At 32.3% G+C, this 72,089-nt stretch overlaps 3 protein-coding genes and 1 pseudogene across 4 annotated transcripts; 2 read left to right on the plus strand and 2 right to left on the minus strand.

Annotated features, from left to right (window-relative positions):
• Positions 1 to 14,318: 14,318 nt before the first annotated feature.
• Positions 14,319 to 20,147, plus strand: LOC120115260 (annotated as a pseudogene).
• Positions 20,148 to 21,479: 1,332 nt separating this feature from the next.
• Positions 21,480 to 23,561, plus strand: LOC120115295 (flavonoid 3',5'-hydroxylase 1-like). Its single transcript, XM_039136031.1, has 2 exons — positions 21,480 to 22,379; positions 22,892 to 23,561. The coding sequence occupies exons 1-2, from the start codon at positions 21,480 to 21,482 to the stop codon at positions 23,522 to 23,524; spliced, it is 1,533 nt and encodes a 510-aa protein (XP_038991962.1). The 3' UTR covers positions 23,525 to 23,561.
• Positions 23,562 to 29,260: 5,699 nt separating this feature from the next.
• LOC120115243 (calcium-dependent protein kinase 17-like) lies at positions 29,261 to 32,221 on the minus strand. The gene is made up of 7 exons (XM_039135999.1): positions 31,681 to 32,221; positions 31,459 to 31,602; positions 30,797 to 30,949; positions 29,952 to 30,235; positions 29,661 to 29,788; positions 29,436 to 29,535; positions 29,261 to 29,353 (listed from the first exon to the last, which is right to left on the minus strand). The coding sequence occupies exons 1-7, from the start codon at positions 32,201 to 32,203 to the stop codon at positions 29,261 to 29,263; spliced, it is 1,425 nt and encodes a 474-aa protein (XP_038991930.1). The 5' UTR covers positions 32,204 to 32,221.
• Positions 32,222 to 44,912: 12,691 nt separating this feature from the next.
• On the minus strand, positions 44,913 to 49,323 carry LOC120115293 (rhodanese-like/PpiC domain-containing protein 12, chloroplastic). 2 transcript variants are annotated; one of them, XM_039136030.1, is made up of 8 exons: positions 49,184 to 49,323; positions 49,021 to 49,150; positions 48,832 to 48,948; positions 47,814 to 47,905; positions 47,072 to 47,172; positions 46,879 to 46,989; positions 46,148 to 46,256; positions 44,913 to 45,062 (listed from the first exon to the last, which is right to left on the minus strand). In XM_039136030.1, exons 1-8 carry the CDS (start codon positions 49,265 to 49,267, stop codon positions 44,940 to 44,942), a joined length of 867 nt encoding a protein of 288 aa, XP_038991961.1. In that variant the 5' UTR covers positions 49,268 to 49,323; the 3' UTR covers positions 44,913 to 44,939. The 2 variants fall into 2 exon arrangements, with proteins under 2 accessions (XP_038991961.1, XP_038991960.1); XM_039136029.1 differs by having other exon boundaries at positions 49,021 to 49,306.
• Between the last annotated feature and the right edge of the window lie 22,766 nt (positions 49,324 to 72,089).

Raw genomic sequence — 72,089 nt, forward strand, 5'->3', positions numbered from 1 at the left:
TCTTATGGTTAGCTATGCCTCACTAAGAAATTACTTAATGTGTGTTGATTTCACACATAGGTTTTGATACAATCGGAGTAAGGAGATCATTGGACATCACCAAGCAAGTGTCGCCTCATCAGTAACAGTACGACATTCATGTCTACTTTTGATGTATTTAGTTGGCATTTATTAGATTTAGTAAAAACGCTCTGAAAAGCATTTTATTTAACCTGATGTAAAAATGATGAAGTGTGAACATTTCTTTTTGTTATCTATTTAAGTTTAATGCATGTTTTATTATTAATAAATTAAAATGTTTTATAAAAAGAAACAAAATTTTACGGGTTTACAAATGAGGAACTGTTTTAAAAGTGATGTGACATTTCTATCTCGTGTACGAAAAGGTATATTGTAGATGAGTGTTGCATGTATCTTAATTACACACAAGCTTGACTTAACACACTAAAGTAAGGTCATTCCCTTACTAGTTGCTATCTCGCTCGTTCTGTCATATAGAACGTTATGTGATGGTTTATTAGTCTATTACTTCTATTGATTTATTAAGCTACTATATTATGGTCATTTAACACTAAAGGGTGCTTTGGTTATCTCTGTCTCTAAGTCTCTAAGGGTTTCATGATTTTACGATAATATTGTTAATGTTTTTCACTTGTTGAATTATTTGCTAGCTTGATACCTGGCTCGGGTTCTTTCCTTGGTAGTGATACTCTAATCACTCTTATCATGTTTCCCTAAATTCATCCTTGAATTAGAGGGACGACTTGTGCGTCATCACTTTATTGATATTCACATGATGCACAATTTCTTTATCACATTATTCGTATAATACACCACTTCACTTATAAACATATTCTTCACAATGATTCTTCATTTACAATCATTTGTCACGTGCACCTTCAGGGACACTTTTGATGTTATTTATCACTAAGGATATTTTGGTAATTTACACCACATAGGGTATTTGAGTCTTTTCATAAATTAGGATCATTTTCCAGGCTTAGTTGAACATATTATAGCAATCTATAAGCATTCAAATACGACAAGCGATGTTTTGAATGTTTTGGTATTGGACAATATTGATATTGGTATCAATACTGATGTCGATATTGGTATTGATATTAATATCGATACTACAAGAACAATATCGATACTACAATCTAGAAAACCCTAAATAAGGCTTGAAAATCACCCAAAGACCTTCTTAAACACTCTAATTTAACACTAAATCAACAAATAAAGCTTAATTTGTTGAGTTAATCGATCGATGAATCGGCTAAGAGGGAGTGAATTGGCAATAATAATTTCGGTGGAAGCTTTTACGGAAAATTGAAAATATTTGCACAGCGATTTAGAGTGGTTCGACTTTCTCAACCAAAGTATGCGTCCACTACCTTAGCTATCCACTCTAAGGATTTTCCAAAAAATTCACTAATTTATTCTTTCTTTTGAGGACAAAGAGTAACCTTACAACTCCCTTAAGAATTATACCCCAAATTCTTGAGAATACTCTCTCCCAAAGAGAAGAATACAAATTTCACAAACTTACAGAAAAACCTCACAAGGCAACATGTTTGCACAATTCTAGAACAAAGACAGAACACTCAAGAATGAATACAATTGAGTAAAAATGATGTTCTTGAAAGTAAAATGAATATTGAATGGAAATAGGCTTGAAAATGCTCAAACGATAAGTTCAAGGCTTTCTCTTTGATTCTCTCTCAATTATTGTTTCTTGTTTTTTATCAATGGCTCCTGAGCTTGTTTAAAAACACCTTGGATCACTTCTGAACGTTGGGGATCATTGGTGAAGTCAATAGAGTCGTTATGGTGTAATTATCATTTAAAAAATCTATTAGGAGTATAGGAGTATCGGTACACTCGGTGTAAAATTCAAATATTTCGACCGCTGGTTGAATTAGTGTTGATTTGGTATATCCCAGGTGTATCGGTACACTAATTACATTCAATGTTTCTAGGAGCCAAGAGTGTATCGATGCTTCTGTTGTGTATCGGTACATAAAATGCATTCGATGTTGGGGGTGTATCGATATATCCAAGATTGTATCGGTACATCCCTTTGTAAAAATTATTTTTGGCCTGATTATGGTTCGAAATACTTTGTAAAAATTGTTTCAAAAATATTTTAAGACTAAAACACAATTTTACACTTAAGTAAGTTTTAAAATTGAGATTTGAAAACTTTGAGTAATATTTTGATATTCGAATAATTTACTCAAATATTAATTTTGAAATCGAATATAAAATCTTAAAATTCAATAGGACTTTATTTGTTATATCGAAACATCAAAATGTTTTCAACAATCTCCCCCATTTTGATATAACAAAACATTTAAGTAATTTTAAGATTTTCTTTGAAAATCGTTTTTGAAATCAATTTTGAAAATTACTCCCTCTTACTTTATCCTCCCCTTTTTGTTAAATCAAAAAGACTCTATACAACGTTTTTAAACAAGTTTTTAAGAAAATTTAGCCAATTGATTTATAACGAAATATAGCTTAAGCTACTAAGATCACAATCAAGAGAAAGATTAGCCATTAGTTCATAATCAATATTCATATAAAAATGTGTAATAGTAATTGGTCATATTTTAACATGTAAATAATATTAAACAAACCAAATTAAATAATTAAAGTCAAATAACCATATATATATATATATATATATATATATATATATATATATATATATATATATATATATATATATATATATATACATTCAAGTTTAATCATCCAAACATCCATAACACAAAAATCTAAAAACATCCAAAATGTTTTAACAATTAAGTTTAATCATTGGTGGATCGGGAGGTGATAGATGTGCCCATATCTTAGCCATATCTCGTGTAAGCATGTCAACCCTTTCGTCCATAGCATTGAATCGATGATTTCATCGCTTCGTTCTTAGCTGTTAAATGGGACTCAATGGATGCAAACCTCATGTCAAGAGTCTCCATAAATGATCAAAAGTATGGAGGCATATGACTCTCTTGCTGTACCAGCTCGTCCTCGGGTACGTGATCATCTATATCGCGCATGAGTTCTTCAACCTCTGGATCATCTTCCGCAGTCGGTGCTGGAGAAGCTCGTGAAGAGCTAGCACCTGGTGTTTTCTCGGTGGATCGAACCCATTGATCCTTTTCCCCGGACCATCCCGATTTCTTCAAGGTTGTGAAATTTATGGGTTCTTAAGGGGGATGGCTACATCAAGCGAGGCCCTAAGATTGGATTTGATAAACAAATTACTTAGAAGACAACCGTAAACCAAGGTTTCTATATATTTGGACGGGACATTGTTTACAGTTTCTACTAGCTCACCGAAAATGATTTGTGGCAAATTTATTTTCTTTTTATGTTGGATACAATGTATCCACCATAAATCTAAAACTCTAAGGGTAGAGTACCTACCTTTGGATGGTCTAAACCACCAAGAGATGATCAAGTGAAGAAAACGCTCGTGATGAGTTAACAAGGTACTTGCACTAGCCTTAGCTTTATAAGGTGTAACCACAATTTCTTTTTAGTTATCTAAACCCACATTATCTAATCCAAAGGTATTAGCTATTGTGTCAGAGTCAATATTAACGAATTGACCTAAGAGATCAGATCGAATCCCTATGGTGGCAGTTCGAGACTCGTTTTAGACACAAACCACATTGAAATAGAAAATACGGACGAGTTGGTGATAAACGATGGGTTTGAGCTGAAACAGTTTATCAAATTTCCAAGATTTAAGGGTAGAAAGAGTTGAAATTTCATATCGACCATAGCTTGGATTGAGGGGATATGCTCTTCCCGGATTTTATACGACTCGAATGAGTTAACGAACCTATGGTAGAGATCTTCTCGATGACCAGGTTGGTTAAAACACGAATTTAGAATGGTCATTTTGGGAGTGTTTGGGTTTAGATTTTGAGGTGCAATTGGAGGTCGGTTTTGAGGCTGGTTTGACGATCGACTAGACGAAGACCTAGAGCGCTTGGAATGATACATGGTTAAATCGGAATGGGATTAAGGAATACCTGTAATTTTAAAACATATGTATGCAATACAATCAATTACAAAACTTAATATGAGTCATCAATATTCAAGGTTCTCTAATAATATCCTAATGGGTAATTTTGAAAACTATTTTTGAAAACATTGTTGGAAAAATCATAATACGTATAGTTTTCATGAAAACAACATAATTAAATCAAAAAAACTATTTTTTGAAAAATATTGTGTTTTTTTATTAAATTTGTTGTAGAATCTAGTTTATAATTAGAATATAAGCAATGTCGATCTCTATTTCGAATTAGAACTAACTAAAACTAATCCTAAGTTCAAAATCAATAAAATAGTGGTTTTAGAAAAATTACCTTGAAATTTTCGGATTGAGTGGAATGTAGTGATATTTGCACGAATTTGTTGAGTGTAGAAGGATTATAAGTTGAAAATCGAGTAGATTCTGACTTGAAAGCATTAATTTTGAGTAATTTAGAGAATAGGGGTTGAGAGAGGTAATGAATGAGTTTAGTTTAGGGTTTTGGCAAAAATGATAATTTAGGGATTATAAGCCTAAAACCTGATGAGTGTATCGGTACTCTTCTGAGTGTATCGATATACATTCAAGGAATGTATCGGTACACATTCATAGTGTATCGATACATAGCGAGGATGTATCGATACATAGGTATCGATGCACTGTGCACAAAAATGTCAAAATCTGTTTTTAAGCACTTAGAATGCTAAATTAATTAGCTCTAGTGGTATTGGCAACTCATATTTCGAAGATTAACTATGTTCAATCAATCAAATCTATCTTTAAATTTTATTTGAATATAAAATTAATTTTCACTAAAGATCATAAACTCCCCCTAACTATTAGCAAAGAATGCAACCAAAAATTGTTATTTTTATAAGCATGTTCCAATTCTAATTAAAAGTGCTAAAATTATTTTAAACACTAAGTAAAGATAGGTTAGTTAAACCTAATTCTCTCCTAAGTGTCCAAAATCTTTCTTTATCTAAAGGTTTTGTAAAAATATCCACTAATTGGTGCAAAGTATCAATATAATCTAGAACTATATCTCCTTTAGTGACATGATCTCTAATGAAATGATGTCTAATTTCAATGTGTTTAGTTCTAGAGTGTTGGATGGGATTTTTAGTGAGACAAATAGCACTAGTATTGTCACACTTGATAGGTATGGTACCAACTTCAATTCCATAATCAAAAAGTTATTGTTTCATCCATAAAACTTGTGTGCAACAACTACTGGCTGAAATGTATTCCGCTTCAATGGTAGATAATGCAGCACTATTTTGTTTCTTTGAAAACCATTAAACCAGCATATTTCCTAGGAATTGGCAAGTACCGGAGGTTCTTTTCCTATCTATTTTGCATCCTCCATAATTCGCATCAGAGAAGGCATGCAAGCTAAAGCTAGAGTCTCTAGGATACCAAAGTCTTAAACTAGGAGTGTCCTTAAGGTATCTAAAGATTCTGTTAATGGCTTTTAGATGTGATTCTTTAGGACATGATTAAAATCTAGCACATAAGCAAACACTAAAAATAATGTCAAGTCTACTTGCGGTTAGATATAGGAAAGAGCCAATCATAGACCTATATAATTTAACATCTACACATTTACCTCCTTCATATATGTCAAGCTTTGTAGATTAACTCATTGGAGTGACTTGGGGTTTTCCATCTTCCAATCCAAACTTTTTGAGCATATCCTTGACGTATTTTGCTTGATTGATGAAGATGCCATCTTTTCTTTGCTTCATTTGGAGTCCCAAGAAAAATGAGAGCTCCCCTATCATGGTCATCTCAAATTCACTCTGCATTAGCTTAGAAAATTCTTGGCAAAGAGCATCATTAGAAGAACCAAATATTATATCATCAACATAAATTTGAACTACTAATAAATATTTACCTTTTTCTCTTTAAAAACAATGTAGTGTCAATCTTCCCTTTTGAAAAACCTTTTCTATTAAAAAGTTTGGCAATCTTTCTTACCAATCTCTAGGAGCTTGTTTTAAACTGTATATATAATTTAGAAATTTTGAATCTTCAAAACTAGGAGGTTGTTCCACATACACTTTTTCTTTTAGAAAACCATTTAAAAATGCACTTTTAACATCCATTTGATATAATTTAAATTCATTGAAACATGCAAATGCTAATAACATTCTAATTGCTTTCGTCCTAGCTACAGGAGCATATGTTTCATCATAGTTTATGCCCTCTTCTTGAGTATAGTCTTGAGCAACAAGTCTAGCCTTGTTTCTCAATATATTACCACTTTCATCAAGCTTATTCCTAAATACCCATCTAGTACCTACATTAGATTTATTACTAGGCCTTTCAACTAATGTTCATACTCTACTTCTCTCAAATTGATTTAACTCTTCTTGCATAGCCATAATTCAATTTTCATCTTTTAATGCTTCTTGGATATTCTTAGGCTCTATGCATGAGATAAATGCAACATAATTACATATATTTCTAAGAGAAGATCGAGTGGTTACCCCTTTGGATGGATCACCTATAATTTCACCATCCTTGACATAGTTGTATTCTCTTGGGTAAGAGACTTCCCTTTCTTCAATGGTTGGATTCTCGAGAGCATCGTGAGTTTCCTCATCTTTCACTTCTTTATTTGATGATGGTTCTCTAACGCCATGTCCAATGTCATGTGTATTTACAATACCTACGACATCATCAACACAAGAATCCTTCCTCGGAAGGGGATTATCATCGAAAACAACATGTATAGACTCTTCTACCACTAAAGTTCTTTTATTAAATACTCGATAAGCTTTAGAAATTAAGGAATAACCCAGAAAAATTCCTTCTTCACTTTTAGCATAAAATTTGCCAAGATTTTCTTTACCGTTGTTTAAAATAAAACATTACATCCAAAAGGATGAAAATAACTAATGTTATGCTTTTTATTTTTGAAAAGTTCATATGGAGCTTTCTTTATAATTGGCCTAATCATTACTCGGTTTATAATATAACAAGCGGTATTTGTGGCTTCTACCCAAAAATATTTTGGCAAATTGTTTTCACAAAGCATGGTTCTAACCATTTCTTCTAAAGTTTGATTTTTCCTTTCAACAAATCCATTTGTTGAGGGGTTCTAGGTGCTGAAAAATTATGGCTAATACCATTAGAATTACAAAAATCAGTAAATCCAAGATTTTCAAATTCAATACCATGATCACTCCTAACACTAGTTATGAAGTAACCTTTTTCGTTTTGGATCACTTTTGAAAATGTGATGAATTTTTCTAATGCTTGATCTTTAGTACTTAAGAATAGAACCCAAGTATATCTAGGATAGTCATCTACCAATACAAAACAATATTGCTTTCCACCCAAGCTAGTAGTTTTAATTGGCCCAAAAAGATCTATATGGATCAATTGTAATACTCCTAGTTGATACATCATTAATGGATTTAAAGGAGGCTCTTTTATGCTTTCCTTTAGCACATGCATCACAGATTTTATCATTATCAAATTTTAGCTTTGTCAATCCTCTTACTAAATCTCCTTGAATTAATCTTTGTAAAACACTCATAATAGTATGTCCTAGTCTCCTATGCCATAATCAACTATCATGTTCATCCTTCGCAACTAGACACAAGTTAGTCATATTTATCGTATCTAAATGCACCATGTATATGTTTCTTATTCTATGACCAACAAGCATAATTCGATTAGATGCAATGTCAAAAATTTTACAACCATTTGTTTCGAATAAGACATTGTATCCTTTATCGCATAATTGACTAATACTTAATAGATTATGCTTTAACCCATTCACATATAAAAAATTTCTATTTGTATGGAAGAGGTATTACCTATAGTACCTATACCTTCAATGTAACCTTTTGAGTTGTCACCAAAGGTTACCACTCCTCTATTTTTGTCGTTAAACTCAATAAACCGGCACTTGTCTCCGTTCATGTGTCTTGAGCATCCACTATCAAGGAACAATGAATTTGAACTTGTATTTTACGCCTTGTAGCAATGTTCCTTTTCCTACAAACATAGATTAATTTCTAATTTTTAGTACCCAATTTCTTTTGGGTCCATATTCATTAGTTTCTAAAATCCTAGTCCCCTTGGGTATCCATTTGTGTAGGATATCCTTATCTTTAGTAGTAATGAGTTCTTTAGGAACCCATATACTTCTAACGATTTTACCATTAGAGGTTCTTTAGGGACCTCTATGATAATAGTTTTTAAAACTTTTTCTGACAAAGTTGGATTTTAAACTTTCTCCATTTTCAAAACGTTTAGTTCCAATTTTATTGAAAGAAGCTTTAAGATCATTAATTTTCTTTTGATGATCGTCATGAACTCTTGAAAGTAAATTATGCAAATTAGAATATTTATTTTCAAAATCTTTGATTTTGATTTGCAATTTTTTAATTTTACTTTCAAGATCATTGTTGGTCTTGGATATGAGATTATTTTCATTTTTCAATTTTGAAATATCTTTCTTGTATTTTGAAAATAATTTCTCATAATCCGAGGCCAACCCAGTGTATCCCTCTGCTAACTCATCAAAAGAATAATCTTCGAAATCAAATGAGTTAGAGGTTACCTGAGAATCTTCCCCGATGGCCATCAAGCACAGGTTCACTACTTCTTGTTCCTCTTCATTTGATGATTCATCATCACTCCAAGTAGCTAGTCACATGTGCCTTGTGCTTCTTCTTGGATTGAACATTTTTCTTTAATTACGGGCAATCATATTTGACATGCCCAGGTTTTTTACATTCGTAGAAAATGATCGGGTCCTTCTCCTTTGGTTCATTTTTTAAGCCTTTATTTCTTTTGAATTTTCTTCCTCTATTGGGCTTTATTAATTTTCTGAACCATTTGGAAAATAATGACATTTTTTCATCATCGTCGTCATCATCAGAATCACTCTCAACTTTTGTAGATTTGAGAGCAACTCCAACGTTCTTCTTCTTCTCTATTTCTTTCTTTAGCTCGTCCTTTTTCTCGAGGTCTACCTCATCTTGGATCATCATTTCTTGCGTGAGGAGAGAACAGATGAGTTCATCGAGAGTTAAAGACTTTAGGTTTTTAGCTTCGATGATCGTCGTCTTCTTAGATTGCCAAGCTTTAGGAAGAGAATAAATTAACTTCCTCACAAGCTTCTCGTTTGGAATGATCTCTCCAAATGATTTGAGACCATTGACAATCACAGAAAATCTATTCGTCATAGCTTTGATGTCTTCATCAGGTTTCATCATGAAATTTTCATAGTTATGAGTTAGAAGACTAATTTTAGATTCTTTTACCTTGTTTATGCCTTCATGAATGACTTGTAGTTTATCTCATATCTCTTTGGTAGTTGTACAAGATGAAACTCTTATGTATTCATCTGGTCCAAGAGCACAAAATATAATATGGATAGCCTTTGAGTTGAGCTGGAACATTCTTGTCTCTTCTTCACTCCACGATCTTAAATGAGTGGATGGTATGATGTATCCGTCTTCCATAATATTTTGTGCTGCTATGTCACTTGATTGAATAAAGTATCTCATTCTATTCTTCCAATAAGAATAATTAGCTCCATTGAAGAAATGGGGATTATTGGCATGCATTGAATCAAGACCGAAGTCGAAGTTTGAAGTGGAGGCCATTGATGACTTGAATATCGATATAACTCTTCCCGAATCGACTCAAGATGTGGTTAAACCTTCAAATGAGTGTAGCTCTGATATCAATTGTTGAGTTAATCGATCGATGAATCGGCCAAGAGGGGGTGCATTGGCAATAAAAATTTCGGTGGAAGCTTTTGTAGAAAATTGAAAATATTTGCACAACGATTTAGAGTGGTTCGACTTTCTCAACCAAAGTCTACGTCCACTACCTTAGTTATCCACACAAAGGATTTTTCAACAAATTCACTAATTTGTTCTTTCTTTTGAGGACAAAGAGTAACCTTACAACTCCCTCAAGAATTATACCCCAAATTCTTGAGAACACTCTCTCCCAAAGAGAAAAATACAAATTTCGCAAACTTACAGAAAAACCTCACTAGGCAAGATGTTTGCACAATTCTAGAACAAAGAAAGAACACTCAATAATGAATACAATTGAGTACAAATGGTTTTCTTGAAAGCAAAATGAATATTGAATAGAAATAGGCTTGAAAATACTCAAACGATAAGTTCAAAGCTTTCACTTTGATTCTCTCTCAATTCTTGTTTCTTGTTTTTTATCAATGGCTCCTGAGCTTGTTTAAATACACCTTGGATCACTTCTAAACGTTGGGGATCATTGGTGAAGTCAATAGAGTCGTTATGGTGTAATTATCATTTAAAAATCTGTTAGGAGCGTAGGTGTATCGGTACACTCTCTAGGTGTATCGGTACACTCAATGTAAAATTTAAATATTTCGACCGTTGGTTGACTTAGTGTATCGGTACATCCCAGGTGTATTGGTACTCTAATTATATTCGATGTTTCTCAGAGCCAGGAGTATATTGATGCATCTGTTGTGTATCGGTACACAAAATGCATTCGATGTTGGGGGTATATCGATACATCCAAGAGTGTATTGGTACATCCCTTTGTAAAAATTATTTTTGGCCCAATTATGGTTCGAAATACTTTGTAAAAATTGTTTCAAAAATATTTTAAGACTAAAACACAATTTTACACTTAAGTAAGTTTTAAAATTGACATTTGAAAACTTGGAGTAATATTTTGATATTCGAATAATTTACTCGAATATTAATTTTGAAATCGAATATAAAATCTTAAAATTCAATAGGACTTTATTTGTTATATCGAAACATCAAAATGTTTTCAACATAAGTGAGTCCTATAGAGTCATTTAACATCATAAAACACAATCTTTACAACAATAACATCATCTATGGCATAAATGAAGCATAAACCGTAAAATATTTAAGTACTCAAATCTCAACAAATCATCATGATTATAAAAGCTTTAACTCCAAAAATGATTAGAAATACACTACTTGGATATTAGAAACTTGAAATGAAGCTCCTTTGTCAACAACCTTTACTTCTTCATTCTCTTCTAAGCATAAGATTCTAATCATAAAGGATGGTGTTGAAGGGTTAAAAGATGAATTATAAAGCTTAAATGAGCATGAATGAAGCTTCAAGTATTTACCTTGAGCTAAGGCACTTTGACGAGGAAAAAGATAGGAGAAATGAGAAAAAAGAAGATGAAGATGAGATAAAAGCTTTCCAACTTCTAGCTCCTAAACCCATGCCCAAACACTCACAAAAATCCTAAAATATCATCATTGCTTTCATGGATAGGATAATAGCATTTGTTTTATCCATCCTTATCTATCTACTATGTAAAAATCCTTTTTATGACCAATCGGGCCCAATTCACATTTAAATAAACCCCACTCGGCCCAACAACTTTAATTACAAACTTTATGAGATCCACATATCTCTCGAGTAAACCCAAAACTACTAGCCTAGAATTTAGAGTGTTACAATTGTTATTGCAGTTGACATCATTACTGTTATTATTGTTGTCATCGCTATGATTATTATCTATGGAGTTATCATGACTCTAGAAGTTACATCTAACATGATGCATGTTTAAGACTACTTTACTAAGCTACGTGAGCTTACATTATCTGTTTAATAATTTTTAAGGTATAGATTATCGTAGTTGAGTTTGAGATTGTATCTAAATATCGTGAGTTATCTACAACTTTTATCAGTATAGTTATCTTTTATATAAAATATATGAATATATGAAAAACAAACAAAAATATACTACTCTTAAAAGAATTTGACACCCCTTGAAATTGATCCTATACTTCTTAAAATTAATTTATAAAATATTCAATGATAAATAATCTAAAATTCCATTTCAATCCTACTAACACCACCCTTCCCGAAATTTATTATTATTATAAATATATTCACCAATGTAGCATAAAAATATTTATTTTAAAAATAAAATTATAAAAGTATAACTAGCTAAAAACGTAAAATCATCTCACAAAGATAATCATATCATAAAATATTAATTTTTAGTAAAAATATAGTTTAAAAATGGAATAGATTAGTATCAAAATAAGTTTAAAAGGAACAATGAGAGATGTAAGTACTTATATTAGTGTAACTATGTGTTTCTTTTTAGGTATTAGAATAATGAAAGATGTACATACTTTATTGATGTAAGCATGTGTTAAGATGTACATGCTTTATCAAACATGTGTTTATTTTAGGTACTAGAATAGTGGTAGATGTAGATACTTATATTGGAGTAAATCTACTATCTAGAAATAAATATATAATTACACTGCTGTAAATATATTTTTTGTAATGTTGTTGTAAATAAGTACATACAGATTAATGAGTTAAAATTCAAATAAAAAATTAGAGGAAGATATTGTTTGAATATTTTTATAAGAAAATATCATTAATAAATAAATTAGCTTATAAACGAATAAATAAATAAACTTGTTCTGAACATATAAACGAACTAAATACACAACACATTTGTTTGTATTCACTCGTTTATTAAATAAATATAAAAATTTTCTTCATATCGTTTATTTAGCTTAATAGACAAACATAAATAAACATTATACGAACGGTTCATGAACATTCAATTCTTTTACACCCTTATTTTAGTCATATTATATATTAATTTATGGGGGATTAATATTATGCATTAATTCATAACTTTATTTAGATGTTTTAAATTATAATATTTTAATTTGAAATTTTTAGCTTATGTCGATACAAAAGAAGAAGCTGATGTATCGACATTCGACAACAACTCCTAGCTTGGCTACATTCCCCACAAGGAGGTACCCCTGCAACTTAGTTTTAACATTTTTGTACTTCATTTCTGCGTTTGCATTTAGATTAGTTCATGCATTTTGCTTATTATTCATGTTGCATGCATTATGATGATCATGGCAAAGCCTTAAATAATTATGTGATGATCTCCCTTTTCTAATGTACCCAAGATTGATAATTGTGTTAAATTGCAAAGTATGCAAGAGACATGTAGAATTGTGTTAAAGCAATCATTGTCGCATAAAATTGTTTTAAGGTGAAGTATACCAAAGATCACTAAACTATGTTAAAATTACAGTTTTGATTATAAAATTTTCAAAAATTACAAAATAGTCATTAGATTTATTGAATTGTTTCAACTTTTTTAGTGAAAGTTACAGTTAAAATTCAAAACATAATGACCATTTTGTAAATTTTTAGAGTTTAGTGACTAAAACAATTATTTTAGCAAGTTCAACAACCTCTAATGTACTTTGTCCAATTTGTATCCAATCAAAATAAAATTATTCCTATAATTTAGTGACGCCCGGAATAATTTACCCAATAAATTTTGTAATTTACTGGGCAGCAGATAATAACTCATTTTTACCTTATAGCTATCTCACGGTAGAAGCCCGAGAAGTACTACCGTACGACGACTTTAATATAAAATTAATGAAAAATATTATTTATTTTATTATTTTATTAATAAAATTAATAAAAAATTATCTAAAATATTATTATTTTTAATTAAAATATTATTGAGTTTTTTTACCGAATTTAGTAATATATCCAGTAAAGTACTTTTAAAAATATTATTTTTTCTACTGAATATATTACTAAACTCAGTAAAACATTCAATAATAATAAAATCAATAAAAATAATAATATTTTCAATAATTTTTTATTAATTTTATTAAAAAATTAATAACAAAACTAATAATATCTTTCTTTACCTACTTCCATATAAGTATCCAAGTGAAACGTAAAAGGAGGAAGATATTTCTGTATGTTGACATGGCACAAACTGATTGGAGATGGCACCTCATCGGGATTGTCAAACTCCTTACAATTTTAAAAGTAAACTATCTCCAGTAACAGCATTGCGCACAAGCGTTACCACGAAGTTCCAATCATATAACGCCACGTGGAAAAAATTGAACTCAAAATTGCCCCTTTTGCAAAACAAATAATATCCGTTTCTGTTTACAAACTTTCCTATTGGCAGTTACAGCATTCAAAAAATTGACTCCAGATTTTGCTTCCTTGTAAAAGAAAAATATCTATTAAAGATTTCTTTCAATCTGCGAAAATAGAAAAAAAAAATCCCTCTTTCCTTTCCTTTGCCGCGTCTCCGATCTGTAAAGCTCATCGACTGTTAGAGTCACAACGATAGTAGAATTAAGATCAGAGGTTTTAATCCCTAATTCTGCTTGGATGTTTAAATTCTTTAATTTTTCTTTTGCTATATTACTCATTTAAAATGTTTCGATCTATTTCATTTTTTCTTTAGCTAAAAAAAGAGCTTCGACTTTTCGTCGCTGCTGTATTAGAGCTAAACGACCACGATGAAGAACACCGAAAGGCTCGCCAATTTGGCTTTATTTGGTTTGCTTTTTTTTTATTCACTCTTGATCAATTTTTAGTTTATTATATTACATTTTGAACTATTTTTTTCGATTTTGTTATTCACTTGTTGAATTTAGTTGAGTAGAAGCAGAGATAATTTAGTTGTTTACCGTTAAAGGAAAAGATATGTCTCGTGGTTGATTCTTTTAGGGAATGAATGTGACATAAGTGGCTGTCAGATATGAGATCTCTATGGAGACACATGCATATTATATTTCCATGCTTCAAAATTCAAAAAGCTTCATTATTTGCTAAATGCAGGGTTGACAATGGCACCGCTTGTTGTGAAGGTAGAACCCAACTTGAATGTTGTTTTGACTGCATGCCTAGCAGTGTATGTGGGTTGCTATAGGTCTGTCAAGCCAACTCCGCCAGCAGTGAGTAAATTGATTTTGGTGCTTTCTTGTTTTTTCTTTAAGGATGTTGGTCAGAATTTTCTAACAACGTAATGTCTATTATCCAGGAGACGATGTCTAATGAACATGCTATGCGTTTTCCATTCGTTGGAAGTGCAATGCTGTTATCTCTTTTCTTACTGTTCAAGTTCTTATCAAAAGACTTGGTTAATGCAGTATTGACAGCCTACTTCTTTGTTCTTGGAATCATCGCACTTTCGTATGCACTTTCCATGAGTTTTCTAATATTGATATACTGTTACACAACCAGTTCACCTGATGCCATTACCTCATTTATTCTTTCTGCCATCATTCTCAGGGCAACAATACTGCCTGCCATAAAACGCTTCTTGCCAAAGCATTGGAATGAAGACCTTATCATTTGGCATTTCCATTCTTCCGCTGTATGTCCTCCTTCTGCTATTCTTGAAGTATAGTTTGAGTTTTATCTATAAGAGGATTTGATTAGTTTTTGAATGGGATTATCTTTTTTCTTCCCAAATTTAACTGTGTTATAACTGTTGCTTCATCCTTTTGTTTTTATGACATTTTTTTGGCTTTATGGAGGATTCTCAATTTACATGTAGTCTTGTGTGTTTCTTCCTCATTCAGTTTCTTTTGTTGTTTACCATTTTCTTCTTCTGAAAATTACTTTGGATTGGTTCTCGTGTGGGGAAAGAAGTTATATGGAAGTTATATGGAGATTGGATTTGGAGGAACTTTTCCCCCTTTCTGTAGAAGGATACTAGCCTGCTAGGTGTATTAAAGTTCTGTTTTTTAAATTGGTAGTTTTGTAGAAGATTCTGCTCAACTTTCTTTCCAGGATTTGCTCTTAGAGTTTCATAAATCCAAAAATGGAGTAAATTCTTTAATACTCGTGATACCGTTTAGTATGACACATTCCTTTGGCAATTTATGAGCTTTCTGGTTCTTGGGCCATATAAAGTTGCCAGGCCTGCCCTCTTGAACAGTTTGAATGCAGAATCCTGTTGATGATTTGAGTTTTAGGTCTTAATTTTCTTCTGGAGTAATATAATCTTTTCCTGTTTAAAGTTGAGTACATGTGTGTCTAGTTGTGTCCATCTTTGATTCCGTATAATTCTTATTTGATCTAGTTAACATTACTTGCTTGCATTATGCAGAATGATATTTTTCCTTACACCTTTCTTAAACAGCTTTTGAGATTGAGTTCACAAGATCTCAGATCATAGCTGCAATCCCGGGAACATTTTTCTGTGCATGGTATGCTTCGCAGAAGCATTGGCTGGCAAATAACATTCTGGGTCTTGCTTTCTGCATTCAGGTATAGCTAAAATCCTTTTTGGTGCTTGGTATCTACTACTTTTTATTTGATTTGCAATGAGACCTAGACTAATCAATAATACCGGATATATTCTAGTCAGTATTCTAGCTTGTAATATGGAATTTTGTATGTGTTTCAAACTTTTGGTTAGGGTTTAATTAACCTGCTCAGTGATAGTTAAAGTATTATTTTCCTTTATCTTTTAACATGAAAAACTCTTGGTGTGGAGGAGGTATTATTGGCGTTATTGGTGATCAGGATGGAAACTGTTTAGCTTCATTCTCAATAGCAGTAGGGCAAGGCCCTCCAGTGCAGGCAGAGCTATTAGCCATAAAACAAGGCATTTCAATGTTTTTTGATCTGGAAATTAGTAAGAAGAATAGTCTGATTGTAGAGCATGACTGTAAGACTGCCTTGTATTGGGTGAAAGACCCTCTATTAAGCCCTGGCCCTTTCTTGGATCTGGTTAGAGATATTGAAACTGTTGTTAGGGAATGGGCTATAGTTCTCCGCCATGTTCGGAGGAGTGAAAATGTTAAAGCAGATGAACTAGCAAAGCAAGAAATTGGGTAGAAGGGTTGGCCTTATAGAAGTTTGGTTGTTTTTGGGATTTATTTAGATGGAGTGTGGTAATCTTTCGTGGTTGGTGTCTTCCTATGAGGCGTACATGTACTAGAACTTTTGTAATTGATTTTCTCTTGGAATAAAATCTGAGGTACTCTTTTCCTTCTTCCGCTACTTATCGGAATACTCTACAGTAATCCGAGAAGTATGAAGGGGGTTTTTAACGAGACTTCCAATTTTTATGAAAAAAATAATTTTATGAAGGCCTTTATTTGTTTGCTTGGTGGTTTGAAGGTTTCCATTTTTTTTTTGTAGGGAATTGAAATGCTTTCTCTTGGATCTTTTAAGACTGGTGCCATTCTATTGGTAAGAAGTGGATTAGTGGTTTTTGTGTGTGTTATTCCCTGTTATTGAGGCAAGTTAACGTCTAATGCGATGTAGCAATGTTTTGCATGTGTCTAGCTATCATGATATGAATCAAACAACTTTACCATAGTTGTTTATTGTTAGGCTGATCAGTCATGATATGAATCAAACAACTTCTCCATAGTTGCTTATTGTTAATATTTTGATCTGAAGACCCTGTTTCCATTCTTTGCAATCTGCTTTGATGAGACTTGAATAGGTCCTTGTGGGCCGTGGCTTCTATGTTACATTTTTTCTCTGTTTTTTAAGGTTATTATTTTGCCAAATTTCAAAGTTATGTTTTTTCTTCGTCTGATTAAAAAATTACTTTTTTTAGTCAGCTGCTTGACCACTTAATTTTGCCTTCTCATTTTCAACTATGTTTTCTTTCCTCTGATATTTTCTCCATCTTTACACATTGCAGGGTGGGCTTTTTGTGTACGATATTTTCTGGGTCTTTTTCACGCCTGTTATGGTTAGCGTTGCCAAGTCTTTTGATGCTCCTATAAAGGTCAGTTCTTCGTCTTCTTTATCCCCCTTCATTTGGAATACTTAGCCTGGCTATTATTTCGACATATGTACTTTACATTTTCATGTATTATTAAATTTGTTACCCTTGGTAATAATCTTATTGCTTTGATTCTTTCCTGCAGCTGTTGTTCCCTACAGCTGACTCTGCCCGACCATTTTCCATGCTTGGACTCGGTGATATTGTAATTCCTGGTATGTTTGAAATTCATTTTATTTGGTAGGTATAATTAATGCTTCTTGTTTGATCTGAACTGTTGTTTAGGGTTTCTTCTTCTTTTATTTTGTAGTGATTCTAACTAAAAGAGAAGTATACTATGATTTTGTATGTTGCTACAAAAGAAAGTACAATAACTTTTTCCCCTTCCTAATTGTATTTTTATCTTGTATCTTACCTCATAATTGACAACTGTTTTACTTTATGGTTTTTGATATCTAAGGCCTTGCGTGTAGACCTGCGCAAGAGTGGAACGGGCAAGGTGTTTTTAAATTTGACCTAGCCTGAATTAAAATTTGAATGATAAAACTAATATTTTTTTATTTAATTCAATTTAAAATATATAAAAATGGTATATTTTTAATATTTAATTATGTTTTGAATAGTAAAATGGGTAATTTTGACCTGGCCAGGGCAAATGACCTGGGTTAGGGAGGCTGTGATCTGGCTTGGCCCATGAACTCCTCTACTTGCATACTTTTATTTGGTACTAATGCACTTTGTTGCTATACTATGATCTTATTTACTGCTGTATCATAATGCCTTGTGTTGTTTGATTATGGAGATGTTTATTCAAAGATCTCTCTTCTGTTATAACCAATGACATCATCATCGGTTGTTGCCAAGATAGGCAACAAATATCCCTGGGCAGAAATACTCAGCTGCTGGTGTTTCCCTAATGCCATTTGCTCTCTAATGAAATATGAACTTTTTTCTTTAGGGATCTGTTATTAAGTAATTAATATGCACTATCATGGAGATAAAGTCACATTTATTTGGTTCGCAAAATTTGTACTTTTAGTTTCCATTTTATTTTATTTGGTCGTTATTCTTTTGACAAGTTACTTGTCTATGAGAAACAGAATATACTTGTGTGAACTGTGAACAATATTTTTTTTGTTTGATATATTGGTTTATTTCTCCCTTGTAGGTATTTTTGTAGCACTAGCATTAAGATTTGATGTATCTAGGGGGAAAGAAAGCCAATATTTTAAGAGCACATTTTTGGGGTACTCAGTAGGCTTGGTCCTTACAATCGTTGTCATGAACTGGTTTCAAGCTGCACAGGTAAACTATTTATGACCATCTGTCTTATCTAAACCCCAAACCCTATGCACTCATCCTCTTTCATGACAATTTTCTATGCTCATTTTGCTTTCAGCCTGCGCTTCTGTATATTGTACCGTCTGTTATCGGATTCTTGGCTGTTCACTCTATTTGGAATGGAGAAGTTAAACCGGTATGCTCTCGACCCTTGTTTGATTATCTTTGGCATTATGTTAGAGGCTTGGACTTTTTAATTTGATTACTTTTCAAATTGTCATTTTTCTCATCAAAAGGAAAGAAAAAAATGGACATGTTAGATGGATATTAGTAAAAACTGTTATTCATATATTTTGAGGATCATACTCGTAATCGTTTCTAAGCACGTATTGGACATGTGTATAGGTTAAGGGTGCGTTTGGTTCACGGAATATAAGATTATCAGTGGGAATGTAAGATTACCAAGTAATAGGATTACTGGGAATGTTGTATTTTGTGTTTGGTTGGTTTAGCAAGAATGTAAGATTACCGTGTTTGGTTAAAGAAATAAAAGATTATTAGAATGTATATTTGACCAAATTGTCCTTATTATATATATTTTTTTAACAAGTTGAAAAATATTTATATATTTTCTTTAAAAAAATTAAATTCATAAAATTTATATAATTTTTTTACAAAATTAAAAATATAAAAAATGTTTAATAAAATGGTAAAATTTTATTTTAACCCTTGAACTTCATATAAAATTTTAATTATAGATTTTTTTGTAAATTTAAATTAGTTTTAGGATAAATTTGTAATTTAACCGTCGTAAAATTTTTATTATTTAATGACAGAATAAGGATATTTTTGAAGAAAAAAATTAAGGGTATTTTAGTCTAAAACGCAAGTAATCTAACAATACCTAAAGAAAGAGATAATGATATTTCCGGTAATATATCTCAAAAAATCCTACATTCTCTCATCCAAACTCCCCTAAGAGTAATTTCAAGAAAACTGAAGAGTGGGAATGACAAACTATCGGATTATGATTTTGCTTAATACGATCTAATGTTTCGTGTGCAGTTGTTGGAGTTTGACGAATCAAAGACAGCGGTTGAAATGCAAGAAGGTAGCGACGACATATCGAGCAAGAAGGTGGAATGAGTTAGAATCGAAGCAGACACTGAAACTGGGTTTAGCTTGAGATCGGGAAATTGTGTTTCACATTCAAAGGTGAATCTCTCTACTGCAAAACTGTTGTAACAGATTTTGGAATTAAGGAATAATATTTATTTAGCCTCTTAAGGAAAAGAAAATGATTATTTTATTTTTTACACAATTCCATTTCTCATTGATATTCACAATTTATATACAACTATAAATATATTGTTTTTCTTTTCCCTTCTTTTTTATGATTCAGTGTTGGCTTAGTTGTGGGTTGAAAAACGTTTTTCAATACATTTTAGAAAACGATTTTAAATATATATAAACTAATAGAAGTTTAAAGATCTATGTTTCTTAAGGGCTTTTTTAAAACAAAATAAAAAAATTTGTTTAAATCATAATTTTAATGTTATTTCTTTTTTTATGGATTTTGATGTGGTCTTATGCCCATCAAGTTGTCATCTTAAAATGACATTAAAATGAACGTTAGTATAGAGATAAAAGACTTGTTAGAAGTGAAATATTAGATGACATTAAAAGTTGTCATAAAATGACATTAAAATGAACGTTAGTATAGAGATAAAAGACTTGTTAGAAGTGAAATATTAGATGACATTAAATCATATTTTTTAAAAAAAAAATATGAATGAAGTTATCTTAGGGGATGATTGTTGTCCCTAGAGGTCTTAAGTTCGAGTATCAATCTTTGCAAACAAAGTATTTGAGCGCTCATTATCAAATGATTTAGAGTTTTTATAACATACATTACCTTATAATCATCTTAGTTTAATAAAAATAAATAAAGATTGGAGAGTAATTGTGTCATTATATTAAAAATTAAAATTGAAAAAAAATTCATTGAGGGATCTCAGTGATAAAGATGAGAGGTGTTCTCTTTCAAGATTTTAGGTTTGAGTAACCATGTTTGTAGGGTGTGTGTGTGCTCATTCCGAATCGACTAAAAAATTTCTAAACATATATTATCTTATAATCACCATGTATTAATAAAAAAATAAAAAAAGATTAAAGTTAATAAAAAGAAAACCTCATAATACCATAGATATAATAAATTCAACAATTAAAATAGAATTGAAACGACCCAAAAACGGATTAAAGGGTATAATGAACCTAACAACATTAATATGAGAAGAAAAGAATTAATAATAGCATTGAAATACTACTCCAAGCCTATTTAATTCATAAGTTAAAAGAAGGGGCGTGGAAATATCCTAGTAATATATTGATGGAAGAAGTTGTCCTCCGTGGAAAATTGACATCAGCTCAACCGGTAGGCGAAGCTGAATTCACGTACTTTAACTTGTTTCTCGTTCAATTTACTATTATTTTTTGTGCATAAATATCATACCTTGTGACAACCCTATTACGTTTCTCCCCATCTTTTGGTATTTTCAGTGCACCATGCCACCCCTTGATTCGTTATTCCTTCAGGATTTTCTAGCGGCGATTTTTCTCTTCTTTATCACACGTTATTTCGTCCGTTCACTTGTCAGAAAAAGGAAACGAAAACTTCCTCCGGGTCCGAAAGGGTGGCCGGTTGTTGGCGCGCTTCCGCTCTTAGGTTCCATGCCGCATGTCACACTCGCTCAATTAGCCAAAAAATATGGACCTGTAATGTACCTCAAAATGGGCACGTGCAACATGGTGGTCGCATCAACCCCGGACGCTGCTCGAGCTTTCCTTAAGACCCTTGACTTGAACTTCTCAAATCGACCACCTAATGCTGGTGCCACCCACTTAGCTTATAACTCCCAAGACATGGTGTTCGCGGACTATGGTCCCAGGTGGAAATTGCTTCGTAAACTAAGTAATCTCCACATGCTTGGTGGTAAAGCCCTTGAGGATTGGTCACAAATTCGGGCTCTTGAGTTAGGCCATATGGTTCGAGTCATGTATGAGTCTAGCCAAAAGAGGGAGGCGGTCGTGGTTCCTGAGATGTTAACGTATGCAATGGCCAACATGATAGGGCAAGTGATACTAGGTCGTCGAGTTTTTGAGACGAAAGGGTCGGAGTCGAATGAGTTCAAGGACATGGTGGTGGAGCTGATGACATCTGCTGGAATCTTCAATATTGGTGACTTTATACCTTCCATTGCATGGATGGATCTGCAGGGGATTGAAGGTAAGATGATGAAATTACATAAAAGATGGGACGCTTTGCTGACAAAGATGATGGAAGAGCATGCGGAAACAGCTCATAACCGTAAGGGAAAACCTGATTTTCTTGATATACTTATGGATAACACGGGCAACCCTGATGGGGAAGAACTTAGTTTGGTCAATGTCAAAGCTCTTCTTTTGGTAAGTCTCGTCCTGCGGAATTTTTGTTTATATTTATTAGGATTAATTTGACACGATGCCAAAACTAGTTCTTAATGAGTTTGGTCTTAATGTTTGGTCTATATATATATATATTTATTTATTTCTTTAGTTCTTAATGTTCATGTTTGGTCAAAATGATTTATTCCTATTAAATGTATGTCGTTGACATGATATTTTCTCATGCATTAAATTTTCATATTTGTTGATATGACATGTGTTACATCATGAATGATACGATACGTATTACGTCACTCAAAATATATAGTATTTATCATGTCATTCAAGGTGAAAATTAAACATTCATGAAAATTTCATTTCAACAACATGCGTTAATAAATTAATAGTTTCCTTCATTTTGACTAAAAATTGAAACATTATGAAAAAATGTTTAAAAAATAAGAATAGGAACTAAATGACCATTCAAATAATAAATTTTTTGACTAATTTTGGCACTATGCATATTAATTTTATTTCCTTTTTGGCATTGGTAGAATCTATTCACAGCTGGGACAGACACATCATCAAGCATAATCGAATGGGCATTAGCTGAAATGATGAAGAACCCTGAAGTATTGAAGAAAGCTCACGAAGAGATGGACGAAGTGGTGGGTAGAAACCGAATGCTTGAAGAATCTGACATACCAAAACTTACCTATTTACGAGCCATTTGCAAAGAAACATTTCGAAAACATCCATCTACTCCCTTGAACTTGCCTCGAGTTTCAATACAAGCTTGTGAGGTAAATGGCTATTACATCCCCAAGGACACACGACTCAGTGTCAACATTTGGGCCATTGGTCGAGACCCCGATGTATGGGAAAACCCGATGGATTTCAACCCTGAAAGGTTCTTGAGTGGTAAAAACGCCAAAATTGAACCACGAGGGAACGATTTTGAGCTGATTCCATTTGGTGCTGGGCGAAGAATCTGTGCGGGAGCCAGGATGGGGATCGTGCTAGTTGAGTACATTTTAGGCACGTTGGTCCACTCTTTCGACTGGATGGTTCCTCCAGAAACTGGGGAATTAAACATGGACGAGGCCTTTGGCCTTGCTTTGCAGAAGGCTGTGCCTCTTTCTGCCTTGCTTCGCCGACGGCTCGAGCCATCTGCTTATGTTTCCTAAGCCTACTCCTACAAGATCCATGCTCCTTTGTCTTACTTGTTTTGCTTATGTTCGGTGGGATCTGAAAATATTTTTAGGGTGGACACACATATATTAACGATACAAAATTTTTATATGAGGTGAACATAAACAAAATTTCAGAAGAAAAAAAAATATAACTATCGAAAGAAAATTCGAATTCTAGGACCAACACTATCTACCTCACACAAAAGTTTGCCTCTCTTTGTATTCCATTAAATTACAATAATAACACTTTTATTCTCTCTATCTATAACTATCTTAAAGTATTTGTGTATGATGCATAAACCAATAATCAAAGATACATTTATATTGAAAAGTCACAAACAAATTCAAATTACATAACTCTTAAAACACATACAAGTCGAACACTACCGATTTTGCAGATACGTAAATTACATATCAAAGTGGCAGTATGAATCTAGTGTGTTGTGTATCCAACAGAATTTGTTTTCAATTCTCAAAAAGCTTCGATCTTTACTTTCAACCACTCGATCCTTTTTACTATTTTCTAACTCACAATTAATATATTATAAGGTGTGCAAGAACCCTTACAAACAAAAATACACAATCACTTCATCAAAATTTTGTAAAGAAATAATTTCCTACTCTTTCTCTCTATTAATCGAATGTGTTTTGGTAGTTATGGTTTAGAATAAGTTTGTAAGAGAAAAAAAAAGATAGATTATTACACCATTATTTAGTATGATTTTTAATCTAATTTTCCATTATCGAACATTTATTTACTTTTGGATTTATTTTTGTAAGATTTCAACTATACTCCCTAAATTCGACCTAATTTTTTCTAGGTTGTGTTTAGGGGTTACACTTAGAGATATCAGGGCTCGGTTCAACCCTCAAACTGTGGAGCTTGACCATAAATTTTTTAATAAAAAATTATTTTTGCATATGTATAAATATTTTTAGGGTAAAATGGGAATTTTTATAATAAAAAAATATTTTCTTATTTAAAAAAATGAGTTGTTAAATATTTTGGTTCGAAACTCTAAGTATCAACTTAGACCTTAGGATATTGTCACTTATAGATAGTTTGTTATGCCATTTCGTAAGAGTTTTCGATTAGCGATTGGTAAAGAATAATAGTTAGTTTAGACACCAATTATGGGCAGTGAGCAAGATAATAGTTTTGATTCAGTTAATAGGGATAAACTACTTCAGAGTAAGGGTTTAGCCAAATTAACATTAATAGGATAAATAGTTTTGATTCACTCTATTTCTATTCCGGTAAAATTTCGAGGATGAAATTCCCTTTAAGGAGGGGAGAATTGTAACACTCTAATTTTTCCCCAAATCTGAAACCCTAGAATTTGAGAATTTTTCCTTAAATCCCTAAATTTTATTTAGTGACCAAATCGTAAATAAAGAAAGAGTTTATGTCAGCTTTAGAAACCCTAAGTAATTGAAGGATCAACCATGTGATTTACCCTATTTTCTTTGAATCATAATTTGTCTTAATGCCCAAATAAGTGCTCAAACTATGCCTTATTTCCCAAATAAATGCCTAAGATTTTTTTACCCTTCGGATGCCTAACATTACAAACGTTACCCTTTTAGATGTTCAGGTCGTCAACGTCGTTAGTTTTATGCGTTAAGTGCTATGTGTCAACACCTGATAATTTTGAAATTTATTTTTTATAAAAAATATTAAAAATATTATTATGTTTATAAAAAATCCTAACTTTTCTTATATTATAAAACAACCCCAAAATACTAAATCCTAACCTTAATTCACCGTCGGCGCCTTCTTCGGCCACAATCGTCATTGTCAACGTAGTCTTTGACATCATCCTAGTTATATGACATCGTAGTTTTCGCCAATTCACCTTCAAAATTGTGTGGGATCATAATTTTCATTATAGGGCTCGTGAGATATAAAACATTGATTTATGGTCGATTGATCGTCAATCGGTCACGATTTCATAGAGGTTATGGTCGCCAAGGGGAGGGGAGGCCTGGTGGAGTTTCTTCGAAGGTAAAGGGCAACGATCAACATGGGTTTAGGGGTTGAAATGAAAGTTTTCAAAGTTTAGGGGTTATTTCAAAATTTATGTTTTTTTTAAATATATAATTTTATTTTTAAAAATTTTATATAAATTTTTTTAAATTACTAGGTGTTGACACGTTTCACTTAACGGAAAAAACTAACGGCGTTGATGACCTGGACACCTAAAAGGATAACGTTTGTAACGTTAGGCATCCGATGAGAAAAAAGTTTGGGCACTTATGGGAATTAAGACTCACAATTTTAACACTGTTTTAAAGTCCATCGCGGCCCCACCACTCTTTTTTTTCTTTCTTCTTCTTCTGCTGAGCACGCTTCTGCATTCTCAATGTCGCCACTCATTTTTCATCGATGTGCCACCATTCCCGTCGAACCCAGGTCGCCGGTGAAGTTTTCCGACCGCAACCCATCACTCTCCTTGTCATTGCGTTTGGACATCGTCGGTTCTTCCTCTCGTTAGACTGAACCGTGAGCGTTGTTTTATTTTTGGCGTCACCGTGTTTTAATCCGGCCGTTGGCCATAGTAAGGTCGGGGTTGTGCGGGTGTTAGTCGAACGTGCCTGGTTTCGTGTGTGAACAACCTCAAATAGCCGAACGTCACTGCTGCCCTTCCCTCACCGCTGCCTTATCGGATGGCTTTGTGGTCACTATCGCAGGTCTTATGGTCTGTTATCGGTGTACTTTCGTCACTGGCGACCTTTTGTTCGAACAGACAGCCCCATATTCGAACTGAAAATCCTACTACTCGGTTCCTAATTCGAACCGAGAATTATTTTTAATTGTCGTTAAATTGCTTCATTAATCTGAAAACCATTGAATTGAGATATTAAATCGGACATCGTGATTTTTATAGGGGACTTTTACTCGGAATCGAAATTACCGTCTCTTTCGTCATTACTCGCTAATTTAATATCGACTCGTGTTTCAGGACGAATCGTGAGTAATAGTTTAATACGTTAATTCGATTAATTTATTTTGGTTAGTTTGTTAGAATAGTGACTTGGCACAAATATTTGGTGTAAGAGTCGCTTCAGTTCCACCCATTGATAGAGCTGACTCTGAGAATCGTCGACCACCGTTAGGATATTTTGTCGAGATGAATCTCTTATCGGTGTTATATTAAATTCTGTGATTATTTGATTGTCTGGTATGACGGTGATTTATGAGATTGACAGTTATGTGAAATCAGTTAAAATTGTTTCCATTAAATTCTGATAAATATTGTGTTTTATGTTGTTATGTCGGATTCGGAATATATCTTACGCGTTTGAAAAAACTGATTATTATGATTTGTCACACACAAATTGTATTATGTGTAATGTGTTATTTATCGGATTCGAATTATATTATGTGATCGGATTCTGAGATTAGATAATTACATTTTCATTAAGATTAGATCGGAATTCAGACATATGCTATTCAAGTATGTGTTATTTAGATATGTGTTACTCGGATTAGATCGAATCAGATATCAGATGTGTGCTCCATTTGCATATTATGTTGGGACGAATTTTGAAAGGGAAAGTTTAGTGCATTCACTCGACGGGATAAATGTCATTTTTTTAGATTCAGTAGCCTTTGCCTTTGTGACGAACCCCACTTATATGGTGTGTGGGTTGGATTTAGTGTGGTTTTCGAGAACCCACTCTTTTGGGTGAGATTGGAGTACGAGCGGGTACATGAGCATTTACATAACATTCAAATTTATGTTATCAATGCTTGTCGAAATTGTGATTTATTATTGGTTTATTCGGATTTGACTGTTGTTTGTTGTTCGAATCATGATATGATTGCGACTGCATGTACTTTAGAGACACACTAAGCTTAATAGCTTACACCCCTACAATTTTTATTTCAGATATTCAAAATTAGGTGAACCGATACTTGGAGGTTTCAACAACTATTTTCATATGAATAATTATTTAGTATGACTTTTAATCTACTTTTCTGTTATCGAACATTTATTTACTTTTGGATTTATTTTTATTATTATTTGTGATTGAGACTTCAGACATTATAATTAATTTTGAAAACTGTTATGCATATTTTGAATATTTATCATTTATATATGGTTTTCTTGAACGGTTGTTTTAATAAAATTATGAAGTTGGAATTTGAAAATTTATTTCATTAAATTACAATGTAAAATTTTAAGATTTGATTCAAACATGATTTGCTTAAGAGAAAAGATTTCAACTAAACTCTCTAGATTCGATCTAATTTCTTTTAAATCGGGTTTAGGATTTACACATTTAATATTTGATGCATATGGTACCGTACTAAAAATAGCGAGTACTGATACCATATGCTTAGTGAAAATTTTAAATGATTATTTGGTATTAATATTTATAGAGTATTAATACTACACGTGGTATCAATACCAATTGCTAGAGTGTTGATATTTATTAGATGGATCCAAATTTAATAGCCTTAAAAGAGTATAGATACCATTGATCAGTATTATTATTGTACTTATGTAATATCGGTACTAAGGGAAAATGTCGATATTAGATTAAACTTTAAAATTAAAAAATAATTCAAATTGATATCATTAATATAATTTCGATATTGTTTTAAAGTAGTATTGATATCGTATAAACAATATCAATACCATCAATATTAAATGTTTAAGGTTATTCAATTTAGTCCATTATTGATGATGATTATGGAATAATTTCAAACAGTGGTGGATCCAGAAATATTTTTAAACGTGATCACACATACATTAACAACATAAAATATTTAAATGGGATGGATGTAAATAAAATTTCAGGATAGGCACCTTAAGTAAAATAATAATTAATCGAAGAAAACTCAGATTTTATGATGAACACAAAAAGTTTCAACATCATCTATAAAATAAATAATTAATTAAAGAAAATTTAAATTTCAAGGTGAGCTCGTGCCTACGCTCACCACCAAGTTGTTACTCCGAAACTAATCTCAAAGCATGTTAAATTGTATGAGTTGGTCTCAAATGTTCTAAATAAAAATTGTAACTATAAATTAGTCCTTAAAATTATAACTTAATTATTTGATTATATAGTATTATCAATTTCATTTTGATTAATTTGTGTAACATTGTGGATCTAATTTTTGATCAGATCGAATTGAGGATATTACATAATTACTTAATTATATTTGTTTTCTTGGTACGAGCATAATTGGTATTTTATGTAGAAAAAGTACCCAATAATATTTATCTCTTAAGCTTCTTTCCCCCTTTTTTTTAGTGATGGCGTAAGCCAACAACTTGAAAAGTTTGTTTTATCATTTAAAAGATTATATTAAATTTATCATCTTATAATTAAAATTAAAATATATTATTTATCAAACAATAATTCAACTGAAATCAAGCCAACTTTAGCTTATTCTATCTCAGGCTTGATCCAATTCAAATCAAACCTATCAACTCTAACATACAATATACAATAGATCTAACAGGTAGTGCAACCAATAAACCATCTGACTGACCTACCAAATCTAACATACAACCCTTGAGCCATCCACTACCTAATAATTAGACCTTCGAATTATCTACTGTTACATATGCTCTTCGTCATTAAAACAACTTAAGTTGGTGTTATCCTCCAAGTTTGGTTACTAATTGATCTTAGGGGAACAAATTTATAAAATTTTAGAGAACGATCGTCCCGTAAGTTCCCTTGATTCATTTCTGATTACTAATATAACTATCAAACAAATAGATCACGTCGCTTCTTGGGGTTAGATTCGGAGTTTCCTTTTCTCATCATTGCGACGAATTCATCGTAGTTAATCCTTCCATCCTGCAGAAATTATTGTGTCAAAACTCGAACTTGATGTCTGTATATATATATATGCATGCATGCATGCATGTATTTTGCTTACATGGTCAGTATCAACTTCAGAAATGATTTCCCTTATGTCTCGACCGTTATGCATTCCATATTCACGTAGAGTTTGGTCTAATTCTTCAATCGTAATATATCTGAAAGTAGTTATATAAGTTATATATAAGCGTTTAAAGAGATATAATCCTATAATCACTCGAAACTATTAAGAAAAAGTTAGGTATAAGTGACTAAAAGAATGGTTGGAAAACACAATAATTACCCGCTGTTATCTTTATCAAAGTGTTGGAAGGCATGGTAGAGATGATCTTCTCTATCCATTCGGTTCATGTGCATTGTTGCAGTGATGAACTCATCGTAGTCTATGGTTCCATTTCCGTCTGCATCAGCCTGTTTTGTTTATCAGAACAAGAAATTAAATGTATAACGCCAAAACATGCCTATTATGATTTACTAAATCATTTTAGCCCTAATTCATGCTTTTATGCCTCTTATGCTTTCTTTTATCATTATGCCTTTTATAAAAGAGAGAGTAAGTTTGGGAAAGACATACGGCCTCCATTAGTTGTTGAACTTCATATTCCGAGAGTTTGGTTCCCTGTTTTGCCAGGCCTTGTTTCAATTCTTCAAGTGTTATGGTGCCGCTGTTATCGGTATCCATGCCTTTGAACATCTCTTTCAATCCCATGATTTCTTCCTCCGATAAACACCCCGCAATTACCCGCAAAGCAACTTTCTTGAACTGGCTCATCGCTTTGAATTGCTTCAGCTTGTTCAGCACTGCATTGTCCAGAGGTATGTCCGGCGCTTCACCATCCTCTTTGATCCATGGATGACCTGTTGTCGTTCATTTGTTATTAGATACATAGGGGTGAATATTCAATTGAGTAGATTCGGAAAATTCAATTTTTGAGTCATATGTAGGGATGGCAATGGGTCGGGTCGGGTCGGGTTTTTGGGCCACCCGACCCGACACGAGAAGAAAAGGTTTTTCACCTGTGACCCGACCCGACCCGACGAAATTAAGGTTTCACCCGACCCGACCCGACCCGAATATATGACTTAGAAACCCGACCCGACCCGACCCGACCCGAAATAATAATAAAAAAATTTTATTCAATGAAAACAGTGACTTAATTGAAAAAAATTATATATGGAGGGATATTATTGTAATTATCCCTAAATATATAGGATAAAATTATATATATTTTTCGGGTCGGGTCGGGTCAGATTTTTTTCACCCTAAACCCGACCCGACCCGAACAGTACATTTAAAAAAAATCCGATCCGACCCGAACCCGAATTTTTTTTAAAAAAATCTGACTCGATCGGATCAGGTCAGATCGGAACCCGTCGAATTCGGGTTGAGTTGCCATCCCTAGTCATATGTACACATACTTAGAACCTGGCTTGCGGTTAATCTCTTCTTGGGATCCGAATTTAGCATCTTGCTTACAACATCCTTTGCTTGACTTGAAATTTGAGGCCATGGATCACTGCTGAAATCTATATGCCCTCGTAAAATTGCATTGAATATCCCATTCTCGGATTCTGTCAGTGAAAATTTTACTTTTAAACAAAGGGTACATTACACCATATACAACTGAACTTTAGATTATGTATCGTGTATACCACTAAACTTTTTATTATAACTTCAATAATATCATTAATAAGTTAAATTTTAACCGGTGACAAAGTTAGAATCAAATGATGAGGGGAGAAAATTTGTTTTATATATATAAAAAAGAATTTTTTAAGTATTTAAATCTAAAAGTTGAGAAGGGAAAAAACCTTATTTGATTAATATTGAAACTAAAACGACCTAAAATATCATTATACCAAAAACTTTGGAAGGGACATCCCTCCTAACCCCTATGTAGCTTCGCCCTTGACTCCTAATTCCTACGTAGCTTCACCCCTGATTTGAACATCACAATTATGTGGATGATGTGAACAAAATAACCTCGTTTTAGCGACAATTATTTATGTCCTAAACAACGTTATTTTAAACATTAAACTTTATGAATGTATCGATTCAGTAAGAATATATAAACACTAACCCGACCAGAAGGGAGGGAAACCAGAGAGAAGAATATACAACATAACTCCAATACTCCATATGTCAGCTTCCGGTCCATATTTCCGTTTCAAAACTTCGGGTGCAATATAATATGCACTTCCAACAATGTCTTTAAATTCTTCACCTGTCCAGATTTCAAGGCAAAATCATCGTCTGTCACCTTTTAACCCTAGGAAGAAAACGAGAAGAAAGTAAAACCAACCTGGTTTATAAAACGCAGAAAGACCAAAATCCGTGGCCTTGAGTGGTGAATCATCTTCCTTGTTCAACAACAAGAAATTCTCAGGCTTGAGATCCCTATGGATGACCCCCATAGAATGGCAAGTGTGCACGATCTGAACAATTGTTCTAAGCAAAGAAGCCGCGGCTCGCTCGGTATAATGGCCCTCGGCAATGATCCGATCGAACAGCTCACCTCCGGCACATAACTCCATCACCAGGTGAACCGATTGTTTATCTTCGAAAGCTCCTTTGAGCTCCACGATGTTAGGTTGTCCCGTTAAATGATGCATGATTTGTACTTCCCTTTTAACATCCTCGATGTCCTCTTTGTTGGTCAGTTTTCTCTTGGCTATCGTCTTGCAGGCAAATTGTTCCCTCGTTGTTTTGTGGGAACACAATCGGGTTACCCCGAACTGACCCCTACCCAATTCTTTGCCGATGTTATAGGTTGATCTCACGTCTTCCATTGGCCGACCTAAGACGGTTCCGAGGGCGGAAGGCATGGGGGAGGAGGTGGATACTGCGGCGGGGACTCCTGCTGGTGGTGCTGAAACTTCTTGTTGTTGTTGTTGTTGTTGTTGTGTATCTCCCTTTTCTTCGTTGTTAGCTTCGTTGTCGGTCGCGGAGCTACCACCACAGCAACAATTCCCCATTGTTGAAGGGAGACTGGGGCGGGGTGATGACCTTAACTAAAAGCAGGCGGAGAAATCTCGAAAAATGGCAAGAAAGAGATAAAAAATTGTGTTGGATTTTGGTGTAGAGATTGGAGGGGATTGATGGCGAGGGATTATAGGATGAAGGGGGGTGCCTAAATTATGTTGGGTTGGTGTTGGATGATGCAAATGGTTTTTTTTATTGTTGTTTGAGACAGAAAGGTATAGAGGATTTTTCGGACAAAGATTTGTGAAACAGCTTTTGTGTGCGTCTTCCACTGGCTGGAAAAATCGATATTAAATCTACTCAATCTCAGTTGCCTTTTTTGGATAAACATGCATCACTGTCCCAACAAACGACTGTTTGACTGATTGAACCAATTTCAGTTGCCTTGTTTTAGCATCATCTAAGGAACTGATAGAATTATCAATTTCTACTCAAGCTAATTAGAGGTGATTATTCGATAAAATTGAATAAAAAATCGAATTAAACAAATTGATGAGTCTTATTTTATAATTTAAACTTTATTTTAAAAAAATTGAGTCGAGTCAAATTTATAAAATTTGAGTTGAGTTGTTCTAATTTTTGTTTAAATTTAATTATAAATATATATAACATACTAAGATATTAATTGATTCCAATGCAAAACTGTTCTGTAGCGGCGTTTTTAGCGGCTTTTGGAGAGTAAACGCCACAAAATTTAAACATATAACGGCGTTTACAATTCAAACGCCGCAAAATGAAACTTTAGCAGTGATAGAATAGTCATTTAGAGGCGTTTTTAGCATAAACGCCACAATAGGGTTTGTTTATAAAGAGTATTTTAGCGGCGTTTTTAGACAAATGCCACAATAGTATTCATCAATAGTGGTGTTTGTTATAAAACGCCGCAAATACTAAACTTTAGTGGCGTTTCTTGTCCAAAGGCCGCTATATACTCATAGTTTAGTGGCGTTTTAAGCACAAACGCCACTATATACTCGTACTTTAGTGGCTTTTAAGCACAAACGCCGCTAAATTCTAGTACTTTAGTGGCGTTTGTATATTAAACGCCGCTATAAACTGATATATAATGGCGATTTTTGAAAAACGCCGCTAATACCACATATCCGCATTATCCCAATTTACACGCTGAAACCCTAATAAAAATCTCATTACGTCCTCAAATGAGTTTTGTTCCACCTTCTTCTTCCCTTCACAAATCTTTTTTTCCCTTCGGGACAACGTCCGAAATAGCTCTGCCTTCACTCCATCCACGGTCTTCTCTCTTTGACTTACCTTTTCTATATCTCCCTGAGATAGACCTCCGTCGCATTGTAATTTACCTTCTCTCGTTTTCAAGTTGGGTTACTGGAATCAAATGGTAGCTCCGAAGACATTGTTCCTTCTGTTCTTCTGTAAGTTCCCTTTCCCCTTTGCCTTTCTTTTTTTTTCTCAAGATTTTTCTCCATTCTGAAAATAAGAAGTTGGGTTTCTAAAATTAAAAATGGGGTTTGTAAAATTGATTTCAAAAAAGGGGGAAATTAAAATTATTTGTTGGATTCTCATAAATTTTCTTGCATTTTAAGGGATTGTTACACGGAGGCCATTGGTGTTGCAGCTTCATAATATTTCTTGCATTTTAAGGTAAAATTAAAATTATTTTTTGGATTCTCACCTTCCCTCTATTCTGGTAGTAAAATAAAACCTTCATATTTTTACGTATTGTTGCTGTTTCATTTAGAGCACAAACAAACATCAGCAAGAGTCATACATTACAATTCTAGAAATTGTTGATAGATAGACATGCTCTATACAGTTGCTTTTTATGTACATAGATATTCTTGGTGCTGATTTTAAGTTGTTGTTAACTGATTTGTTTTACAGGATGTTGATCATTGTGAAGACTTGAGTTTTTATGCTCTCCTTCATCCGTCAGTTCTTGACGATAACTAACCTGCAACATTTTACTCCTTCATCCTTCCACTGGTACCGCATTTTAGACTTTCATTTTGAATTCTTATACGATATTCTAATGTTCTATTTGTGATTGTTGTCTAACAAGAAGGCCAATATTGATGGTTTTTCTCTTGCCCCCTTTTCTTTTGTCAGGGGATTTCTGATATGAATTTTTGGGTTTTTGATAGCACTCAAAGTGTTTTGATGTAATTATCAAGCAGCATAACAGTAAAATATTTATTATATGTGGGGTTTATCAGGTACAAGTGGTTCAACTTGGGGTATTTCATCAATATTTTGTGGCAGTGATAACTGTTCATCAGTGAAAGAGAGCTCAACAAACAAGCAACATAGTGAACCTGTCCATGACATGGAGCATGCCTTGTCCATGATCCATTTGAGAGAGGTGCATACACATCAGATAACCCCGCAAGGTTCCAGTACTAAATTAAAAAAATATGAGTATTAGTTTTTTACAAGCGTTTTTTTTCTTCTTTTAGCCCTCATCTGTCTTGAGGCCTTCAGAAGACCGTTCAAAAAATCGAAGCTATTGAAATTGCTATCACCAAATTGCTCTTAAGATCATACTACGACATTGTTAGTAAGAATATAGAGGGCTCTGTGCCTAAAGCAATTATGCACTTCTTGGTAAGTTTTAAACCAAATAGGTTTTCTAATTTTCCTTTTGCCTTATTCTGTTTTATCTATGTTCACATCATAGGTCTTGAAATTTTGGAAAACATTGTAGTGCTCTAGTTAGGAAATTGTAGATCCTTCTAGGCAAATTAATTTCCTTTTTTGCCTTACATAAGTCTATCAACTATGTGGATTGAGCTAAACAATATTTGGTGACGCTTCAATTTCCATTCTCCACTATTTTTATGGATAGAATATTACATCATGAACGCTCAACAAGGTTCTCTTTTAGTGGGCTGTTGATGTGTTTTAGTTCTGGTAGAACAGGCGTACATTTCATGATTGCATGATTGTTGTATCTCGTTTTACTTGTACATTTAGAACATGGATCTTCCGGTCTGAAAGTTGAATTGAGATTTAAGAGGTTGTGGTCCAATATTGCTTTGTTAGGCGGTAATAGTATATTTGTGGTCCAAGATTTAACAGCCGTATATATTTCATTTATTGAAATCTGAAACTGTTGCAAGTCTTGTAAGTACAAGCCTTGTATTCCTAGTTCTTACCAATAGCCTGTGGTCCAATATTGCTTTGTTAAGCGGCAACAATATATATGAATATTGATCTGTTTGTTGATTAATGTCTATATCCAGGTAAACCCAATGATCACGGTTTACGCATACATGTCTTGCATATCCAACTTTAATTTCTAGAATCCTTAACCCAATGATTACCTATGTGACTTTTTTCCTTCTCATATTGCTGATGAAATCTAGCAGAATCCTTAACACAACATTATATTCAGTTTGCGGAATTTGCAAATGCATTTCAGATTGCACTTTTCTTTGGCGACCTGCAGGTTTTCTTCTGTTATGTTCCTATCTTCATTCCTCATGGAATATTTGAGAAACTCCCTTCTTTAGATATCAGTGTGTGTTTCATTTGTGAATTTTGTTAGAATCAGCATTGTAGAAGTCTTGTTTGTTTAGGAGTCTTTTATGATAAGAAAAAATAAGTCTTAGGAGTCTTTGTAATCTCTATTTCTAGATAGAATTTTATCTTTAGCAGAAAAGCCCTATTAAAAGTCATCATGTGGGTTTATTTAAACTATTGTAATCTCCTAAAATCAATAATCAGTTTCTCTTACATTGCATCTTTTATTCTTTCCCTCTCATTTGGTTTATTTCCTTAGAATAAAATATACTTTAGTTGCCATTGCCCTCAAAATTGTTGTACTGCACTACTGCTGTTATGTTATCATTTTTGTGTTCCTTGTTTAAATGTTGTTTTCCTTTCAACTTTAAGTTGTTGTTTTGGCATGTGAAGAGTTATGATGCTCTCTTTTTAGTTGATTTTTATCATGAAAAGATGTATCATTTATGTCATATTGCAGTAGCTTTAGGTTAGTGACTTGAAATGGTGTTCTAGTTGTCTTTACCTTACCTGTTTATTCCTTGAAATTGTGTACTTGTTGTATTTCTATGTTTCTTCCTGAGGTGCTCTAGTGCTGCACAACTATGTGTTTTGGGACCGTTACTATGTTGTACTAATATTAATGCTGATTCTAGAAATGGTCTAGTGCTGCACAACATTCTATGTTGTATTTTAAAGATGGTATGAGTGATGCACAACTATGCAGGTCTCACAATCTTCTGTTTTTAACACAGACTTTATACCGGAATCCATGCAAAGCCAAAACCAAAATTCAAATCAGGAGCTATTTGCGAGTCAACTACGGCGTTGAATGTGGAGCAACGTAACACCTCGGTTCTGAATGTTGAGCAGAAAAATGCAGCAAGTGGTGCCGGGTTATCGTTGAATGTTAGCCTACATGGGTGAACAATATTTTTTTTAATTGAAAGTGAAAGAACCTAGACTAAATTATAGAGAAATAATGTCAAACTACATTGCATTTAATTGTAATGTTTATAAATTTTAATTTATTTTGTTGTTAAGTATTTTTTTTGCGTAATATAAGTCTTAATTAAAATTTATGGCGGTTGTTAATTAGATAAAGTTACATGATATTAAATTTAGGTGATCTATTGCATAAATGAAATATGCAAAATCAATTAATCTAAGCTAAAAAAAAGGAAATTAGCCGCGTTTGTTCCAAAAAATGTCGCTATATATCTGATCTTTTGCGACGTTTGATCCAAAAAATGCCGCTATAGATCAGACCTTTTGCGATGTTTGTTCCAAAAAATGTCGCTATAGATCTGACCTATTGTGGCGTTTGTTCTAAAAACGGTGCTATAGATATCATCCTTTTGTGGCGTTTATTCCAAAACGCCGCTATAAATATCGACCTTTTGCGACGTTTGTTCCAAAAACACCGCTATAGATCTTGACCTATTGCAGCGTTTTTGGTTCTCAAACGCCGCTACCTTTAGCGGCGCTGGTATTACCGACGCTTCTTGTGGCGTTTTTCCAATCGCCACAAGTACTTTTAGCCACGCTTAAAAATGCCGCTATAAGACTAAAAAAACGCCGCTAAAGAACAATTTTATTGTAGCTATGATCCACTTACACTATATAAAACTAATAAATTTTACACTAATTTATGGTCATTAATTTAAATAAATAAATGACTTAGATTTAATTAAAATTTATAACTCATAAATAAATATTTCTTTAAGTTATAGTAAAAAAATATTTTTTTTAATTTCAAAGTTAGGGTTTAGGATTTAGAGTTTAAGATTTAAGCTTTAATTGTTAGGCTTTAAGGTTTAGAGTTTGAAGTTTAGGATTTTTGGGTATTGAGATTTAGGAACTAGGATTCATGGTATAGTTTAAGGGTTTTGGGGTTTTGAGTTTGGGATTGAGGTAAAAAAGAGATATTATTTTACTGTGAGTTAAAATATATTTATTTATGTGTTATAAATTTTAAGGTAAACTGTAACACCCAAAACTCATGGATTCAAGTGTCACACGAAATCACCGAAGTGACTAACCATTTTTTAAATCACACTCACTTTTAAAATATTTACACGAGGTATGAAACCATAACCATTTACAAAAGTGGGCCCTAATTTAAAAACTTGATAAATAAAATAATAATTAAAATATTACAAGTTGACTCATTTCAAATCATGACATCTACATGCCCACTAAGTCATCATCATTGTACTCTAGTACTCCGTTAGGACTCCTCCGATGATATCATTGTTACCTCGCACTTCAAGAAACCTGAAACATACGAACGTAAACACATTTTGAATGCTGAGCTCGTAAGACCCGCGCCACATAATACCTCTACTATACTACATTCGTTCATAAAATAAGCATGCTAACAAGTATAGTCATAAAAAAATACTACTATGTCATCAATGCTACTGATTCATCTATTTAAGGTACATCTATTATCATAATTTTCTGAGTCTCATTCTTCCCTTAGTTTACTATTAAGGGTCTCACCATGAGTATACATAATCTGGTCTCTAACCATAATATCATGCTACTATGAATTATCATATGTAGCACATAACCAATCAAACACACATGTTGAGGTAGGCATCATGGTGTGGTCGGAGGGTCACTTAACATCTTGGGATACACCCACCTTTAGCCTACCTAGGGTGAAATTTCAGAATTTCTGCATCGGAAAACAATACCTGGCTAACCCATCCCTCGCAAGTGTTCAAGTCTCGCGCACTTGCCTAGGCATATCCGGATATTCTAACAAACAAGATGATCGTCAAGTATACACAAACATGCTAGGGTGCCCAAAGTTCATACACATAAATCAATGACATGCAAGGACAACCAGTGTAGCTCAACTACTTACTAACTTAGAACAACACAATTGGGTAAGGTTATCCCCACACTTACTACTATCTCGGTCGCTCTTTCATCTAGAACGTTATGAAAAGGTAAGTCTTATGGAATCTTGTATATAAGATTTTTAAGTTTTTGTTGTATTCAATACTTGTTCTCACTTGTGATTTCATTAGAGGAGTTTCGGTGATCTTAAACCCCTACTCGAGCCCTTAAGCTAAAGTTGGGTTTCTTGTCCAATTCAGTACAATGGTATCGATATAAGCCCTTTAGTATTGATATCGACCCTTCAGTATTGATACCTACACTTGGTACTGATACCAAAACAACATTCTTTAATCTAAGAAGGCTTTGGAGTATCGATACCTCTACTTAAAATATTGATACTTCTCTACTAGGGTACTGATACCATTTTAGGTACCGATACCAAAAATAGCTATTGAAATCCCAGAATTAACGATGGTATCGATACCTCGCCCTTTGGTATCGATACCTCACAACAGTATTGATACCTATATATAGAGTATCGATACTACCTAGCCAAAAACTCTGGTATTAATCATTTGTATTATCCTTACTAAGTCTTCATGAACAAGTTCTCGCTATAGTGCTAAACGTCTCATATAATTATTTAACCAACATGTAACTTAAACTATTACTCGTATAGGTTATTTCATTCACTGAGACCCATAAGGGCAATTTAGTAATTTTATCCCCCTAAGGTTAATCTAGTAATTTACCCCACTCACAAGTATACCAGATATTTAAGGCTTATGAAAAGAGTACTTAATTAGTTACCAGAGTCTTAACATATTTCTTTCGTGCGTTCTCAGGCCTTTCATATCACTTTTTATGACTTGATATTTTATTCATTCAATGGCATTTCGGGCTTCAATCCAAGTTTAAAGAGAAATCACAACTATCTCACGCCATTTCTTAAAGTCTTAAATTTTTGAGGTAATTTTGGGTCCTTATGGGGTAATATTCACAATTGGGGGCAAATTGGTAATTTTGGTCCTCTAAGGGTATTTTATAAATTTCCCACACTCGAGCTAGATGCCTGATCTTAATTGATATTAAAATCCTCACTCTTGAGTCTATTTGACATCTTAAAGTTACTCAACCACTTTAGGTATTGATACCAAGCCTTCTGTATATATATCTAATCTTCGATATGGATATTAGTTCATTCGGTATGGATACCAGCCCACCGATATCGATACCAATCATATGGTATCGATACCGAGCCTCCAGTATCGATACTACAACACTTAGTGTCGATACCAGGGGACCAATATCGATACCAAATTCATCTTATATCGATATTGATGCTTAGAAACATACTATTCTGCTCGTGAAACACCTAAAACTCACCCTAATCCCTTGTTTTAAGGTCTAAGTTGATTATTAAAGCTTATGAAAGTTATTAGGGATCATTATACATCATTTTTACACCAAAAAATCCATTTTAACAAATCAAGCACCCAAACCCCGCAAGCTCTTCCACCCCCATACAAGAAAGTGAACTCATGTATATAACATACAAGTAATAAGAAAGAGTTAAAATGTGTTACCTCAGCTCATAGTAACCCAAAAATGTCTTTAGCTTAATCAAGGATAAACTTTTCTTTAACTTAGCTCAATGGGTCTTTGCACCACTTTTTCATCACCCAAAAGCCAACCAATGATTCCAACATGAAAAACAAGAATAGTAGTTAAACAACAACTAAACCACATGAAAAACTAATGAAAATCAAAGGATGGAGCCTTTGGGGCTCAAACCCTCCTAAAACTCCATGAATGCTCAAGAACACCCTTTATGGGGATGGTGAGCTTTTCATGAAGTCCAATAACTCTAGATCATGAATCTTACTTATAGATTTTCGAATGAGGAAAGAGATGAAGAAAGATAAAGGATTTTTGTCATTTTTGCTTAAGAGAGAAGAAGACGACCAAATAAAGACAAGAAAGATGGAATAAGTGAGGGGAAAAAGCTTTTCTAAGCTTTTAGCCTAAAAAGGACGTCCATGTCACCCAAAAATCCCTTCAAATCTGCCATGTATTTTCCAAATGGGTAAATAACACTTTAGGTCCCTTTACTTTCATCGTAAGCTTAAAAATCCCCTTTTTATCTTCTTCTAGGCTAATTTTATTACCCAATTAAACTCACATTTGAACCAATGGATCCTCATGCTATAATAAATATACTAAATAAATTTTAGGCTGACACAAAACTACTAGACCGGTATTTGGGGCGTTACATAAACTATATATGTAGTACCTAGACTATTAATTTTGGTCTATTTTAGTACCTAAACTTTTATTTTTTTTTTTCAAATCATACCTAACGTTTAGTTTTTTTTTCTCATTTAAGTACCTCACTGTTAAAAAAACTTAACACATTTAATACCTAAACTATTAGTTTTAGTCTAGTACCTAAACTTTTAATCTTTTTCAAAAATGAACGTTAAATTTTGAATAAAGGTAATAAAACAAAACAAAAACTAAACTTCATGTATGATTTTGAATTTGTTTTTGAAAGTTTAGGTACTAAACACATAATTTAACCTAAATCTTGATTAAATCTAGTCCATTTATTTATTTAAATCAAATGGTTATAAATTAGTGTAAAACTTATTAGTTTTACATAGTGTAAGCAAATCTTGTGTGTGTGTATATATATATATATATAGATATAGATATAGATATAGATATATATTTCATGTAAAGTTAAAAGATTTACTCAAACTTAAAAACAATCAACTAATTATTAACAAAAAATAGATTATTCGAATCTTATTTCATAATTTGATTTGAATTTAATTTTTTTTTAAAACTCAAATCGAATTTATAAAATTATGAATAAAATAAACTTTCAAATTTTAAATTTTTTAAATCTTTTCGAGTATTACTCATCTTTATTCCCAATACAGCAACCACGATTTACATTTAGTAGGGACAAATGATCAATCACAAGGGAACAAACATAAGTCAACATAACATAAGTCATATCGTATTCATAGTTCATGAGAATTTCCATTATTAATCAAATCATTGGCAATATAGAATGCTTATGTTAGATTACTCTCACTCATTAGGTATTGTGCATATCAATATGGGGTATTTGTATGGGTGTATTGGGTTTGGTTAGGTTTTTTTATTAAAATAAGAATCGAATCATACTTTGCAGATTTTTAAAAATTGAAATCGAAACTGAATAACCATGATTTTCGATTCGATTCTATTTGACTTGATTTTTACGATTTTTGACTATTCATTGGTTTTCAAACTTAATCTTCAAAAAACAAATGTAAAGCTTAAATCGAATGCAAATATATAAATTTAAATTTATTAAAAATATTATTAATTTTAAGATTTTATTTATTGAAATTTATCATATAATAAATTCAAAATGAATTGCTTTGGATACTTAAGTCGGTTTGTTAAAGAAAATATTTTCTTTTCTTATTTTTTTATTTTTATTTTCAGAAAATAGTTTTCATTTTCAGTTTTATGAAAATTAGAAAACATGTTTGATTAATATAAATGAAAACTTGAATCCAAAAATAAAAATAATGAAAAAAATATTTTATTTCTATTTTTTAAAAATAAAAATAAAAAATAGTTATTAAATAATTAAATTAAAGTATAACTATTAAAAATTATTATATTAATTTAACATATGAGTTATGCAAATATAAAATAATAAAGTTGATAAGAAATTTCATAACACAAATTATATTAATTTATAATAAGAATACAATGTTAATGCTTCTAGACATCAATTAAATTTTAAAAAAAATAAGAAAAATATTGTTATAAGCAAGAGCACACAAAAGTGTCATCAAAATAAAAATATATTGTTGAGATAATTGAAGTCCTTAAACTTTTGGGTAAAACTAGTGTAGTTCCTACACGCTTTTTGCACTTAATGTGACTCTTGAGCTGAGAAGAAAAAAATTCAATCTAACGTTTTGACCGACAAAAGTTGATTGTCACGATGTTTACATGACAATTTATGAAACTTACATGACAATCTACAATATTTTGATGTGATGATAGTTCACAATATTATTATAATAGTACACAATGGACGATTATGTAGTAGATGAATTTCATTGTTTTTTTGGCTAACTTTGAGGGCATAATTCATTTAAAAAAAATAAGACTTATTTAATTTTTAAAAAATTAAGAAATTATTTAATTTTAAAATAAAAGCAATTATTAAAGTATTCAATACGTTAAATATAAAAATACTACAAAATTAAAGTGTTAAAAATCAATTTAAGGATAACATTAACTTAAAAAAAATTAAGGGACCATTTTGATTTTTTTTAAGTTTGAGGATTTCAAATACCATTAATTTAAAAAAAAAAATGTTAGAAGGATTCGAACTCATGTAAGTTAAAAATCTATATCCCATATATTTCTATTTTCTAATTTTTCAAAATAATTTTAATGAAAACACTGAAAACCTATTTTTTTATGTTTTCATATTTTCACTTGTTTATGTTTTCATTTTTTAGAACTTGTTTTTTAAGTTCACAATCAAACACGTTTTCTTCAACATTTTCTATTTTCTAGGAAAATGAAAATAAAAAACCTATATTTTCTAGAACCATCCATTTGGTTCTAGAAAAATATTTTCTATTTTTATTTTTATTTTCTGTTTTTGTTTTTAGAAAATAGTTTTCATTTTTACTTTTTTGAAAATTAGAAAATTTGTTTGGTTAATATAAATAAAAACTCGAATTAAAAACTAAAATACTAAAGATATAGTTTATATCTAATTTTTAAAATAAAAAAAGAGAATAGTTATTAAATAATTAAATTAGATTATAATTATTAAAAATCATTACATAAAATTTAACTTATGAGTTATATAAATATAAAACAATAAAACCATAAGAAATTTATAACACAAAATTTATTTTTACTTTATAACAAGAATTGAATGTTAATGCATATTAGACATTAGTTAAATTTTAAAAATACACAAAAATAATGTTATACGTAATAGCACACAAAAGTGTCATTAATATAAAAAAAATATGGTTAGTGCCTTTGAGAAAAATAATTAGTGTAGTCCCTAAATTTTTTTTGCACCAAATGTCATCGTTAAACTTAGAAAAAAATAATCTAATCCTTTGAACAACATAATCAAACGTTGACCATCATAACACTTACATGATAGTTCACAAACTTACATGGCATTCTACAATATTGACATGATATTTCACGATACTATTTTGACAGTACTCGATGGATAATGATGTGGTAGATGAACTTAATTAATAATTTTAGAAAGTGTGAGAACTTATTAATTTTTTAAAAAATAAAAATTTATTTAAATTAAAATAAAATATATAAACAATTATTAAGGTATTCAATATAAAATTAGTACAAAATTAAATTATTAAAAATTACTTTAAAGATTACATTGTGTGTATAAAAAATTAGGTACATATTGATTTTTTTACAAAAGTTTGAGGGTTTCATAAACCATTAAATCAAAAAAATTATTGTTAGAATGATTTAAACATGTGTAAAATAAGTTAAAAATCTAAATATAATGTTTCCTTATTTTTTGGATTTTCAAAACAATTTTAAATGATATTGAAAACAACAATTTTTTCACTTGTTTTTATTTTCATTTTCTATAAATCATTTTTCAATTTTACAATCAAACACGTTTTCTTCATCGTTTTCTATTTTCTACGAAAATAAAAATGACCAAACAGACCATTTTTTCTTTTATTTTTAATTTAATTTAAATGGTTTTCATATGAAAAATCGAAACCGAATCAAATTCTATATTTATTTTTTAAAACCTAACCGAAACTGAACTACATACTGAAAAACTCAAACCGAATCAAACTGTCCACTCGATTTCATTACTAAAGAAAACAATGTCAATTTGTCAAGAAAGAATCGGCAAACATGGAACCAAAAAAGCGCAAGAGAAACCAAAATGGTAGAAAATTAAATGAAAGATGAACTTGCGGTCAAGGAAAACAGCAACCAAGATGGTCTCAACTTGAAAAGTTCACATCTTAGCACAAGGCAGCAGAGAGTAACTCGATGGTGCACGGATTTTATTAGATAAAAAAAAATGCAATGTCATTCAATGATATATATAAGAAATTACAGCACAGCACAGCATAAAAGCTGCTAGCAGATCATTGGTTTATATAAACATGAAGAGTGGAAGAGTGAGGAGCTGAAAGCAAATGTGAATTACGAATAAACACATCCAAGAACTGTGAAGATAACAAGTAAAACGGAGAATGTAAAGATAATAACATTAACCTGAGTCTGTAACCACTTTGCAACCTGTAACGATCGCATGCCATGGTGACACTGCATTATACATTTTAACACCGATTAAAACGGAACATTGGAGGAACAATGAGAGAGAAGCATAAAATGCAAGAGAGACTATTGGATATTAAATGCTACAAGCTACTTCTACTTAGAAAAAGGAAAACTTAAGGAGAGGGAACCTCCCCCTTGTTGTGGTAAATATTTTTATCAGGGAAAGACAAGAAAGGTGAGAATCCCTTACTTTCCCTCTAAATATTCAATTTCTTTATACCCAATTTAGAGTAAACAGAGAATAAAGGAAAGGTCAACTTTTTTTAATTAGAAAATATCTTTTTTACCCTTTCATAATTTACTTGAAACATTTTATGTTTTTTTAGAAAAAAGATACAAATGAAACAATAATATTTGTAATAATCATTCACTTTCTTTTCACTGTTTAACCAAAATGGTTACTAAAACTCCTTTCATTTCCTTTATTATTAGTTATCCAAACACAAGGCAGGAAAATCGTTGAGGTGCAGAAGCTCATGGCTGGCAGACTCTTTCTTAAGCGTCCACAAATTGTTAAAAGGGAGACTTCAATGAGATACTGTAAAAGATAACAGTTATTAATCTCCCCAGGGAATATTTGATTAGCTATTATCAGGATTATTTGATGTCTAATCTAATGAACAAAAAAAATCTCCTAGATTTGCAAAAGGCTATATAATTAACCACATCTTCCCCATCAATAGCATGAGAGAAGTCCCCTCTCATCAAGACATGTCAGGACCGGAATAAGGCTTTCCAGTAGGTCATTACCAAAACAACAATAAACCTCCTATTCTTGTTGCAACTGCTCTCACAATCGCAGACCATGAACTTTTTCGACCACAACAGTTCCCTAGTCAGTTAACAAGAAAATAGAAATGCAACTAGAAGACACATACAAGAAAGAGAATATTCTCGTCACGGTTGAAGGGAAGTTGCTCTTCTTGATCCACAATAGTTAGAATTACGCTTAAAGCTTCTTTTGCTTTTATTAATTCTTTCACACAATTTATTACCAGATGTTATTCATTTGGTTAGCTAACTGCGGGAAAAATGGCTGAATATCTTGGCATCGACAAGAAAATACTCACCATGACATATGTATCCTTCATTGGATCAAGTTTGGTAGTTATTTCAGGCCCCCAACTTCCAAACTGGCGTAGAGGAAGAACTTGGAATCCTGGTAAAGATGCTTGAGACCTTCCATGTCAAAAAGATTTGAGACAAAAATTAAAGAAGCCATCATCCTCTTCAAAGGCAAAAACAAAGAACACTGCCTTAGTATGAAATGTTCAAACTCTATAATGCCTCAAGGTGATATAATTCACTAATTGAATTATGGTTAAAACATTGTATTGTTTGATGTTGTGATGCAAATAAAGGTAAACTTCAGGTAGCAAATGCTGCAAACCTAAAAAATAATTATGGTTTATGAAATGCCATAATAGAATCATGATCATTAAAGAGACTTCAAAAATGATTTCAGCCAAATACTATAATGATTAAACTGTCCGTGCAATTCCACTTTCCTTGCAGCTTGTTTCATGACCTAACGCCTAAAAGCTTCATAGAAATGCTTAATCAATTAAGAGTTGAAATTCTTTTTGACCATATCACCTAAACTAAGACTTTAGAGTAGTTTTCTTACAGCATTTAGTGTTGCTACACTATAATTGCTAAAACTTTCATAACTAGAGGAAAAAGTTGATCTAGCAACTTTGTTGTCAATCTTATCCATCATTTAAAAATATAAATATATAAAATCCAAAAAATCTTGTTTTTCCAATTATGTAAACACACAAAATAAAATATGCAAGCATACACTTCTTCAGGTTCCCTGACATCGATCAACTGAGACTCTTCAATGAAACTAGGGTCCTGCATTTTTGCTCGAAACTCCTCTGGTTGAATGTCTTTAAGCAATGACTCTTCCCTGAAGCAAGCTAAAGGAGAGTTAGAACCTGCTTAGCTTCTTCAAGTACAGGTTTCAATTGTGTAAGAGTTCCAAGGAATACCTCTCAGATAGAACTTGTAACAAGTGCCATCCAAAATTAGTTTTGCATTTCACGACTTTGTTTAAAGGTGCACTAAAAGCAGCCTCCTCAAATTCTGGCACCTTTTACCATGAAAAAGAAAGATCCATGGATCATGTTTGCAATTAAATTGTCAACCCTTCTCTACTTGTCTATATTGTAGTTAACATAAAAGAAAATCTGAATGGCCATATTTCATAAAACTAATAAATAAATTCCAAAAACAAAATCAGTACAGCAAAAAGGGAAAAATGCATAGAAAGCCAGCAAAATATAATGAGAGTGAAATCTAAAAATAATACCAAATGAGGTAAAATCTTCAAATTCAAGCACTATGTCATAGTTCATATAATTCAAAAATCCAAACTACGAATAGAACTTTGAAAGTTGCTACCACAAATTTAAAACCAACTAGTTAACATTGTCTCTTGCACAGGTTCGAACCCTCAAAACAGCCATCTATTGAAAACAGGGAGTAAGGCTATACGCATCAAGACCTTGGTTATAGTGGGAGCATATTGCACTGGATACAAAAAAAATTAGCTTTAACTTTTCTGAATTTTTCCACATATTTGGAGGTTTGTTCCTCCAAATCCATGCTTACAGACACTTAAAGAAAAAGGAAGAGTTGAAACAAAATAGAAGATTCTTAGTATATTTTTTAACTCTTCAAAGAATAAATGCATATAAAAAAAGAAGGGGAAAAGAAGTTGAACCAACCTACCATTTGTCCCTTTCTTACCCATCCAAGCATTCCTCCCTCTTGCTTGGACGGACATATCGAGTATTCAACAGCAAGATCACCTAAATCCTCCCCTTAGCAAACAAATAACAAAAAAAAAAAGTTAAATTACTTGTTACAGTTAAACATCACACAAGCAACATCAAAATTGGTTTTAATCTATGCTCTATTTTGTTGTTGCCTTGAGCATTTAATTTCCTCTTTCTAGAAAGATGCTATAATGCAAAAGCAAATGTTAGAAAGTTGAATAAAAAATTAATCAAAACTGAGCAACTGACCAAATACAAGACCAGTTCCAATTATCTTATATAAGGATAAAATCATCAATTGTTTTGAATTTATATAAAAGAAAGCCACTTCTTCAGATTTTAACTTCTTACATTCTAAGTTACCCTAATACAACCATAGCCCCCTTCTTGAGGTAGTAATGAACAATTCCCCAAAACGTGATTAGGGGTGTTCAATCGGTCAGTTCGATTAATCGACCGAACCGAACTACCTAAAATTCATTAACCGAATTCTTTTTCCCTTTAACTGTTAACCAAACCAAAAGTTTTTCAAAAAATTATAACTGAAAAGTTCAGCTAATTCAGTCGGTTAACCAAAATCTTTTGTAATTTTTTAGTTAGATTAATTTGAATTTATTAGATGTATTTTTCTTCATTTAGGTTAAAATTTGATTGGATATTAAAAATTCAATAGACCTAGTATAATTAAAAAAATAGTTTGATCTTAATTCTTAAAAGGTTTGACTGTTTGAGCTTAATATATATATATCGATTAATTAATCAATTTTGAACTTTGAAAATTTTCTTAATAGTTAACCAAATTAATATCAAATTAACCGACCGATTAGTCTGACTAAATTTTAATTTAGTCGACAATTCAATTAAAACTGAATAATGAAAACCCCTCTAAATGTTACATTTTAAAAATAGCATTCTCTAAACTCAAAATATTCAGCTAATTAAAGTTTGAAAAGAAAAGGAAAAAAAAAAACCTCCTGATATTCTCTGTTGAAGCTCCACCAAGAGATTCTGGTCGTCTACTTTTAAAAGCAAGTGCTGTACCAATATTTCTCTGCTATCTCCATAGCTACTCTCGGAGTTAAATGAAGCTGAAAAGGAAAACAAATTAGAAAAAAGAAGCAAAATAAAAGAAAACAGGAGTTTTGATAGAAATAGCCAACCTGATAGTCTGAGTTGTGGATGACCCACCATGGGAGAGACTTGCCTGAGGGTAAGTGTTGAAGGAAACGGGCGGGAAGGAGTGATGGGTCTGGAGAAGAAAGAGTGAGAAGCAGAAAAAGCGGAGATTCTGTGAAGAGAATTATAAGAAGGAAAAGAGGAGATGGTGAGGATTGGAACCAAAGATTTCCTAAGAGCAACGAAAGCTGTGGGCGACGCTATGGGAGGGAAATGAGCTGCTCTTAACATTTTTCACTCACTGTTTTCGCGATTCTATTCCGAGTTGTTCATGGGTGATTCACCTCGTAGATTGTTCATTTAATACAAGAAACGTCAAGCGGGTTTGGGGATAATTGAAAGAGAAATTTGGATATTCCATCGATGACACTGGCTGGCCCAATTCTTACTGAGAAGTTGACTCACTGAACATCGAGTTCTTCTTATTGGACTCAAGAAACTGGACTTTGATGGATCTGAAACTCACAACCTAAACACTCTTTGAAAGTTACGGGCATTAAGATGTCGAGTTATCACGGTGTAAATGTGCTACTCTCATTTACTCTAAAGCTCATATAAAATTTAAGATAAACTATATCATTGACCACTTAATTACGTAATCTTTTTACTTTTATCATAATTATATTATGACATATGTCACAATATGATTGAAATGTATTTTTTAAATTTAATCATTTTATTTCTCACCCACCAAAGTGAGGTTAGAGAAATTGAACCTAGGCAAAGTTGGTTAATAAACTAATGCCCAAACCATCAAGCCAAGAGCACTACTTGGTTTCAAAATGCAACTTATAATATATAAGATATTGTAATGAATGAGAACAAAAGTTAAAAAAGAAGTAATAATATATATATATATATATATATAATTCAATTTATTTCTTTAACAAATATATAAAATTATTTTATAAAGTTAACAAATATATATATATAATCATTAAATTTATTTTTGTAATTTAAGTAATAATTTTAATTTTCATACTGATGATTATATGTATATAAATTAATTTACTTTTATTAAAATATTTATGAAATTATTTTTAAAAATTTAACTCAAAATTATTTAAAATTTAAATTATTTGATAAATTTAACAACAATATATATATATATATATAATCATTAAATTATTTTTTAACTTAAATAACAATTCTTTTTTTTAATTTTTTTTCTTCATTCATTACAATATCTTATATATTATATGTTGCATTTTAATACCATGAGCAATGCTTGGTGGTTTGGGCGTTGGCTTAGAATCCAACTTGCCCAGGTTCGTTTCCTCTAACTCCCACTTTGGGGGGTTTTTTCTTCTATTTTCAATCTAATCCGATGGTGGCATGTGTCACCATATGATTGAGTAGAAAATAAAATAATTAAATTTAAAAAATACCTTCCAATCGTGTTGTGACACGTGTCACAATATGATTAGAGAATTAAATTTATTAAATTAAATTTAAATTATGACCAATTTGATAGAATATATAAACATTAAGGACTAAATATATAATTATGTCAATTTCTTTAACGGCCACGTCAGCATTTCCGTCCGTTATTAACGCTAGTGGATTGATTGAACACATCTAAATAGTTAAGTGGTCCAATTGACAAAAATGAAAGATTGATGACAAAACTAAAAGGACTACATAGTTGAGTGGTCAATAATATAGTTTAGCCTAAAATTTAATGTATTGGTATTAGAACCAAGTTGATAATATAATGTCTCTCTAAGAGAAATATTTAGGAATGATTTGAAGTATGTGAATTTTATATTGCATTTCTTATTGAAGAATAGTGTTAGAATTTAATTTTTAGTATATCTAGAGGTGAAATCAAGAGTTTTTATTGCCTTTGAGACCATTTGTGATTTCTGTACTAATACATGGTTTGTCTGTGTTAGACAGATCATTACAGGAATGATTAGATTGTTAAGAGAATGTCTCTTATCAAGTATCACATGATTTTGTAACCAAGTTAATCGTGATATAAATCATTAAGGACAAGACTGGTTTAAGTGGAAAAACCTCTTTCAAATGTGATATAACGACCGAATTAGTATATTATGTTCGTGATAAGTGGTCAATTAAAAAAGACAAAATAAAAAAAATACTAAATCAAACGTTGTTGGCCATAATTTTAACAGAAAATCATATTGAACTTGAACTAATTTATACATAAAGCATACATTCATTCTTTCTAGTATTTATATCAGAAATAAAGTCTAAATCAAGAAGCTTTCACTTCACATACTTAGCCCCGTATCCCATACAAAGCAACAACTTGGGTCTATATTTATAAGTGTGGTTAAGGTGACTTGAGAATTAGACACCCTCTTTTCCTCCTTGTATGGGGCAATACCCATGGCCTTTAAGCTAAATTTCCTTTTAAGTTTAGGCTTTGCTTCTGTTCTATCTCCACACCATGTGCCATTGTTTTCACTGCACATCATGGATCCACTCCTAAACAAAAGCTTCTTCATTTTCTGACCCTTTGTTTGTTGTTTTGCAATGGCCACACTTGGCTTGTTTTCATTGCCAACTTTCACTAGCCTCGCTCGTCTTGCGAAAACGAAACCTTTGGGTTCCGCCAGTTTCAACTGCCTTCTCTTTGCCTGCAGCTCCTTGCTCTCTGATACCTTGTCTGAGTTCGGATCGGATCGTTTCGATTGATCCGACAAGCCATCGGTCTCCCTTTCCCTGAACGGTGACATATACGGAGCTCGTCTATGGTTCTTGGCTTGGGATTGCCAGCTTTCTCTTCCTTGACATTCTTCCATGCCGCCATGAAGGGATCAAAGTCATATTCCTCAAGCTCCTACGTTGAAACGAAAGTCTTAGGCCACTACTAGGCGACGACGATAAACTCAAGCTTTGTTTATGATGATATTGAAGTCGTGGCGGAGGCTTCAACGGCATCACTTTCCAATCACAGAACAGCTCATCGGTAAATGCCATGGCGGGAATCGGTTCCTCCGGTTGGGACTCAACCTCGCATTCACCGATATTGAAACGACGACTAGTTTCAAACTCCAACTCATCACAATTGGAGCTTGAATCTTCATATGCAGCCTTGAAAGTCCTTTTAGTAGGACTTGTTGGGACACTAAAGAAACACAAACCTCCCACTTCCAGGCTGACTCTCCTGGGGCTAGTAGTTGCACTCATATACAAACTATCATCTGCCTTCCAAAACCCTTGGCTTGAAGTTGAAAAAGAAACCCCACATTACATATATATATACATACATAAATGGGTCAACGGCTTCCAAATTATACTTCAAAGATTAACAGACAGATATTAGTAAGATATTGAGGAGATATTCTGGGATTATGTCGCCTCCAACAATAGCTAAAGATTACCATTCAAAGTGGAAAACACTTGTTTATTGTCAAGATGTGAGTAAATATATATTGTAAAAGACTATGCCTAAGCTTCTTGTTTTGTGAATGATAGAGGACCAGATATTTGTCTTGAGCATTATCCGGCAGAGATACCTGGATTTGTAACTTGTGAGCAACTTATAAAACTTTATGGAAATGATTGCCAAGGACATCAAACACTTTGGGTCACGGAGTTTGATACTGATTTGAAATCACTAAACAATAGTAATGATTTCAGTCAACTTGAAAACATTTTACAAAACCTGCTCGTGACATGTTCAAACCAAATTATAAATCTAAATGTAATGCTATACACATATAAATCAAGACCCGTATATAAAATTTTTTAGTTTTACATTTTTTTTAAGATTGGAGTTAGTTGAAATATATGTCTCTAAACCTTTGAACGTTTTAATTGAATTCCCAAACTATGAATCATATTCTAAATTCGTCTTTAAACTTTTGAGGATTCCAAATTTATCCCCAAACTATGACTCTCATTTTATATTGGTCCCTAAACATTTAAATATTCTAATTAAATCTATAAACTTTTTAATAATTTAAGGGATGCTATTGAGACCTTTAGGGATGAATTTAAAATGAGTGACATAATTTAGGGATGAATTTGGAATATTTAAAAGTATGAGGATCAATTTAGAATGTGTCGTAATTTGAGGATAAAATTAGAATGTTCAAAAGTTTATGGACTAATTTAGAATGAGAACCATAATTTACCATAAAAAAGAGATAATCTTATTGTTTATTTCCACTCATCTAGTTATCTTAAAAAAGATATAAAATTAAAAGTTTTACACTAATAGTATATGGACCATAACCCTATATATTAATCACAAAATTAAAACACTAAGGTCAATTTCCCTTGGTTTAAGTTCAAGAAAAGACAGGAATTAGTTTATAGGTCTCATTGGCATTTGTTTGTTTGGTTATTTTCTCATTGGTGCATATGGAAGGGCCTATGAAGATGGATCCATTGCTTGTGGAAGATTGGTTCCCACTTCCCAAAAGTTTGTTGTTTCTATAAGTGCCCCTCCTCTCGTAATCAAGTTTATTGTCAAATAGTTGAGAGTCTTTAAAACGGATATTGTAAGTATACTAGATTAATCAAAAAAATTCATTTTTACTTTGATTCAACTTGAACCGTTAAATAAGGATGATTTGTATGGTCTATGGTATGAAAATAGGAAATCATTGAAGCAACATTTGAAATGGAAAAACATATTTTCATTACCAATAGCAATTCTTGCAGCATATATATCCTAACATCCACAATCATTGAATGACTTTAGATGTAATTTATCCAATTAAATGATAGTAAAATTTAATTTTAAAAAATATTAATTATTTTAATAGTATGATGTAACTATAAGATAACATATGTTCAAAATCTTTCTTAGTCGTTGACAATTCTGCATATATAACTCATCGAACATGAGACCTTTAAGAATAAGAACACTCAATTTTATGACTTGTTGAACCATGCTTTGAAATTTTGATATACCAAGAGTAAATAAGTTTAAAGAAATTTTAATATTATTTTTAATTCAGTTTTCAAGTCTATATTCGATTCAACCATTTGAATATAAAAATTCTTTTAAATCCAAGAACTACATCTTTACTCCTTACTCTTTTGAAAAACTCAAGTCATATACTGAAAATAATTTTGAAACGTTTTACAGAGGGTTTCGAATCCTAATCGAGTCAAAAATCAATTTTTAAATCTAGAGTACCGGTACTGCAAAAATAATATTGATAATGTTCATGTGATTCCAATACTGGTACCGATACTAATGTGTAAAAATACACTAAAAGTACTGATACCGATACTTTCTTTATGTTTTTGACAAACACGATTCTAGTAGGCTATTTTCATATCGATACTCTAAGTGGAGTATCGATACTCCCCTCTCACCAATGGCTAGATTTTTTTTAACTAATGCAGGTAGTACCAATACTTCAAGCCTGGGTACCGGTACTCAAGGCGTCTAAGCAACGTTTATTGTGGGAAAATCCATCCCAACGGCTCTACTAACTCCCACAACAACCCAAACAGCTAGAATTGAATGAAGGGGTATAAAAGCAAGCTTTCGAGGCATATGTGAAGACAAGAGATCATAGGAAAAACCAAAATAATCATATTAAGCCAAAATCAAGTCAACATTCTTCAAATATTTTTTTGCTTTCAAAGAACACTTTTGTACTCATTTGTTGAGTGTTCTTCTTTGTTCTTAAATTGTACAAACACATTCATAGTGAGGTTTTCTAAGTTTGTTATTTGTAATATCTTTTTAGGAAGGGTTGTACACTTGAGACTTTGGGGTATAAGTCTAAGTGTATTGTAAGGTTACACCTTGTCCTAAAAGGTTTGAACAAATTAGTGAATTTGTTGAAATCTTTAGTGCTGAAGCTAAGGTAGTGGATGTAAAATTTATTGAGAAAGTTGAATCACTCTAAAGTTGTTTGTGTCAATTTTCTTATTTTTTAGAAAAAGCTTCCATCAATTTTTAATTTGCTAATTCACCCCTCTTAGCTATTTCATTGGTTCGATTGGCTCAATAATTGGTGTCAGAGCTAATGTCATTGGAAGGCTTAACATCTTCTTGAGAATATCCTAGGAAAAAGTCAATCAATTTCTCTACAATGGTTATTCCATCTACTTTCTACATTTTAAGTCTCAATCTATATCGAAGCTTTCGTACTTCAATGGTACCAACTATTCTTATTAGAAGAATGGAATGATGTTATTTATTCAAGTCACTAATTATTCGGTGTGGGATGCAATTACCGATGAAGCATCAATCCCTTCCAAGAAGTAAGGAGAGCTTATTATATCGAAAGTCAAGTCGGAATGGACCAATGAAGACTGAAGACTTGTCCAACTCAATGCGAAGGCCATGAAAATCATATTTTATGCATTAGCCCCCGATGAATATAGTAGGATGTCCATTTGTTCAAATGTAAAAGAGATTTGGGACAAGCTTGCGTCACACATGAGGGTACAACTCAAGTGAAGGAATTGAAGATTGGAATTATCACTCTCAGTTATGAGAATTTCAAAATGAAGTTCGATGAAGACATCAAAATGATGTCGGATCATTTTACCGCAATCATCAGTGATTTAAGAAACTTTAGGAAGTTTTATCCAAATGAAGAAGTGGTAAGAAAAATGCTTGCATCATTTCCTTCATCTTGGGAAGACAAAGCAACCGTTGTTGAAGAAGCTAAAGATTTAGAGTTGTACACCTTTGATGAACTCATCGGATTTTTACTCTCTGACAAAGTGAAACTTCAAAAGAATAAGGAAGAAAAAGAAAAGAAAGTAGAAAATAAGAAAGTTGGGATTGCTCTCAAGTCCACCAAGGAAGAGAGTGATTCTAGTGAGGAGGAAAATGAAGAAATGGCAATGTTTGCCAAAAGATTTAGAAGATTCATGAAGTCCAACAAAGGAAGAAGATTTAAAAGAAAGAAGGGCTTCAAGAATAAATCTAACGAGAAAGACCTTGTCATTTTTTATGAATACAAGAAACTGGGACATATAAAGTTTGAGTGTCCTCAATTGAAGAAGAATGAGTCAACCAAAAAGGCACAAAAGGCATATGTAGCTACATGGATCGATGAAGAATGATCCTATAAATAAGAAAAAGAAGTAGTCAAATTGTGTCTTATGGCCATCGAGGGAGAAACTAAGGTAACCTCTAGTTCATCCAATTTAAATGAATATTCTTTTGATGAACTATAAGAGGCCCATGATAAATTGGCCTTAGAATTTGAGATCATGATTTCAAAGAATAAGAAAAATATTTTAAAAAATAAAACATGAAAATGATCTCTTATCTAAGACCAATGATGAACTTGAAAGTAAAATGAAAGATATACAAGTCAAACTTGATAAGTTTGAAAAGAAAAATAAAGATTTGTGTAACTTACTTTCTAAAGTTCATGATGATAATCAAAAGGAGCTTGATGATCTTAAAGCTTCTTTTAACAAAGTTGAATCAACTCAATCTCAAAAAGGTTAAACTTTAAAATCCAACTATATTAAAAATAGCTTTAGACAATACAAACATAGAGGTCCCTAAAGAAACTCAAATGGGAAAATTGTTAGGAGCATATAGGTCCCCAAAGGGCTCACTACTACTAAGGAAAAGGATATCCTAGAAAAATGAATACCTAAGGGGACTAGATTATTGGGAACTAATGCCTATGGACCTAAAGAATTTGGGCACCAAAAATCAAAAGTTAATCTATGTTTGTAGGTGGAGGAGCATTACTACAAGGCCCAAAATGTAAGCCCAAATTCATGGTACCTTTATATTAGATGCTGAAGACATATGACTGGTTACAAGAACTATTTCAAAGGGCTCAAACCTAAAAGTGGATAAGTAGTAACTTTCGGTGACAACTCCAAATGCTTCATAGAAGGAATCGGTTCAATTGGTAACAATTCTTTCATTTTAATGGAAAATGTGTTATATGTCAATAGTTTGAAGAATAATCTACTTAGTATAAGTCAATTGTTTGATAAAGGATACAATGTCATTTTCAGTCTAATAGTTGTAAAATAGTTGGAATTGCATCAAATATGATTATGCTTGTTGGACATAGAATAAGAAACATTTATATGGTAAATTTAAATGATATTGTTTCCTCAAATGTATGCCTAGTAGCTAAAGATGAAAATGATTCATGGTTATGGCATAAAAAACTTGGACATGCTAGCATGATCATATTAGATAAACTTGTTAATGGTGATCTAGTAAAAGGTTTATGAAATCTAAAATTTTATTTAGACAAAGTTTGTGATGCATGTGTTAAGAGAGCATAAAAGAGTTTCCTCTAAATTCATTAATGATATTTCCTCTAGTAGAGTATTGCAATTGATTCATATGGATTTATTTGAGCCTATTAGGACTATTAACTTGGGTGGAAAATAATATGCTTTTGTACTTGTTGATGATTACTCTAGATTCACATGGGTTCTCTTTTTAAGTTCTAAGGACTAAACTTTAGATAAATTCATCACATTTTCTAAAATAAATCAAAATGAAAAAGGTTACTCAATTTCTAGTGTTAGAAATAACCATGAAACTGAATTTCAAAATCTTGGTTTTGATGAATTTTTGCAACTCTTGTAGTATTAGTCATAATTTTTAGCTCTTATAACCCCTCAACAAAATGGAGTTATTGAGAGTAAAAATCAAACTTTAGAGTAAATAGCTAGAACATGCTCTGTGAAAATAATTTTTCAAAATATTTTTAGGCGGAATCCATAAACACTGCTTGCTAGATCATAAATAGAGTAATGATATGGCATATTTTAAAGAAAACTTCATACTAACTTTTTAAAAATAAAAGGCCTAATATTAGTTATTTTCACCTTTTTAGATGTAAGTGTTTGGTTTTAAATAATGGAAAAGACAATCTTGGCAAATTTGATGCAAGAAGTGATGAATGAATATTCCTTGGATATTCTATGAATTCTAAAACTTTTCGAGTTTTTAACAAAAGAACTCTAGTGGTAGAGGAGTCTATTCATGTTGTTTTTTATGATAACCCCCTTCTAAGTAAGGAGCCTTATGTGGAAGATGATGTAGGTATTATGACATCATATGAAGTTGGTGAACCATCATCTAAAGAGGATATGCAAGAACAATGACAAGATGTTATTGAGGAGTATATTCAAGAGGAAAGGAAAGTATCATGCCCAAGAGAGTACAACTATGTCAAGGTTGGCGAGAGTTTGGTTGATCCATCCAAAAATGTAACTACTAGATCCTCTCTTAAATTTTTTTATAATTTTATTGATTATATCTCATGCATAGAGCATAAGAATATCAAAGAAGCATTAAAAGATGAATTTTGGATATTGGCTATGCAAGATGAGTTAAATCAATTTAAGAGGAGTTAAGTATGGACATTAGTTAAAAAGCTAGTGACAAATCTAAAATAGGTACTAAATGAGTATTTAGGAATAAATTAGATAAAAGTGGTAACATAGTGAGGAACAAGGCTAGACTTGTTGCTCAAGGGTACACTCAAGAAGAGGCAATAGATTTTGGTGAAACTTATGCCCTCGATGTTAGGATGAAGGTAATTAGAATGTTATCAGCATTTGCATGTTGTCATGGTTTTACCTTATCAATTGGATGTTAAAAGTGATTTTATAAATAATTTTATAAAAGAAGAAGTGTATGTGAAACAACCTCTCGGTTTTGAGGATTCAAAATTTCCAAATCATGTTTTAAAATTGAGAAAAGCTTTATATGGTTTGAAACAAGATCCTAGAGCTTGGTATGAATTTTCTTATGAAAAAGGTTTTTCAAAAGGGAAGGTTGACACTACCTTATTTATAAAAAGTAAAGCTAAATATTTGTTAGTAGTTCAAGTTTGTATTGATGACATTATTTTTGGATATATTAATGATAATTTTTGTTTGGGATGAATGTTTCTATACTATTTTTGATGCCCTAAAATATGCAATATGACTTTTGATCATTCGATGCACTTTAACTAGAAATTCATACAACTTTATCATTCATAGGTATTTTTGTTATTAAACCTTGTATGAATGAATGAATGTTAGTATCTTGGTCATAATTTTTATATCTCATATGATAACATGTCTTGTATGTGATTAATTAATGATTAAATGATAGTTTTGGAATTTATTATTACATTTTTTACCATTTCGTGCATATGATATTGATATTGTTCATACAATACCGATATCATCTGTATAATATCGATATTGTTCTTGTAGTTTTGATAGGGTATCGATACCGCTATATCGATACTCATTTTTTTACCTTAAAGTATCGATATTCATGTTGGAGTATCGATATCCCTGGTCGGGTTTTGAACCTAAATACCAAATTCCCAAAATTTTCATTTTATTCAAACCCACAAACCAGTAACCATTGAGACACTGTCCTCTATTTCTAAAAAATCTATCTTTTTCATCACTTTTGGGTCGAAATCGCTCCATTTTTCATCTCCAATACCTACATTCATCATCAAATCATGCTATATTCCTTTATTCCATCTCAAATCGTGATTCAAGGTAATTTTTTTCTAAAACCTAAATTTATTTTCTTTTCTAATTTAGGCTTAATTCTTGTTAGTTTAGGTTAAATTAGTGAATAGACCTTGTTCATACAACATTTTGCACCTTTTAGATACCATTTTTCATTGAAAATTTTCAAAATTTTTTTTATTAATTTTGAATTAAAAAATATGTTTTTACACTATTTTAGTTACATATATTTACATATACATTTATATATTTTCACACACATTTATATATTTGGATATAAATTATAAAGTACAATGTTTTTGAGTTTTTCATTTGGTCTTAAATACCTATTGCGAACTCATTTTGAGTTTTAAAGAATTGATGATAACATACATGTATGTTATTTTATTTTGCATGTTCTCTTTATCCCGATTTCCTGAAAATGTCCAAACGTCCCCGTACTTCCCGAGCTCAACCTTCCCAAGCATCTCCTCTTCCCAATCCTATTCCTAACCCAAATCCGGACCATCAGGAACTAACTATCCAAAACTCATGTTTTAACGAATCATGTCACCCCAATCTTTTTCAGCGTTATTCCGAAGATTTTGAATCTTATCTCCTTAGGGGTGAGTGTATGTCCACTCTCTTCACCATGTCTGCCCTCAAATTTAAATATCTTTTTTACTTAGAGATTGAAAATTATACAACACTTTCAAAATTAAACTCGTTGTCTATCAATAGTTGGTACGCATTTTCTATTATAATGTGTTATGTCTCCAAAATGAAGTTATAACCTATATCGAGAGTATTTGCTCCTATCTTATGGGGCAATTCATCACCATTGATGCTTCGACCATAGCTAGAGACCCTGGTCTAGACCTAATAAGGACTGATAATGAGCGTGACATCATTACCTCTTCCCTTCAAACCAACTCGAGTGCTAGTCTCCTTGAAATTCATGATCACTTCCTTCATTTGATTATCTCTAGGTGGTTTCAACCATCCGGAGGTAAATATTATATTATCCACAACATTGGAATTTGGTGTCTTCATTGCGTCCAAAACAATAAGTGAATAAACTTTGTTGAGACTGTATTTGGGGAACTTGTTGACTCCATCAACAACATTCCTTCAAAGGAAGTTGAATCCCTTGTCTGTTGTCTTTTGAGCCATATGTTCGTCAAAGCTAATATCTATATTTCCCTTGATCCTGTGATTCCCTTAACCTCCTTCATTGACCTTAAATCTGTTCGAAAATCTGGATGGGAAGAATAAATAAACAAGTGGAAATGAAAAGATAAGAAAGTTATTGGTTCTTCCTCTGGAGCAGCTCAACCTCAAGATGAAGATCCGATATGCGATGTAGATGATCTGATAAATCGTGTTCCTGTTGATCCCCCTCAAGTCGATGGTGAGGTTGTGAGTGCTATTCCTCCTTACTTCTAGAAGTTCATGGAGACGATGGACATTAGGTTTGCCACCATAGAGTCTCACTTTACAGCTTTGGGGACTCAGGTTTCTAAGATTGGTGCTTGACAATTATCTTTGGAGGCAATGTATATGGACTCCCAACGTGACTTTCATGCTAGATTCGACATGGTGATGGATAGGATCGACGCTCTTTCTCGCAATTTTTCTTCATTTCGCGCTTCTTTTTTAGATCATGATCTCCTCCGTCGGATACCTGATCGCTTTTCCTTGATTGATTGTTTTCTATTTGCTCATGTTCGGTCTTGCATTTTGACTATTTTGATGCCTTTACGCTTTTGGATAATATACTTTGATGCTCGATATTTGGATGATTTTGGATTTGGATTATAGTTTTCCTACTTTTCTTGTAGATTAGGATATTTTTATGCACATGGATGCTTTCATATTTATGTTATTTTGGCTGCTAATTATGGTTTATAATGTTTGATGTTTGAGATATGTTTTACTTTATGATCATTATAATTGCATAAGAATATTATTTATGTTGACTAATCACTTTTGCATATTTAATCTTCATTGTTTGTGTTTATATCCTGTTTAGACTTTTTGATTTAACAAAAAAAGGAGAAATATTAGAGTAAGGAATAGTACATTTTAAAATTTTTAAAATGTTTCAAAAGTTTTGTTATATAAAAAAATGGAGATGGTTGAACCATGCTTTGAAATTTTAATATACCAAAAGTAAATAAGTTTAAATAAATTTTAAGATTATTTTTAATTCAGTTTTTCAAGCTTATATTCAATTCAACCATTCGAATATAAAAATTCCTTTTAAAGTCAAGAACTACATCTTTACTCCTTACTCTTTTGAAAAACTCAAGTCATATACTGGAAATATTTTCAAACATTTTACAAAGGGATTTCGGATCTTAATCGAGTCAAAAATCAATTTTTAACTCTAGAATATGATACTGCAAGAATAATACAGATATTGTTAAGGTGATACCGATACTGGTTCAAATACCAATATGTAAAAAAAACTAAAGTACTCATATCGGTACCAGATACTTCCTTTATGTTTTTAACAAACATGATTCTAGTAGGTTATTTTCGTATCGATACTCTCAGAGTATCGATACTCTAAGTGGAGTACCGATACTCCCCTTTCACCAATGGCTAGATTTTTGTAACTAATGCAGGTAGTACTGATACTCCATGTAACACCCTAACCCATACCCGATCCGGATACGAATCTGAGGTGCCATATTGCCTTTTCAAAACTTTGACTCTTTGTAACTCATTGAAACTTTATATTTTACTTGAATTTAAGTGGTGAAACTTGATAATTTATATAAATATGAAATAATATGATTACAAAACTGATCAGAGCAATACAATTTAAAACTTGATGATACATACCAACAACATAATAAAATGATAAGAAACCTATGTTCAAATTGTTATGATCTGATCTTCTTCAGGTGTATGTTGTTCATTCCAAGCTTTAATCTCCTGATCTCTTTAAACCTACGTGTGAAACAATCACACGCTATGTCATTGACTTAGTGAGGCAATAATGAGTATAATAAAAAATTTAAAAACACTTGTTTATTCAATCCATATAAAACATTTCATATTGAAATCAAGATACATTTGATGACATTAACGTATATTGTTACTCATTATTCAATTTATTTCACTTTATTAATTTAGTCCGACGCATATTACTGAGAACTCAAGGTATCTGAGTACATTAGGGTTGTGCACAAAATGCAGTCACCACTGCTCATATAATTTGCACCGAAGTGCCACATAGAATATGAACCGAAGTGCCACATAGATATGTCCAGATGACCGCGTAGAATTTTTCCCTACGGACCACGTAAAAATTTGTCCCGAAGGACTGCGCAGAACCCTTGACTCTTGGCATACCAACTATACCTCTAATTCTCATACATATACTTTGGGCTTTAACCATATAATTATTTCATTTTACATTGTTCAGAGTATTCTTTACTCAAATATAACATATTCACATAGCATATATTCGCGTAGAATCAAATATAACATATTCACATAGCATATATTCACATAGAATCTTTTCATATAAAACACATTCACATATATAACACATTCGCATAGAACACATTCATATTTTAATAAAATCAAACAATACTTTGAAAATACAATTTATATAAAGCATCATAAAATATTGCATAAAATAAAATAAATTATTTTCGATCGAAAACTTTGAGGTTGGCTTATCGCAAGTCGTCTTCATTCAATAAATTACACTCATCTTTGTCTCACGTAAGTTCTAAACGAAATCCTTTCCTTTTGTTCAATCTCTTACTATGTCGATTTGTCCGATACGCTTTTGATCCAAATCTACAAATAGACATGTCCAAAATCAATATCGAATTTCCATTAAAAGTAACCAATTATCACTTACATAAACAGAACAAAAACCTCTAATTTAAATTTCAGACTGAATAGTATTGGTACCCCTCCTACAGTACCGATACTTCTCTTCTATGGTACTGATACCAACTTCAGTATCGATACCATTTTAGCATTCTGAAATTTCATCCCTACTTACAGTATCGATACCTTACCCTTGGTATTGATACCCCACATCAGTATCGATACTGCTTCAATCAGTATCGATATTGTTCATCCGATTCATACATTTTTCCTTCAAGTTAACCTTATAGTATCGATATTGTTCTTCTAGTATCGATACCCTTACCCAGATTTTGCTTACTTCATTTCGAATTTTCCCACAATTCACCTAAATCTCATACTTTAAGATCCAATCAAACCTTTAAACTTACTAACATTGATCACCACCAACTTATAACCATTAATTACCTTTTAATAACCAAATTTCTCTATGGAATACTTAATACTAAAAATCATACCAAATCTTCAAACATGTTCTCAATAATTTCTAAGACTTTAAATGCCTTAATTTGACCTTTGATAAGTCAAATATACTTTTAGAATCTAATTACTAACCAAATTTCATTTATTCACTTAAAAAACCATTTTACTAATTCACTAATAATTCACTACTCTTAGTTTTATTCATCCTTGAGTTTTCCTTAAGCTTCTATATCACTAAAGGCTTCAAAACCAACCCAAAAATAAAAGGAAATAACCAACTTGAAATATATCTCACCTTAGCAATGGAGTCACGGGAAAGAGAAGAAGAAACAGAGAAGAAAACCAAAGCTTCCAGATATTTCTTCCCTTTTCTTATCCTCACATAATAAATATCCTTTACAAATGAATTTTAAATTCATTTCCTACCAAAAGACCATAATGCCCTTCTCTTCTTCAATCTTTAATAACAAATCCTAAACAAAATTTCTAAAATCAATCATTGGAACTTTTCAATTTATTCAAATTAAACCATCAAATTTTAAATCCTTACATTTTAGTCACTGACCCGATGTTTGGGGTATTACAATTCTCCCTCTTAAGAAAATTTGTACTCGAATTTTCAATGTACAAAGAGATGAGGAAACTGTCTTCTCATATCCTCTTCACGCTCCCATGTCTCCTCTTCTACTTTGCGATTTCTCTAGAGAACTTTAACTAATTGAATTGTCTTGTTCATTAGTTGTTTGACTTCATATGATAAAATCTGCACTGGTTCTTCCTCATAGGTCAGGTTAGATTGAACTTACATTTCTTTCGGTGTTATGATGTATGAAGAATCTCATCGATATCTCCTGAGCATCTACACATGGAAGACATTGTGGATCTTTTCCATTTCTGGTGGCAATGCTAATTGATATGCCACTGGTCAACTTTCTTTATAATTTCATATGGTCCAATGAATCTAGGACTGAGTTTTCCTTTTTGTCTAAAACGGAGAATCTTCTTCCAATGTGATACTTTGATAAACACTTTGTCACCTACTTAGAATTCAATTTCCTTTCACTTCAAATCCGCGTAGGACTTCTGTCGACCATCTGCTATATTAAGATTATCTTGAATAATATTTACTTTTTCTTCGACTTCTTTTATCAGATCTGGCCCCACTTAGTCTCGAACTTTTAATTCAAACTAATTTAATGGTGTTCGACATTTTCTTCCATATAAAGCTTCATAAAGCGCCATCTTGATACTCGATTGGTAACTATTGTTATAAGCAAACTTTGTGAGTAGCAGATACTTGTCCCACGATCCATAGAAATTAATAACACATGCTCTTAACATATATTCCAGAACCTGAATTGTCCGCTTTGATTGACCATTGGTCTTTGGGTGAAAAGATTTGCTAAAGTTCAATCGTGTACCCAATGCTCTATGTAAAGACTTCCAAAACCTCGAAGTGAACCTTAGATCCCTATTAAATACTATTGACACTGGCACTCCATGTAGTCAACCTATCTCCTTGATGTATAATTCTGCATACTTATCTATAGAAAAATCAGTTCGAACAGGAATAAAATGCGCGATCTTTGTTAAATGGTCCACAATTACCCAAATTGAGTCATTTTTGTTCAGTGTCAAATGTAACCCATAAACAAAATCCATCATAACTCTTTCCCATTTCCATTGAGGAATAGAGATCGATTGTAATAGTCCTGAAGGCACTTGATGTTCAGTTTTCACTTGTTGGTAGGTTAGACACTTTGCAACAAACTCTATAATAGCTCTTTTCATGCCTGGCCACCAATATCTCCCTTTTAAGTCTTGATACATCTTGTTTCCTCCTAGATGCATAGTCAACAGACTACAATGTGCTTCAGAAAGTATATATCTTTTCAATTATTTATCATTTGGAGCACAAACTTGGTCTCTGTAATATAAGCATCCATTTGACTTTATTTCAAAATCTTTGATTTCAACTTTTTCCACTTGTCTCAATCTTGTTAAACATTTATCATATCTCCTTTGCGACTCTTTTATTCGCTCCAACAATAGAGATTGTAGCTTTAATTCAACCATCAGAGAACCATTATCCTTTAACGCAAGTCGGCGTCTAACATACGTAAAGCTGCAAAAGTCATTTCGGCTAAGTGCATCAGTACAACGTTAGCTTTCTCGAGGTAATAATCTATGATTCCATCATAGTTTTTAAGTAGCTCGATCCATCTTCTTTTGAGTCAGCAAGTACTTCAAACTTTTGTGATCCGTGTAAATATAACAACGCTCACCATATAAATAGTGGCATCAAATCTTCAGTGCAAACACCACATCTGCTAACTCAAGATCATAAGTCAGATAATTCTTCTCATGTAGCTTAAGTTATCCCGAAGCATAGGCTACTACTTTTCCATTTTGCATTAAAACACCTCCCAAGACATTATGGGAAGCATCATTATAAATTATATAGTTCTTGCCCGATTCTGTTGCACTAGCACTTTCTTTAAGGATTTAAAACTTTATTGGCATTTATCCATCCAATTGAATGACACGTCTTTCTTTAAAAGCTTTGTCAATGGGGAGGAAATCATCGAAAAGTCCTTAACAAACCTTCAATAATATCCAACCAATCCTAAGAAACTCAGTACTTCAAAAACATTTATTGGAACATCCCAATCCATAATAGCCTTAATCTTATGAGGATCCACCCGAATCCCCTCTGATGATACCACATGTCCAAGGAATGTCACTTCAAGTAACCAAAATTCACATTTAGAAAACTTAGCATAAAGCTTCTTGTCTTGTAGTGTTTGAAGAATCACTTGAAGATGGGCGTCATGCTCCTCATTTTTCTTTGAATACACCAAGATGTCATCAATGAAGACAACAACAAAGTATTTGAGGTATGGTTGAAATACCCTATTCATGATATCCATAAACGCTGCAGGTGAATTGGTTAATCCGAATGATACTACCACAAACTCATAATGGCCAAACTAGTCCTAAAAGTCATTTTTGGAATATCTTTTTCTTGTATCTTCAGCTACTGATAGTCAGAGTGCAAATCAATCTTGGAAAACATCGAAGTTCCCTTGAGTTGATCAAATAAATCATCGATTCTTGGGAGAGGATACTTGTTCTTTATTGTCACATTGTTGAGCTATTGATAATCAATACAGAGACGCACTGAAACATATTTCTTCTTTAAAATAGCACTGGTGCACCCCAAGGTGACACATTAGGTATGATGAATCCCTTATCCAATAGCTCTTACAATTGAGCCATTAACTCACTCAGTTACTTAGGGGTCATTCAGTAAGGAGCCATCAAAATTGGTGATGTTCCCGGCATAACTGTAATTTGAAACTCAACTTCTCTATCTAGAGGAAATCTGGTAACTCAACTGGAAATACATCTGGAAATTCTTGGACTATCAGAATGTCCTTCAGTCCTCTCTTCTTGACACGAGCATCGATCATATTGGTCGACATTCTTGTAACATTAGCTTCTTGGTCGACATCACTGATATCACATTAGCTAATGGATTAAATCTTTCGCTCTGCACAATTACTTCTGATCCATAAGAACTTCTCAAAACTACTTACTTCAATCGAAAATTAACATTGACATGGTAACGATACAACCAGTCCACTCCTAGAATAACTTCAAACTCATCAAAGGGTAATTCCATCATATTAACAAGGAATTCAATTCCCTGAATCCTTATGGGACACCCTCGACACAATTGATTTACCTGAGAACTATGCCCTAACGGTTAGTCACAATCACATCATTACTTATAGCTTCTAATTGGATTTTCAATTCCCTCACCAATTTACTACTAATATAATAATAAATTGATCACGGGTCAATCAAAACCAAAATAGGTTTATCTACTAACTGGAAAAATACCTGCAATGATCTCAGGATCATCACGATCTTCATTTTTCTTAAGGTTGTAAACCCAAGCAGTCGAGCACATTTTAGGTTGAGTAGCCGACTCAGATTGATTTCTTTCTCTACCTTATCCTCTACCTCTCTGAGGTACAGTAACATATCTCTTAGACTGTGCAGACTCTCCGGTCATCAATGGGCAATCCCGGATAAAATATCATGTGTCCCCACATCTGAAGCATGCTCCGGAGACCATTCGATATATACCACTATAATGTTTACCACAATGATGACATTGATTTGGCCTTCTAGCTCTTGATTCAGTAGATTGAGTCTTCTTAACTTTCACCAGATTTGATCATCTACCTAAGGATGCAACTGATTTAGATTTAGACTGAGATCGAAAACCCAAACCTCGACTTTTCTTCGATTACGATGCACTCGATGAGGCACCCATTCTCTTGTTCCACTGAATCTTATGTTCCCCGTATCTTTCATTCTGAGTTCTCTCTAAGGCTTTAGCTCGATTCACCACCTCTTGAAATGTAGAAAGGTTCAACACTAACATCAACTCTTTTAATCTGGGGGGAACCTTCTACGAACCAATCACATTAATCTTTTTTCTGTAGGGACCAATTCAGCTGCAAATCTTCTCAACTTATTAAACTCGCACTCGTACTCATACACAGTATGATTCCCTTGCTTCAAATTTATGAATTCTTGTTTCATTTGGCTGATGAACTGATCACCAACATTCTTGTTCTTGAACTCTTCCAAAAAGAATGACCATATTACTTGGTCCCTAAGAGCTCTCATCGTCACGTTAGTCCACTATATATGTGCTTGTCCCCGTAGCAATGAGACTACTCCATCCAGCTTCTCTATTTCAGAACAATGGAGACCATCTAGCATAATCTTCATATCGTTTAACCAAAGATCTGCAGCAACGAGACCTTCCTCAACTTCTTCTCTAAATTCTGGTACTCCTAGAGTCATAAGTACCTTTGCTATATTCATCCTAGGAATTGATAGAGCACACGGTTGGAAATGCGTTAAAATTGCGTCCAACATCCAGGAAAAATCTCTTGATCTTGCACAAGCACTCCCTGATGCGTTTTCTCTTCACCTTTCCTAACTAGGCCAGGTGAATTACTACTTCCCTCATGACCATCTCCCGCTTCACTTCGAGAGCCCTCGTAGTTTGACATCTATTAAAAATAATTAATAATTATATCAGCAAGGACAACATACCAATTACCTTATCAGATCAGAGATTTTTAACTTTTCTTTGGCATGTACACTTTTTAAAACATAAAATGCTTCGTTTCGAACTTATAATCGGTTAAACCATAGCTCTTATACCAATAAATTTAAAAACCCCAACCCGTACTCAACCTAGATACAAATTTGATGTGTCACATTGCCTTTTCAAAACTTTGACTCTTTGTAACTCATTAAAACTTTAAACTTTTACTTGTATTTAAGTGGTGAAACCCTTACAACAAAGTTTCTATAAACAAAATTTATACTTCACAATGAAAATAAAAACTTGATAATTTATATAAATATGAAATAGTATAATTACAAAACTTATCAGAGCATTAAAATTTAAAACTTGACGATACATGCCAACAAAATTACAAAATGATAAGAAACCTACAGTTCAAATTGTTCTGATATGATCTTCTTCAGGTGTAAGTCGTCCCTTCCTAACTTTAATCTCCTGATCTCTTTAAACCTACGTATGAAACAATCACACGCTAAGTAATTGACTTAGTAAGGCAATAATGAGTATAATAAAACATTTAAAAACACTTGTTTATTCAATCCATATGAAACATTTCGTACTGAAATCAAGATACATTTCATGACATTAATGTATATTATTACTCATTATTCAATTTATATCACTTTATTATTTTATCCCAACGCATATTACTGAGAACTCAAGTATCCGAGTACATTGAGGTTGTGCACTAAATGCAGTCACAACTGCTCATATAATTTGCACCAAAGTGCCATGTAGAATATGCATTGAAGTGCCACATAGATATGTCCCAAAGGACCGCGTAGAATTTGTCCCGAAGGACCACATAGAAATTTGTCCCGAATGACCGCATAGAACTCTCTACTCTTTACATGCCAACTATACCTCTAATTATCATACATATACTTTGGCCTTTAACCATATAATTATTTCATTTTTCATTGTTCAGAGTATTCTTTACCCACATATAACATATTCACATAGCATATATTCCCGTAGAATCTTTTCATATAAAACACATTCACACATATAATATATTTTCACATAGAACACATACATATGTTAATAAAATCAAACAATAATTTGAAAATACAATTTATATAAAGCATCATAAAATATTGCATAAAATAAAATAAATTGTTTTTGATCGAAAACTTTGAGGTTTGATTATCGCAAGTCGTCCTCATATCTAATATAAAACAATAAATTGCACTCACCTTTGCCTCGCGTAAGTTCTAAACGAAATCCTTTCCTTTTGTTCAATCTCTTACTATTTTGATTTGTTCGATACGTTTTTGATCCAAATCTACACGTAGACATGTCCAATATCAATATCGAATTTCCATTAACAGTAACCAATTATCACTTACATAAATGGAACGAAAACCCATATAATTTAAATTTCATACTGAATAGTATCGATACCCCTCCTACAGTACCGATACTTCTCTTCTATGGTATCGATACCCACTTCAGTATCGATACCGTTTTAGCATTCTGGAATTTCATCCCTACTTACAGTATCGATACCTTACCCTTGGTATTGATACCCCATATTAGTATCGATACTACTTCAATCCAGTACCGATACCCTTACCCAGATTTCACTTACTTCATTTCAAATGTTTCCCACAATTCACCTAAATCTCATACTTTAAGTTCCAATCAAACTTTTAAACTTACTAACATTGATCACCACCAACTTATATCCATTAATTACCTTTTAATAACCAAATTTCTCTATAGAACACTTAATACTAAGAATCATACCAAATCTTCAAACATGTTCTTAATCATTTCTAAGACTTCAAATGCCTTAATTTGACATTTGACAAGTCAAATATACCTTTAGAATATAGTTACTAACCAAATTTCATCCATTCACTTAAAAACTCATTTTACTAATTCACTAATAATTCACTAATCTCTTAGTTTAATTCATCCTTAAGCTTTCCTTAAGCTTCTATATCACTCAAGACTCCAAAACAACCCAAAAATAAAAGGAAATAACCAACTTGAAACATACCTTACCATAGCAATGGAGTCACGGGAAAGAAAAGAAGAAGAGAAGAAAACTAAAGCTTCTAGATATTTCTTCTCTGTTCTTATCCTCACATAATAAATATTCTTTAAAAATGAATTTTAAATTCATTTTCTACCAAAAGACCATAATGCCCCTCTCTTCTTCAATCTTTAATAAAAAGTCCTAAATAAAATTTCCAAAATCAGTCCTTGAACTTTTCAATTTATTCAAATTAAACCATCAAATTTTAAATCCTTAAATTTTAGTCATTGACTCGATGTTTGGGGTATTACACTCCAAGCCCGAGTGCTGGTACTCTAGGCGTTTGGGCAACATTTATTGCGGGAAAATCCATCCCAATGGCTCTATTAACTCCCACAACAACCCAATCGGCTAAAATTGAATAAAAACAAGATTCCAAGTCATATGTGAAGACAATATATCATAGAGAAAGCCAAAGCAATCATATTGAGTCAGAATCAAATCAACATTCTTCAATATTCTTTTTGCTTTCAAAGAACACTTTTGTACTCATTTGTTTCATTTGTTGAGTGTTCTTCTTTGTTCTTGAATTGTACAAACACATTCCTAGTGAGCCTTTCTAAGTTTGTTATTTGTAATACCTTCTTAGGAAGGGTTGTACATTGAGACTTTGGGCATAAGTCTAAGTGTGTTGCAATGTTTCACATTGTCCTAAAAGGTTTGAACAAATTAGTGAATTTGTTAAAATTTGTAGTGTGGAAACTAAGGTAATGGATGTAAACTTCATTGATGAAGTTGATACACTCTAAAATTACTTGTCAAATTTCTTCATTTTCTTACAAAAAACTTTCATCAATTTTTAATTGTCAATTCACATTCTCTCTTAACTATTTCTTTGGTTCGATTGACTCAACATAACTGAGGTAGTTTAATGAGTTGTTAACAATTGCTACTTGGTAAGGAAAACAGACATAAAAGGTTTATATATATATAATGACAAGTATCTCAACTGGTTTACAATGTGAAAATCATCCTATGCAGATGGAGATGGTATTCTTACGTAATTCAAAAGTGGAATGCAGTTTAGTGGTAGTTTTAGATGGGTTGTTTCAATGGTTCAATAAATGGTGATAGGAATGCTTGTTTTCTAAAAAGGAATTTGAAGTCTGCCC

This window comes from Hibiscus syriacus, unplaced genomic scaffold (genome assembly GCF_006381635.1).
Source record: "Hibiscus syriacus cultivar Baekdansim isolate YM2019G1 unplaced genomic scaffold, ASM638163v2 tig00110260_pilon, whole genome shotgun sequence".
Classification (NCBI taxonomy): Eukaryota; Viridiplantae; Streptophyta; class Magnoliopsida; order Malvales; family Malvaceae; genus Hibiscus; species Hibiscus syriacus.

Coding starts and splice junctions, on each gene's coding strand:
- LOC120115295 (XM_039136031.1), top strand. CDS start 21,480: ATGCCACCCCTTGATTCGTTATTCCTTCAGGATTTTCTAGCGGCGATT. Junction 22,380..22,891: donor ATGTCAAAGCTCTTCTTTTG/GTAAGTCTCGTC, acceptor TGGCATTGGTAG/AATCTATTCACAGCTGGGAC.
- LOC120115243 (XM_039135999.1), bottom strand. CDS start 32,203: ATGCCTTCCGCCCTCGGAACCGTCTTAGGTCGGCCAATGGAAGACGTG. Junction 30,950..31,458: donor TTTCCCTCCCTTCTGGTCGG/GTTAGTGTTTAT, acceptor TTTCACTGACAG/AATCCGAGAATGGGATATTC. Junction 30,236..30,796: donor AACCGCAAGCCAGGTTCTAA/GTATGTGTACAT, acceptor GAACGACAACAG/GTCATCCATGGATCAAAGAG.
- LOC120115293 (XM_039136029.1), bottom strand. CDS start 49,267: ATGTTAAGAGCAGCTCATTTCCCTCCCATAGCGTCGCCCACAGCTTTC. Junction 47,906..48,831: donor TCAACAGAGAATATCAGGAG/GTTTTTTTTTTT, acceptor TTGTTTGCTAAG/GGGAGGATTTAGGTGATCTT. Junction 47,173..47,813: donor GGGTAAGAAAGGGACAAATG/GTAGGTTGGTTC, acceptor TCATGGTAAAAG/GTGCCAGAATTTGAGGAGGC.